The sequence below is a fragment of the Molothrus aeneus genome, chromosome Z (genome assembly GCF_037042795.1).
Source record: "Molothrus aeneus isolate 106 chromosome Z, BPBGC_Maene_1.0, whole genome shotgun sequence".
Lineage (NCBI taxonomy): Eukaryota > Metazoa > Chordata > Aves > Passeriformes > Icteridae > Molothrus > Molothrus aeneus.
The window spans coordinates 53,978,367-54,050,455 of NC_089680.1; the positions used below are offsets into that span (position 1 = coordinate 53,978,367).

Below are 72,089 nucleotides of genomic sequence, written 5' to 3' on the forward strand. Positions count from 1 at the left end.
GAAGAAGATTTCAGTTTATATCTGTCTGTTGCCCAAGCATGTCTTTTGACCCTATGAGTACTAACACAGTAGAATTTGCCAAGGCAGTGATAACTTCAAGTGAAAAGAACATCTGTAACGAAGAGATTTACAGTTTAAACAAGAACAATTTACCATGGGCAATTGTTTGTGCATCTTTAATACCTTCTCCATCGCTCTTTGCAAAATGTTGGGTTTGCCCTGGATACATCTTAATTTGCTCTAGACAATACTCCTAATAACACCAGCAGGTATCAACAGACAGAAGCACAGAGTGTTTAACATTTCACAAGGTACATCCCTTTATTATTGTAATCACAAAAACATGATTTTGTACAGGAATGTTTAAGTGAACATTAATCAATGCAATTAAATTTGTTTCATAAAGATCAGGTAAACATACTACAGAACACTGCGTTGTAGAGAACAAAAATATCAGCTTTCAGGCCTTGCAGTGCATGTTTTAGTGCAAGGATTAAGACACAATAGTGTTCAATTCAGCAATGTATTGCAGAACATCATACCACAGTCCACTTCAAAGAGGGTCAGGACATGCAGCTTGTTAATAAAATGCTGTGGTATATAAAAAAAGCCACATGTTAATTCATAAAATATATAGTGGTTTATTTGGATGATTTAAAGTGATTTCACTGTGGAATTTAGTTTTATCCAGGACAAACATCCAGAGTGTCTTGTCAATTGGAATATTCTTCTTTTAGGCAATGGCTTTGGCTTCAGGTAGGAATGCCTCCCAGTATTTTATTAGCTTGAAGAGAAGGGAAAAATCACTCATTAGGTACTAAATGTTGAAAACCACCCTGCATACCTACCTCCTCTTGCAGTAAACTTGCCTCCATGAGACAAAGTAAGAATGCAGGTACTTATTCATTAATATTTTTATATAGTGCAAGAAAAAACACAAGTATTAAATACACAAATCTCCTCATAACTATGGATATGTTGCCACATGTTGAACACAATGTTATAGAATAAAAGGATACAGATTTTTTTGAAAGATCAGTCACTTCTTACCACTTAAGACACAGTTTTTCAGGTTTTTTAAATTAAACAAAGCTGGAGGGTTCTATTCCTGCCATGAGCAGAAAAAAGAGCCTGGACTTTTTCTAGTAACAAGACCCACTTCTCAGACACTGAAAACTGTTTTAATACTTTCCAATATTCAATATTTAACACTTTCCAATATTCAATATTTAATACTTTCCAATATTCAATATCCAATAATATTCTATATTTTTAAAAAAGAGCAATAAACATTTAAGAATCCAAGTCTCTTCAGTAAGTGTAAGTACATATTGATTACAATTTACTCCAATCTCTAAGTAAAAGTACTAATTCAGTTTGAGGAGATAACAAGATAACCCTCTGCTTGCCCATATCCCTAAGGGAACTTCTCCGTTGCTTCACTGAATTACAGTTCTGCATGGGTTGGGAAACTGCAATCATCAAGTCATTCACCAATAGGGCACAGACTAGTAGCTCTTCATGTTTTAGAAACAGCTGTGCTTAAAGCCCATATTTTTCTAACTAACCTAATACAGCATGTATTATTTATTAACATGTACAAAGCTTAAAATTTATCTTACCTGCTGTTGTGTTTGCACTAACGACTCTAAGTACTCGGTAATAACAGTTTTAAAGTCTTTCACTCGTTCCTTCTGTTAATAAATAAATTATGGCGTATTAACTTCTTAACAAATTTTACTTATAATGTTAATATTATGTACAATAGAGCTCTCATTTACTTGGAAAAAATTATACATGCCTCAAATCTTCCCACTTCCTTGCGAATGGTTTTGGAGATCTGTTCAAAATCTTTTTCCCCTTGCTGAACTTTTGTCTCCCACTGGCAAAGGAAAGACATACAGAGGTAAGATTTTGTGTTGTCCACTCAGTCTACCTGTAATTTTTTTTAGCACACTGATAGTCACTTAAGAGCTAAAAGGACCTATTTGATTGTTTTGGCTTATTTAAAAGAAAATCTTACAGTAACAATTTCAGCTTTGTGTTATAGGATGTCATCAGATCAGTTACAACAACGGTATCTTTAAGCCAATGCTATCTGTAGATAAAATGTAAAAATATCTTAGTACAGGGAACTGTACTAAGCTATTAAAAACATTTAACAACATTTGAAAAATATTCTTTAGAAAACAAAATGGATCTCAAAGACTTTACTTACTATTCCGTTTACAAATTTCATACAAAGGAACCTAAACCTGTCCAATCAAGCTTGGAAAAGTCTCAAGTTAGTTCCCCATACTTTCCTAATTCCAGAAGAGATGAGTAAACCTTCATCTCTGCCTCTGGTAAAGTATTTGATTATTGCTATCATATTTCTGTTGCAAATGACAAGCCTCTGAGGATGTGCTTATCTGCTTTCCAAAGCACAAGCCTTCTTTTTCAGTGGCAACTGTTTTCACAGAAAGCTGGACTAGAACATTACTGCAGGTAAGAAGATCACTAGAGGAAAATTCAGAGGAAGAGATGTTTGTTATGGGTTTATGCCATATTGGGAACATTGCATTCCTGTAACAATATATGACACTAGATTGTTTCTCCTGGTTGCTGTGAAAAGAATCCAGCTAGACAAGAAGGATCATCAGCATCTACGTGGCCCCATAACTGCTTTTACACACCTATTACATTGTTGAGTTGGTTGTGTAGATAAACGGAGAGCCCCACAGCACGCAAGCAGTTCTTTGAAATGCAACCGTATCTGTTCATCTCAACATATTAACTGAGAACGAATACATTCAGTAACATTTATCTTCATCAGAAAAAAGCAGCGGGGAAGCAACATGCTTCAATGTAGCATCTGGCTGTTAGCAATCCAGTGGTGCTACTTATTTCACAAAAGTATTTTGTGATGCAGTGTCAAGTTTCTACTGTGGTATGAGATAAACATCATCTATGTTCCAATAAACATCTCCATATTTATATTTTTAGTATATATTTATTCACAGTTCCCTGACTGCCTTTTTAGATATACACTATGAAGCCTTTTAGTAAGTCATAATAGTATCTTCTTGGAAGATCAGCCTGAACAGTTAGCTAGTAACTAAATAGTATAAAAAACAGTTTAGGATTGCCCATACCTTCCTACCATGTCAAACAGAGGTGCCTGAGGTTTCTGTGAAAGCTTCTATAGGCCTAATGAATTCTACATTTCAGTTTCATCATGCCCAGGTCCTATGTGAATTTTTATTGGGTAACAGTTTGCCATTTTATAGTATCTGACAACGAGAAATTTCTCATTCAATAAGGTATCTCTAGGACCATCCATTGTCCTTTTACCCACAAAAACCAACTGAGTCATGGATGATGCTCAAGCTGCTTAGGCTTCCACTTTGCAATTCTTCTGCCAGCGGGTCCACTATTACAGAATTCAGCAATTCTGAACACATTTCAGTTCCAGTGAGATTTTCAACTGGCACACTCAAACTGTGGGTTTACTAAAAATGTTCTCTAGTTATCCAATAATGCAGGAAAAATAATTCCTTGAGAAAAAAGCAATTGCTTTAATATTGGGACTGGGAAACAACCACTATTTCCCACTGCTCCCAGTAATCAGGATATTTATTGTGCATCAGTAGAGGCAATCAACAAGAATGTGGTCACACAAGAGTAATTGTAGGTTTTCTCAGTAAACAAAGGACTTCTTTAAGGAAAAGAAAATCAAGTTAATGAGTAATTTAAATACTGTATGTGAAATATATCAAAGGGCAAAAAGAACAAAGGAGCATGTGGTTAGTGACCAATGATGAAGCCAAACAAAGCAACTGTGTAAAAGAGCTTGAAATCTGCAATAACATTCTTCCATTATTTAATGGGAGAGACTAGAGCATACTCAGAATGCATTAGTGTTAAATAATTAAGTTGTCCTACCTCTTCAATTTCCTTAGTGAAGCATGATAGAAAAAGTGTATAAATTATGACACTTCAACATGTTAGATTTATTTTTACTGAAATTACACCATATATACATGCACATATATATGGGTAGAAAAGCTGCATATTTAAGCAAAACATAGGAATAGCTCTCTATTAGCTGTCTTTGCTGGATGTACCCAGTCAGCTAGAAACCAAGAAAGGCTCCTCTGCCTATCCAAGTGAGCTGTTAGCAGTTAAAAGCATCAACTTGTCCATGTTCCCTCCCTCCCATCTCCCAGACTGTAGAGACAGTATTAACTGTCTTACAGATCTTATAATGAGTAAAAATTGCACACGTTTAGTGTTTTAAGTAAATTACTTTTAAAAATTTCAGTAAATATTGGAAACAGCAAGTAAGTGATTTGTAAACAAAAATGGTAAAAAGCAGCATTAATGCAGAATGAATGAGCTGATGCAGAAAGTCTGACCTCCAAAATAATGTTTGATAACATTACCTCTTTTATCTCATCTTTAGCTTGCTGTAATTTATCAGGTTTGTTGGCTAGTTGGAGCTTTGCTTCAGCTTCACGTTTTTTTTGTAAAGTGACCTGAGCATCTTGCCACTTCTGCCAGCATTTCATTCGATGGTCAAACACACCCTGTGAGAATAGACAAACTTCTTGAACAACTGGAATTGTTAGGCCTATCTAAATTCTCAGTAGAAAAAAAAAATAATTCTAGCATAAAGCTAAAACAAGTAGTATACTCAAAGAAACCTTAGTGTGTCTACCATGTATTGCATTTCACTTGACATCATGCTTGCACAGTTCAATACCTTCCACAAATGACAGGCTGTTCAAGAACCCTTTTCATAGCAGACACTTTAGTGCTCCAAATCATTTTATGTCCCTCATTTTATCAAAGCACTACCAAAACAACCACTATGAAGTGCTCTATCATGCAAACAATTCTCTAACTGCAGATACTAGCAAACTGTTCATGCATATGTATTACATGCATTTTCAGCAACACATTTATGTTAGCAACAGACTAAGGCAGCAGAAGTGAAGTACGCATATAAAAAAAAAAAAAGAGAAACAAAGTCAAAAGAAAAATATGTACTTCCAACAACCTGATAAGTTCAAAGGTATTTCTGGAAGAAATTCACAGATACCTGTTGTTATGTCTAAACATAATCATGCTGTGCAGCATAGCTTACACTTAAATGGAATATTTTTTTAAATGACATGTAGATCCACAAATTGGGTTTTTTTCTTATTTAAAGACATTACTGGCTATCTACTAAATATAGAATACCAAATTATGTTCTTCCATATTTATGTATGCTTACTGTAACAGTAAGTAATCTGAAATAAACAGGTGCTGTATGCTTAGACACAGTACAGTACAGTATCCCCAAATACTGTACAATATCAGTATTGCTCAAAGTAGATTTCCATTTTTTCTGGATCTAACCACTCCATTCACATCTTTGATCACAGCCATTTTTATCACTGGAATAACTCATGAGTGCTTTCACTTTACCCCGCTAGAACATCAGGCAAAAACTTAATTGTGTTACATGAGCAAACGCACACATTCATTTACCCTAAACCTATATGCTGAGGAATGTCATTTTAAATGCTAAATCAGTATTTTTCCTAGTAGTACTCACTTTTACTGCAGCAATCAGACGAATGTAATCACCAAGCAGTTCTGAGAACACATAGAAATCAGCAAAAGCTTGTTCTTGATGCAACTGATCTATCTTTTCCTCAACCTCTGCAAGCTGAGACAAAGCTCTAGACAGAGCAGTGTGGTCCTCAGAGTTACCTAACATGGCAGCACTTTTAGCAAAGGCAGCAGTGTTGGCTGAAAGCTCTGAAACACAGGAGTAATGTTAAGCATGATTTAGTTATTTTATTATATTACTCTGCAGTATAAATCAGTGGAGCAGAGGTTTACTTGACCAACTGAAATTAAGGTAAAGATCACAGTAAGATACACAAGGACATCACAATGAAACCACATTTAGGAGAAAGACTCCTGTGCAAAAAAACTCTCAATCAGTAAATGCTTTGCCAAGTCTGTTAATGTCATGCTTACTCTGTTCAGCAAAAAGATATGAAAAAAAAGTCACTTCAGTATTATCCAATTGTCTACTTCAGAGAAAATGCAAACTGACAAAACAAAAGCTAAGTTACCCACAGAGCAAATTTTCAGAACAATTTTAATAGGCTTACAGCACATATTTTCCATTTAGTTCTGCATAGAAACAAAACCAACCCTTTCACAAAATCACCACTCCCATGAGTGGAATTTATTTCTGTTGGGTTGTTTATTGACTTAAAGTAACTTTTAAATGTGCATACTGTAATGTATTGTCACATTCTGATATGCCTTGAAATAAAAAAAACAACCAAAGCTCACATACTATCAGCATCTGTGGAAGTGAAGTTTTGAGCTTATTTATTAACAAATACTGGTGCAATTGTCTCAAATCCCATGTAAGTAATCCTGTACAAAGTTTAGTTCCATGAAGGACCTTTGAACAAATGTTTGGTCTAAATTACTTCAGGTTAGTTTGCAATTTTGCTGCTTCTGCAGAACCATCAGAACACCAGAAGTGATTGCAGAAGGAAGCTGTCTTCAGATATTTAAAACCTTTACAATTTGAACCGAACTCTTAGAAAAAACACAATGATCCAAAACTTCTTCAAATCTATAAGGTGTCAAATCAACCGTAAATAAAGATTTCCATTTTCCATTACTTCTTAAATACTCCTTAGCCTTGAGGATAGGTGGCTAAAGATATTCTTACTGCAGAGAGCAATTCTTGATTAGAATTATGAGAAAGCAACTTATGACATTTTCACGTATTTTGGAAGCACTCAAAGGTAACATTGTATTTTAACATACTAAAATATTATCAGAAAGCACACTTAGCATCTTCTTGAGCTAAAAATTTATAATTGTGGTTTGTTTAGGGTTTTGTTTTTATTATGTTTGGGTTTTTTTAATAACCTGATAGAAATCCATCTCTGTCAAAGAGCAGCACAGGTTATTGCAACATAAGCTTACAGGTTTTGCTTCTATCTAAAATAAGCAAACAAAAAGCTGATATTCTGTGACTACTTATCTTCCCAGAAAAGTTTACCTTAACAGTAGCTTGAGGGTATATCATTATGCAGACTAAATTAAGAATAAGATATTCCTGTGTAAGCACTTAAACTCAGTTAACAGAGCAATACTGAACCAAAAGATGTTTAAATGGATTTATGCAGCCACTTTTTGTTCAGAAAGAAATTACTCTTGCCATGAGACCTAAAGATAAATTTATGGATGTCTACTGTAGTAGAATCACTTGCTAGGTCTGATAATGACACTGTGCAAGGGAAAAAAATATGCTAGATCATTAGAGTGACTCTAGGAATGACAGATACCCTGGTTAAATTTAAAATTAAAGGCAGGTATACAAAAATACTAAAGCAGTTTAAAATAGAAGATACAAGAAGAAAATTTTTGTACTGAAATACGTTGTGTAACTATTTTAGTTAAGAGTTCTGACATGCTGAGCTCTTGTTTCATCACCATTTCCTAAGGTTCATGTAAAAGTAAAGTTACCTTTTCTGTGGCAGACTAATGCTTCAACACTGGCATGAAGCTTCCTAAGTTGCTGATCCAGATTCTCAAATTGCTGCTGTTTTTCTTCAAACCACTGACAAAAGATGAAAGAGTCAAGCATTACAAATTAGATTACCAAAAATATTTCTGGTTCTAAAGAAGCAAATTATCCAGATACTTCCAGGGTGGTCAACTGATACAGCTAAGAATTCAAGCCAATAAGGAAATTAATAACCCATTTTCTACTTCTACAGCTTTAAAATGCAATTGTTGAGGCTCATTAATTCATCTCATTATTCAAGCCGAAAAATCAGCTCTTACTGCATCCGATTCATTCATCTTGATTGTCATTTTGTTGACAGCGTCGGCAGCCTTGTTCACCATTCTCAATATTCCTGCTCCACTCAGAGCCTGGGTGTTAACTGCTCTCGGCAGCTGGAATTGAATGACAAATAAGGGCAAAGAGACTGGTTAAAAGGATGGAGGTTTAACTGGGCACAAGGGGGAAAGAAAAGGATATAGTGTTTTCTTTAGTCCTATGTGTTTCAATATAGTGGAATCTAATTTCTCAAATTTACTACTTCTACATTCTCAAGAGGAAAACTTAAAAATATAGACTATTTGCTTTTCTTCTACATCTTTACATTTAAATGGAACAAACAAACCACTTGTCCAAAGCTGTTATGAACTAGCCAAATGTCCTAAATGGCCACCTATATGCTACAATAAACAAATTGCCACTACAGGAACAGAAAAGCTTAGATTTATAACAAATTACACATTTAATTGTAATGCAACACATACACTGCATGCTGATAATAAAAGGCTGATGACTTTTTGCTTTTCAATATAAGGCTATAAACGTACCTCAAGTATGTTATCTGCTTTGGTACTGAGACACACTCGGAGTTAAATTAACAAACTTTAAATTTAGTTGATATTATTATTCAGGCTAGATTGTATATGCTATACAAGGTGGCCCCTATGTCAGACCATTTACCCTTCATGTGATGTTTTGTCTGTCAGCAGCATTGACAAACCCACTGTAAGTTATCTATTGATGCTTTTGTCAGTAGGGAGGCCTCTGTGACGTATTAGTATAACTAAGATACTGACATTAGCCAAAACACAGTTCAGTATTAGAGTGAAACCACTATGCAGATTTATAAAGACATACATTGCATCTTTAACAATGTATTTAATATTGCGAAAGGTACCAGATTAATAGTACAGGCGACTGAAATCCTTATTTAGAAAAATACCTAGCCTAGTGAGCAGCACTGCCAGCATTTTCACATTATCCTACCAATATACCCCAAGCTGAATTCCTAGATGCAAAAGAGCTGCTTCCAAACCAGTTTAATTTTAGATCTTACTTAACAAGCATCAGAACTGAACAGACCGACTCACTTGAGAAGTCACTATACAGCAAATAGCTTTTTGTCACTAGCACTGTAAGTTTTACCAGAGCCTGAGGCACACCATTACCTAAGTAGCTTCTACCATTCTAGCCATGAAGGGTATGGTCCAATTTGATTTCATATTAATTTAGGGGATTAGGTCTCAATATAAATTGAATATATTGCTTGGTAGGATACCATATTTAGAAATAAATAAAAGAAGTTAAAGGCACATAAATACCTCAGAACTTTCCAAGAATTGTCTCAAATCCGGATCCTGTAGCAAGGTTGGGTGCTTTACTGTTCGTTGTAGATACCTATGATTTTAAAAATTAAAATATCAGGTAACAGAACAGATCTAATGTGCCTGACTGAATCTAATATAGTGCCATGCACTCCATACCACAATGTAACATACTAAAGGTTGGGTAGTGTTTCACAACACAGTTTGTTTACACCAGAAACTCCTTAAGGTGGGGCCTGCCATATCTATGTTGCACAGTGGGAAAATAATATGCTTCTTATTTTAAACAGCTGAGTGAAGACTCCTTTATTAACCTGCTTATTCCAGAAAAAAAAAATGAACTTGTTTAAACATTTTTGTGCACTGCAGTGGACAGTCTTTTTGTTACAGGCAATTCTGGCTGATTTATTTTAGAATTACAGGGAGTCTTGGACAAGTTAGTTGATTCTAGTCTAGGTATAAACTATTTATGTGCTGGATAGACAAGAGTCTTCAATCCATTTAGTTCTCATATATGCACAAATACAATTCAATGTAACTCATTCCTTTTTTTTTTCCTGCACTTCTGCTTAGACCTTTTTTATTCACCCTCCACTAGGTATGTTTACCAGATCCTTATCTGGTTTTTTTTCCTGAAGAAGGTAAGGATTGCAGTTAAACTATTTTACACATTAGATTGCTCAACTTTTTTCCCTTGTTCCATACTCTGTAGTACAAGTTGAAGTACATACTTGAAGTACAAGTTAAGGTTAAGGTGGCAGTATACCAGGGACAGGACCTCTTCCTGACAAAGATACTTTGACAGTATCCGCTATATATCAGTGCTGGGTGACAGAGATCCAGTATCTCTTATGCCAAAATTCAGCAAGTCACATCAATGTCATCAATGCACATCATCAGAAGCCCATTTTACTTTCAAGTAATTGAAGGCCTCTTCACCTGCCTTCCTGCCCAACAGCTGATTTGTTATGGAATAAATACATTAGTGTAATTGTCTTAATTCTTTCAACCCAAAATGTCTATGTAAGATTGCAATGGTAGTTTTATTTATGAACCTCTGCAATCTTAATTTTAAGACTGAAACAAGTCAGCTATAATCTTTTTTATGAATAGAGCTACCCTTCCTGTTATTAATGGGAATTAGTCAATTTCTACTCAAAAATTTGACAGTTCTATACAGTCCCCAGGATTCACTTAAGTACAGATCACCAGTGTTGCAATTACAGAACCCATATAGTACACTGCAAATAATTCAGAGCCTAAATAAATTTTAGTTAGATACACACATTACCTTTCTAGAGCTGCTCTTCTTTTCTCCACAAATTCAGTAGATGAAGAATCTTCTTTGCCTACTTTAACCTTGGTCATGCCTTGAAGGAAACAGCATCATATTGATTTTATCACAGATAAATCATTAACATAACTGATGTGATTAGAATATAAGGCTCACCTAGCTTTATACATTTAAAACGAATGTGAGTGAAAAACACTACATAGGAACATTAAAAAAAAATCAACTGCAAGGTGCATGGTTTTGTGAAAGTAGCTCTGTGAAATACTCAATTTCCTGTGACATATTAATTGTGACTAATAGTTAAGTAAAACTAGGTTAACTTGCATTTATGAAAACAATGTAAATGCTGATCAGAGTCTTAATAGCAACTCACATCCAGAAAAAGAAAACAGTTAGCCATATAAAGCAGAATACAAAAATGTTCTCAGTTTATAAGCCTATTCACTGGTAAGCTTAGTACCATTATTTTCCTTCTACTATTTTTTAAGTTCTAAAACTAATAGTTTTTTAATTAACTAATGCAAACTAACAAGTTCTGAAAATTCTGAACTGAATTTCATGGAGAACAGAATCAGCAGAATAAAATGTATGTAGCCTTACAGTGCTTTCTCTGATCAAGACAAGAGTGGCAACTAGTTATTGATGTGTCATGCCATAGGAAATAAATTCAACCTCAGCAACAGAAGAACTAAAACAGTCAGACTGAACTCACTACTTGTCATGCTAAAGATCTAAACTTGGAGTTTAGCAACCTGAGTCCAATCAAAAACACCACGAAACACAGGACATCAATAGTTATTCTTATTTCCTGAACCACAAGGTATTTTTTTAAACAAATAATAAAAGGTATTTTAAGGAAAGGTGTTTTATTATACAACCCAGATGTCTGATTTCTAGCTGCAGTATTTTTCTTATTTGTTACTTTTGTGTCTCTTTAGCTAAAGTTTTGAGATTCTGATGATGTACTCACTGTCAACAGTTCCCTAAGTTCCTCACCCAATCTCCCTTCTGGACACAGAAGTTTCACACAGTAACCCCTGAAGGAGACACGCAGCAAAGCCTTACAGGAACAAGACTAAACTCTTAACCTCTCAGCCTTAGTTTTTCCCTCCTCTGCAACATGATGAAAATAAATCTGATAAAGATTTTTTCCCAAAATTATTCTACACAGCATAATGTAATTAAATCCATAAATTTGTCAGTAAAATTGAGTATGTCTTCAAATAGAAGTGATTCAAGTATTCAAGGGAAGTTGAGGTAATTCACGTCTCATCTTTTTACATTACAGTATTACTATACAATAATATTTTATTGCAGAAGAAGGAAATCCTGCAGCTTAATAAAAAAGAGCCTCCATAGATGAACTTTGAACAGAAGTTCCTAGGGAGAAACTGAATACACAAACAAATGACACATATGAGGAATTCCTACCCTGTAAAAATGACAGTTATTTCTAAATATCTTGCCACATTTCTTTCTCTACTAATATAAGCCTATTTAAACACCAGTGCAAAGACTGTTTCTGTAGACCAAGTACTCTTCCTTCACAGGAAAAGATCCATGACATAACAGATTACTTTCTTTAAAAATGAAAATGTGATTTTCATACACACTTATGTAAATAGTGAAGTACCTTAATGAATGCCCAATTCCAGTTCACAATTGACTCATTTTTATCCTTTTGTTCCACAGTCAGTAATTGATGGACTTGAATTTGTAGCTAAGATCTAAAATTCCAGCCTCTACCACTCATCAGTACAGTAAAACCGGAGCTTTAAACTCCAGGTGTTACCAACAGTGTAGCAGAATTAACAGACAAGGGACTTCTTTACAACACACACTGCATAACACTGAATGTATGACATTATGTATTAAGACTTTAAACATAAACATGCATAATGTAAAGACTATAATCTTACTTTCAGCTGTTTTCTCAGCTCTCTGCTTTAAGATGCATTATTTCAAAACAGACCAGAATCAACTCCTCCTTTTCCCCAGAACTGGAAATGTACTGACTACATGCTCTTGAACAGAACTAAGTAACGCCTGTGAAGTTCAACTTTAAAGAGGGAGTTTCATGCTCTTGAAAATATTGTACAGTGTTTGAGTTTTCCCAACCTACCTGTAAGTTAAAGTCTCTACACAAGACTTTGAAGCACCAGCCAGTGCTTGCTTGCACTGCAGTATGTCCCGCCATTTTACTGTCTTCCAGGTGCATCAATTTTTATGCTGTTTTGTTCAAGTGGTAGCTGAAATCCAGTCTAAGCTGAATTTGACTGTGATGCAAGCACTACATGTTCATGTAAATGCACACTGTCATAAATGCCTTAAATTTTGTATCATCCAAAGGACACGATCAGGAACCTCATGAGCCCTGTTAGCATTTGGAATTAAACTTATTTTTGTTACAGGAAAAACTGATTATTACAGAATTATCCATAAACTTCAAGAATTACCAAAAATTCAGGTCAAATTCTCAGTCTCACAGGCTTAAAAACACAGTGCTTTCCCACAGAAGTAAAATAATGAATTTTCCAAGCCTCTTGCTGCCTACCTCTACTCAATCTGCCCACTCCTACTTACATGAAAAACTGCTGCTCTGATTATCTTTACAGACTAAATTACTGAAAAGGAGTTCTGCAATTACCTACATATCAAACAACATTCTAGATTCGAGTCACTTATTTATATGAGTAACACAAAATTCTTTAACAGGCTTTACTATTTTAAATATTTATCTATTTTGAAAGAACATCTTCTACTCAGAGATCACAAAACTGAAGACTCTTAATGCACCAGGCATGTTTCTTAGCTCATGGAGAAAGGATCTGATCCTTTAAGGTGTTCAACGCAAAAGTCATTTTTTGCATTAAAACCTTGCAAAATTTATGAGAGGTTTTGCATTCACCACGACCAAAAAAAGCAAAAAGAAGTATCAGAGATCTGAAGCATGTATGAACCTCTATATATTGCAAGCAATTGATAACAGCTTAACTTAAAAATAAACTCTCTTTCATTCTTGTTTTGCTAGACTAATCAGCTCTTGAAGGCATCAGCAAAGAGAGAATCATAGATAAGAATCACAAGGCCATGCATTAAGAGCTATCCTTCTCATTATCAACACTAGTCTGAATTTGGAAGAGGCCATTACATATCTTTCCATTTTACATGAACCTTTAAAAAATACAGAACACGAAGAATATTTGGACCACCTGAGAAGAAAGCAGTATTTATGCAGAAGAGTATTTTGCATTCAGTACTTAAGTGTCACCTTATTGAAATTGCACTTACCTACAATACTTTTTTCTGGAGCTGGAGGCACAATATAACCAATATGCATGTATTTTGTTGCTAATTTGCTGTGCAGGCCAAGAAAATCACTGAATCTTCTTTTAACAGAGAATTCGTTTTTGTGGAATATTGAAAGTGATGTCTTAAAAAAAATAAAATCATTGTGAACTACTGATCCATCTCAGCTACAATACAAAGTATTGACAAATGTTTGTTGCACTACCTACCTTTGTTGTTACTCTGTATGCCATATAAGCATTCATGCCATCCCCTGTAAGAAAATTAAAATACTTATCCCAGGGCAAGGTAGTGTAATCCTGCCATACACTTTTCAGTCAAAAAAAATACATTAAATAGATTTCTATTTAGATACTAAAAACTGCCAAAGGAAAACTAAAGAGGAAATCATGCTAAAATCTAGAATAGTCTTCAAGGAATAAGACAGTCTACAATCTGAATTTTTAGGCTCAAGGAACTTACCAACTTTCTCTGGGTCTGATACATTGATTTCTATATCAAACAAATCTCCATTTGCTTCCTCTTCAATCTAGGAAAAAGATATACCACATTTAACAAGGTAATGGACATCCATATTATCTATGGGTACAAGGATAAGAGTATAGAGGAAGGAGGAGAAAATCTATGTTTGTGTAATTATAAAACATTTCCAGTTAATATACTTTCTAATGTTAAAATACTTTCCGATGTTAATATACTTTCTAACACTGACTGTGACTGCAACCAAAGTTCTTGGGGTAAACTTGGTAGTGCTAAGTTTACAGTTGGACTCAAATGATCCTAAGGGTTTTTTCCAAACTAAATGGTCCTGTGATTTCAGTTTTAAGACCTACTGCAAAAGCTTTCAGTACAAGAGATTTAGGGGTCTGTTCATTGTATCACCTACAATGCTAGCAGACACTGTGGTTCACAATCACTCTCATTTGCAATGCTTCCATGTGCCTGTAATCGAAGAACAGACATTCCTTTTCATTAACAGTTATCTGCAGCAGAAGAGCTTGAGAAGGAAAAAGCAACAGATAAAAAATTCTCTGATACTTGTTTGAGTTCCAGAATTTCATAATCCTTCACGTACTATACCTAAGTTTGATAAAAAGAGATATCCTAAGAAATGCCATGGCAGAAGGGACAGTACCAGGGCTGAAGGGGGCAAAATTTGAATCAAATGCCATCATGTGGTATCTGGGGAAGCAGGCATCATTGAGTCATGGGTAGGGTCTTACAGGCAAAGTCACTGTCTGGTAAGAGAACTCTCTATAATGAATGGCACTCAGCAATGCCCATGCTTTGACTGGAATACCAAATGTAAATAGAAATGTTAAGAATGCAATTACCCTCAGCTGTTTGTTTGCATGCAGGATAACTCTAAAAACTGCTTGTTCAATTTCCCTGTTAGGAACAGCTTCAGAAATACAAGTTGAAACTGTAACAAGCTAGTTAGAATTATTTTAATTAACAACATTTCTTATGTATCAAGTTCACAGCTTACTCCTATAAACACTTTTAAAGTATCTATTCTGAAGGAATACTCCTAATACTACATATCTCAAATATAATCACCTCAGTAGTGAATTCTTACAGTATTTCCATGAGTCAAATTCACACTAAACTTTTTTTGCAAAATAAACAGCAAGGTATAATGCCATGCACCAATGTTTAGGAGCTGGCATTTTAAAACAAGGCAAAACTTAAAAATCCAAATGAAACATTCACATAGTTTAGAGTTTACAGCATACCTCTTCTCTGGATCTATCAAAAATCACTGGGGCTGTTACGCTTTTCGATTCCATTCTGGGAGCTATTAATGTGGTAGGTGTTACAGGAGTGACTGCAGGAGTAGGTTCTGGTGAAAGTATTGGATCCCTCTCCGGACTGTCCAATGAAACTTCTTCTGTTGCTTCTAGATAAACATATTGAGTTAGCAATAAATTTCCTCTGCAACACAGATGGATATGCATCACAAAGACAACAAACATGCATGATGACAAAATAGCACCCATTTGTGCATGATAATGTTTTTCAATATCTAGCTAAAACCAGATACGGCATTTGAACTTGTAGTACAGAATGGGTTAAATTAAGACCAGTATTGCCTTTTTTTTTTGAATACTGTTCAGTAAAGAGTATTTTAAAGCAGTCACAAGCTACAAATAATTTATTTCCGTATGACATATTGTTATTTTTTTTTTTACCACTGGAGCAGCGCTTTTTCATCACCTGTTTCGCACTTGAACAATAGCTGATTTAGTCATATAGGATGTAATTAAGCAGACTAAGCCATATAACAAATGTACTTACAAACTCCCACCCCTGCCAAATACCCCACAAACTGTAAAGTACCTGTACTAGCCAGTGAGACATTAAGATTATCTTTAGTTTACCTCCATGCTCTTTGGAGCTTAAAACAGCTCACTAGAAACTGAGTACCCCTTTAAACTATGGACAGTTCACCTACTTTTAAAGACAACACAGACCCCTGCTCTACAAATCTCACTAACCAGTTCTGGCCACTGACAAACTGCACATTTCCTGGGTATACAGAAGTTCCTGTTCTAGCTCAAATAAACAAACAATGTTGTGTTCTCACTAGACATGCATATTCAAGAATTTCAGTCACTTAACAGATAACATGGACCACAGAATAGTCATTTGATACCAAAACTGACTTTCCAATAGACCTCAAGTCCTTTCACAAACTAGACTTTTGTGGGTAGTACTTACCAAACAGGTAAAAAGGCATTAAACCAAAGCAGACACTCATTCTGTCTTGAGGCTAACAAAATTTACTGTCATCATTTTATTTTGGAGCATATCATTCAGAATTGCAGAGTTTGGAAAGGACTTTTGAAATCATCTAACCTCCCTGTTCAAGCAGGGCTCTAGCTAGAGCTGGCTCAACTGGATCACATGAGCATCTCCAAGGAGAAGAATCCACCCCTTCCTTGGATAACCTGTGCCAGTGTTTGACCACCCTAACCAACAAGGGAAAAAAACCCAAAGCCAGCATCATCCCCTCACCCCCCTCAAAGACAAACAAACAAAACCATAAGATTTGTCTTATATATTATCTGGTTTTCAGTGGATAGCCATTGCCTCCTGTTCTGTCAGCAGGCACTACTGAGAAGTCTGGCTCCCCTTTCTCCATTCCCTACCATACAGTATTCATACCCACTATATGATCCCCACCCCAAGCCCCTACTCCAGGATGAACAGCACTAGCTTTCTCAATCTCATCTCTTATGCCATACATTTTGTCCTCAATCATTTTCATGGCCCTGCACTGGACTCACTCCCATCTGTCCATGTCTCCCTCGTACTGGATAGCTCAGACCTGGACAGCTCAGACCTGGACTCAGCACCCCAGGTGTGGCTTCAGCAGGGCTGAGCCAAGTGGAACGATCAATTCCCCCAGCCTGCTGGCATTGCATTTCCTAATTTCACATTACATAGTATTTTCATAGTATTTTCAAACGGAAGTTAAACCAAGCAGCTCATTATATTTACCATTTTTAATATGAATGAAGAATCTACACCCATTCTTTGAAAATAATTCTTTTCATAGCATTGCTTTATTCTTACTGCTAAATCTTAAAAAACATAAGTATCTGCTAATGCTTCCTTTCCTCAAATGCCACAGGAAGGACACTGAGTCTTAAATCAATAAGGAATTTTAATTCAGAACCTAAGATCAGGTGGGAAGTCATGCTGAGGCAGTTGCAAAAGAGCTTTTAGATTGGCAGAATAGGAACATTTTAACAAGAGGCATTTCTCTCCTTTGGTGGCTAACAGCATTCAACATACATGTTATATAAATGAATATTTCACAGAAACATTTCTTGGAAAAATATGCACATACATATGTAACAATGTATACTATATACATGATGAAATGTAAAATACAAAATATTTCTAAAACAAAGCAATTGCACTTCAGTTCTTCCTTTTTTCTATTACTAGCTGTATTCCAGCACATTCAGGAAAGAAATCATCAACCACCACTATCTACTTCTCTATATCTTCAAATTTTAGACAGTTAATAAAACAAGTCATTAAACAATTCAATCATTAGCTGAGAACACAATCCTCTTACTGTAAAGTATAACTTCCTGAAAAAACTGAATTTAATGTAAGAAAGCAGCACTACTATCAGATGAAACAGAAGCACACTTCTTCTCCAGGCTTTTTCACATTTGTATCCACATACCCTTAGTATCACAAAGTGATTTAGGTTGTGCATCAAATGAATTCCAAGCAGGATTAGCAAATTTTTAAAACTGCTGCCTGGTTTCTTTTTTATTTTCCAGAAGGAATTTACCCACAGAAAATAGTATGTGTTTGTTTGATAGCAGTAAGTCAGTTATTTTAGGAAGAATTGGGAATTTATGTCTTTCTCCCTCTTGTTACCTCTCACCCCAGGTTTGGCACGCCACCAGATAGTATGCAAATCTAGAAGCGTGACATGGAAAAGATATGGGAAGGGGCATGATGGGACTCAGTTGGACAGGGAGAAAGTTTTTTTAAAACAAAAATATTTAAGGATTCTGAAAGGAAAAAGAAGCATTAGCTTTATATAAAACAGCAGGCTCTTACTTCAAGCTATTCTTCCCCCCTCAGAAAAGCAGTCTTAGAGTAGTACATGAGCTGAAGATCTATTGCTCATGAAATAGAGATGAACTCTGGCATTTATGCTTCTTACATGTCCCTTTACTTTGAGTAATCAGATGACAAAGTCTGATTTTACTGATAATTCTTCTGCTTGTTTTACAGGTGTGCTTTTTTTCCCCATGGAAACATTAATATAGTAGGCTTCACAGTAAAACTATGGCAGTTCCAGAAACATTTGTTTAATCTATTAATTTTAGATCTTCACCTGAAAACTTAGTATGAAGTTGTGGTTTTGTGGTGTAGTTTATTGTTGATTTTCGGTTTGAGAGGTTTTGTGCGCTTGTGTGGGGTTTGTTTGGTTTTTAAAATATTCAGTATCTTTATTAGCATGAAAAATGAAATCTAGATGTCTTCTTTTCCAGCACAGTTCTCAAGAGCTTAAGTTCCCACTTAAAGAGGCAAGCAACTGCTCTGTCCTACTTTGGGGAGGAAAATAATGAGATCCAACACTTAATATCAGTTATGGGAGTTACCAGAACATATTAAGAACTCCCACCAACCTAATAGTGTAGACTGCTAGACATACATACATACTTTACAATCTATAAACAGTCTTTGTTAGGGGTCACTGTCAAGTTGCTTAGCTCCAAAAGAACATGAAGACATTCCACTGTAGGAGACAACTACATATGCTTAATTAACATTCTAGAGCCAACCACAAGTTTCTAACAAAACTCAAGCACAGGCCTTAATCTCAGCATTACACAGAGCTAATTTCTTTATTTTTCACCAGCAGGTTTTGTGAAATACCATCTTAGAAAATGCAAGTTTGCAATTCTTCACTAGCAGCTCACTTTGGCCACAAGTTATTTTCACTAGTCACACTTTCAAATGTCAGATCTTTAACATTCTGACATAGCTTGAATGATTAAACTGGCTTATTATCTTTGAAAGTTTGTCCATGTTAACATACAAACCTGGAAGTAAACTTAAGCAGAAGCTGTTATGTAGAACAGAGGACAAGCTAATAAAAATGGCTTCTCTGGGCACTGCAATATTTCAGAGACTTTACTGAACTGAACTGACTGTAAGAACTACTACACCTAAGTCATAGCCCATTGTCCTTATTATTATATCAGAGGTATCAAACATAGCCTTAATGAGAACAGGAATAGTTTTAATGCAACAGTGACACACTAATATGACCACCTTCTGACTTCAAAACTGTGGGTTCACATGCTTTTGTGCATTTATTTCTTGCAAAATAACTGAACAAGCAGATTCTAAAAAGCAGCAAGGCCTTTGCACAAACTCTTCATATCAGACACATTATATGACAATGGTCTGACAGACACCATCAGCTAGAAGCTGTTCTGTTCAGATGTGCCTGAAGAACATATCTTGTCTGGATCAGAGAATTATCACCTTTCTCCTGTCTCATTTCCCAAGAAAAAACCCTAAAGGGGGAAAAAAAACCCCACAAAACCAAACAACACAAAACCCCACTAAACAAAAAAACAACCCAATGAAAACAAACATCACCCCAGCCCCTAGAACAGTGGCTTTTCCTCAGGACACAATAGCTAGACACTTCCATAACACAACCCATTCCCAAACATTTCTGAGCTGAAAAAACAAAATAACAGTAATCTTTTACCCAACAGAGGAGAGGAAATATTATAGTTTCCCACTTTTTTGAAGAAGGTGACAAAAAACTGATAAAACTTTACAGATGAGTTCACCATCTACTGCTTTTCTATGAGCCCCAGAGGTAGAAAGCACAGATAACTGTGTCCTTCATGGGCAGTCCATGGCACATTTGTGCAGCTATACATTGACTTTTGGGTCAACATTTTGGAATACTAGTTCAATATGCAGCTCTTCACTGTACAATAGCAGGTTATTGACAACCAAGCTTTAAGATGCATCTCCAAATTCCTTAAGACACACCTAATACTGCCTCATTTGAAGCGCTGACCATTAAGGTCTCTGCATGCAAGAGCTCTACAAGGTAAGCTAAAGTAATTCTTCTGGCCAAATAATCAACATAGTGACTTTTATTCTGAGGGTGAACGTTTTTAAGTGGGTTTAGCAAGACAGTTTGCTTTGTTACAGAACAAGAACCACAAGAAAGCAGAAAAATTTACTCATCTCCAATGACAGCAGAAAAACTAATTTCTTCAATTTTTGAGACCCTGTTTTAATAGTTCAGTTATAAGTTGCCAGAGTAAAGGTAATGAATATCTATATTGCACATATTTTGTAGCTGCCACAGAAACACAAGAGCAAAGACATTTCAAGCATAATAAAAAAAGCCTAAACCATTTCCCAGGTTTCTGTCCTGCATTAAAGCCATAGAGAAAATTTGTACTGCTTCACCTTCTTTTCCATTATGCTGCAACATGAGGTGGAACAATGGAAAAGTTTTACTAAGTCTACAATAGCTATAGAGGCATACCATCACAATTTTTAGAAGTCTGAAAAACTATAATTATTTCTGACCCTGAAGAATGGCAATCACTCCTCTCAGGAGCCACAAACATGATTTCGTTTACCTGGATTTTAAAGCATCTACTAATTCAATATGAAGGAAAAACAGAAACTACAAAGCTGTGGAGCTTCATATTTTTCTCCTCTTCACTTAAGTGTTCCTATAGGATGTGCCAAGTTAAGATTCTTTGGAAAAGAATCTTAATTAATTGTCAAAGTAAAATTCTGTCACAATAATTTTTAAATTAAATTCTGCTTTCCTAGAAAGCCAGACTTTTGCAATCATGCTGGGAGCAAGAAATTAGCTATCTCATCTTGCCCTTCTCATGCTGTTTCTATACTGTCTAGCAAAACAGTCCTAAGAAAGAAAAGAATAGTTACACTTGTGAGTGCACAGCACTGAAACACAAATTCAACACAGTTTTTTCACAATGGCATTTCAGAATGGCAGTGACACAAACACTGAAGTTCATGACTTAAGTTCAGCAGCTTTAAACAAACTTTTTCCTTAGAACAAGAAATTGTGAAAAACATTGTATTTTATCTCATGCTCCATAAATCATATTTGTTTTTTCCTCTGTTTGAGAGTACTAGACTCTGTACTATAAATTGAACTTCAAAAGACCAGTCTCAGCTGAGGTAGAAGTGAAGTGCTAGATGCCTTCAGTTCAGTGCTGCAAGTGCTCAGAGAATGTCCTACATGGCAAAACCCAAACTCATTAAATCAATTCCTTGTGTTATTCTCACAGCATTCATTTCAGTTGAAACAATCTGGCTACAAACATTTGTCCCTTCTGTCTGACTCCTCTCAATATTTACTCCAGTCTCCCTTTTTCTTTTCTTAATATTATCCAAAGGAGAATCGGCTTTCTTAAAATATCCACTCCAGATGGCCCTGTGGTTATAAAAAGCTGGCTTTATATACTGAAGCTAAATAACCAAATTATGTACTAGTACTAGAAAGCTACATTGCTAAAGCACTTACGGTCTTTGTAAGCTATAAGGCAAAACAATTGCAGAAAAAGAGTAAGATCACCCCTCTATCCTTTATTCCTTTTTTCTTTTAAAACACTTTCAGAGAGGTACCAAACTTGTTAATACATTCTAACAGTGTCATGAACAAACAACTTCAAATACATGGAAATACAAATTATGGAAGTTGAGAACAAATGTAATGGGTATGTGAATATATGCATCTCTACAAAATAACACAGAACTAAAGGCTATAAAGTTTCTTTTGGAATGACACATCAGGTAACCAATGAGGATGAGATTACTGTATTCAAAGCAGACTGTCAGCTGACTAATGCAATATGAAGTAATAGGGAAAATGATAGTATTGAGATGTAACATTCAGAACCATCTTATGCACATAATATATTTCAAATATTCCAGCTCCTTTCTTGAATAGTTAATGTTCCCACAACTGTAACTGACAGCAACAATAACCCATGTTATGATAGTTCAAAACTGACACCGAAGTAGCAACTGATTTACGAACCTTTAGAAATGTTCTGTCTATTAACAGATCACTTATCAGAACTTCCACATCTCTTTCTAAAGCATGCAATACTGTCAACTGTCAGAGACACAATCATGCACTAGTAAAACTATAGGACTTGTCCCTTGTGCCAGTTTGTTACCTTTCCATTAAAACAAGAGTATTAAGAAGGAAATAGTTGCAATACAATCTGAATTACCTCTCTCTTTATAACTGGAAAAAAGGCTGGGACAGCTTATGCATGACTATTAAGTAGAAAACAAGAAAGTAACTTAAGTCGTGCATTTCCACACCAACAATTTGAACATTTTGAATCACAAAATTATAAAGACTATTCTTACTGTCAGCAGAACATGTTAGTGTCCAGCTTAACACCCACACTACACACTGGCAGTACACACCACAGAGAAACTTATAAACAAACTCAACTAACAACATTTTTCACAAGAAGAGACCTCTACAACACTGTCAGACTACTTTTAAGGTTTCAATCCTCCCTCTCAGAAAAGTACATTTCATTCAGTTCAAGGGTGAAATGGTTTGTGCAGGCAGGCTAGAAGAAAATAGTCATTACCAGCAAAGAGATCTTCTCTGTCACCATCCAGCATGATTTCTGCTGGCTTTGGACCATTGGAGTTTGTGCTGAGGTCTTCGGCAGGAAGACTTGCTGGCTCTGGAGATGAAGGACTAGACTGTGTTTAAAAAAAAAAAAGTGAAATGATTATAAGAGAACAAGTTGCCATGTGTCAGTATATAAGAATTATTGCAACATTGTTTCATTGCAAAGAAACAAAAGATTTACAGAAAGGGAACTCTGTCAGCTATTTCCATTTCCCATTCCTAGCACAGCAACAATGAATAAAAGACATGAGCTAGTCAACAGCTATTAATTTCTTTGTTGGAGAGAAAAAAAACAGTCAACAGTTTCTTCAGGCTTATTAATATGAAACAAAAGCTACTACAGAATGACCTAGAATAAGTTTTTAGAAATGCCAAATGTAACTTGATTATTAGGTTCCTCCTGGAAAGGCTTGGATTTAAATCTGGATTTGTACATAGCCAAAAATCAATATGGAAATCTCCAAGTGCTCTGTGATTGAAAAGAATGTATTAATGCCATCCAAATAATTAAAGGCTGCTTGGAGCTGTAAGAAATTTTGTTAGCTTTGGAACAGGATTACTGCCACAGAGGATCACAGGATTACACTGTATTGTACATGGAAGCTGGGTTTACCAGAGATACAATTTTTTAATTCACTGAAGACTAGAACTTGCCCGGTTGAAGACACTAAGGAAAACTAAAGCAATACTGAAACCAGGCCACAAATGAGTATGTGTTACACATAATAGCTGAAGGTTTTAAGCAATTTCACAACTCAGAAGCAGCATACTTCAGAAGAAATGGTCTGCCTCTCCAGCCAGTGCTGTGTAGAAGTGCAAGTTCAAAACCTTGCATTCCAACTAGAACAGAAAAGCATGGAAATGCTTGATTTCTCAAAGCTTGAGGTTCAAAAAGGTTAAAGTTTTATCAGCAAAAGCAGTTCTTCACTGAAACATTGTAGGTACTCATTCCAAACCAGTTTTGCTGCTTTTTAGCTTTGAACAGCAATCCACTTACATTTTGATAGACTGGAGTTTTAGGACACAGTTGGGAATCCCCCGCTGCCACAGATGCAGAATGCATGGAGGTTTGTGCTTGTCAAGTCACTGCCATGAAAAACAGCCATAGGGAAGAAAAGCCTTCCTGAACCTTTATAGCACATCAGCAGAGAGCTTTCTGCTTTATCACTTAACTATGCTCTTGCTTAATGAATGGTGGAAGAGAGCCCCTGGAGAATGCTTATACCTTCAAGCTATTCCCTCAGTCTATCTTCTGAGTTTTATTGGAAGTAGCTATTTCAGTTACTAATGGTTATTTTTGACTACACCTGGCTTCTAATCACAAATCTATTCTATCAGACACAAAATTCACTTTGAACACTTAAATCTGATCAACCCAAGGAAAATATCTGCGTGCCTAAAGTTACAAGTTAACCAAAGGTCAATACAGAGGTATTCCCACTTTAAAGGGAGATACAGATTCCTCTAAGAATAGCTACAAATACATGCCACCAAGTCCGTTTCTGTTACTGAGCTGGGAAAGAGCCTGTCCAACGGCACAGAAAAAGCCAATATTTCTGCACTGGATACCAGGCTTCATAGCTGTAGTTAGTAGAACAATTACAGGCAGCTCTCTCCAAACCTCATATGAGAATATTTGCAAATGGCAAGGACTCAAACAGCCCTTATGGGCACCTTGAAAACCTGAAGAGGAAAGCTGACCAGATGGATATCCCATACCTTGTAAAACCATGCTCAGCAAAGCTATGGTGAAGAAGGACAGAGAGGATATCTGGAGTTAGAATACTTGTTACACTTCTCTCTTCCTGGAGATGGCTAAGCACAGGCCTGCCCATGGAAGAGGTGAAAAACTGCAACTTTTATTCTACCCATCAAATTCTCTTCATCTCTGTCTACTGGTCTTCTCATTTTTACCCTTCCAATTTTTCTCTCCCATGTCAGGGGGAGTCATGAATGCCAGACAGAAATAAACTTCAACAAGCTGACAGGTGACATGGTCCCTACTGGTCTATTAATCTTTCTGTGGCTCTTTGGTCCTTTTAAACAGCTGTGTTCTCAGACAAGATGAATTAAGAATGGGAACTAAATATATTCCCTAAGAGTTGTGACTTTATAAGAAAAAATGTGTAGAAGCATCTTAAAAATTATTCATGGTCTGAACACTGCATTAGCTTGTTTAAGAGTTTTGCAATGAAGTGTAGTTTCTTCTCTTCAAAATGGGCATAGTTCTCAGGGAACTACAAAAACCCAGCAAGGCACTGCCCTTATGTAGGAAAAACTGAGTCAATTTCTAATAACCGGATTATTTTGCACAGCCAGTGGGTCAGAAAGTGCCTCTCAGAAACCAAAGAAGCACCCATGCCTGTGAACAATACATTAAGCTGTTTCAGTTACCATCTTCTATGGATGAGAGCTAGAAGACAGGATCCCAGCTTTGCTTTTCTATCTCTACAAAATACAGCTAAAATGGCCAATGAAAAATGCCTGTCAAAGGAATCAGTAGTCAGTGCAGTGAAAATCTCTTTTATCAGACAACACATGGAGATGAGACTAACAAAAACCTCATGGCACAGACAAATAGCATAGCTGTTTAGAAACTTTAAATTTACTCGATGCCAAGGATTCACAAACTGTCATAAACACATCCATTTCCTGAAATGTGCACAGCTGTGAAATTTCTGAACAACTCCTGAGCTGAAGGTTTGGTGAAGCTTCCAATAACCAAGATACTCAATGAGGACATCCAGGTATCCAGGACAGTCAGGATCCTGCCATGTTTTTCTTGAAAACAAGTTTCTGATAAGATGCCCATGGGCCCATTCCAATTTGCAACATCAGTAACAAGCTCTATTTTCTGTTCTTTTATTGTTCCTTACATCTGGAGGCAATAACCAAGTATTTTACAGCTCTGACTTATGAAGAAACAAGAATAAGTTCTTGCATTTTCGGCTGGTTGAAATTATAGCTCTAGACATTTGGACATCCTCCTTTCTCTTAATAGTAGGGTACCCCCAAACTAGCTCTGCTTGCATGAGCCCCTCCTAGCTTCCCTCAGTCAAAACACAGAGGGCTGACAGAAGGTGGCCATCATCATATTCTAGTTGTTCAGGTTAACCCAGCTCACTGTCTGAAACAGGGTTACAGGAGCTCACAAATCACAGCATTGGCAGAGACAACACACTCAACATCAGGACAGTCTCATTTGCAGCAGAAAGGAAGATGACACAAGCAGCCACATTGGAATGAATTTCCACATACTTCCGTTACAGCCTAGATTTAACATCAAGCAACAAGACACACATTTTCAGTAAAATTACATCAATTAATCTTGGATACAGACTTAGCTTTCTGCAAAGGTATAGTACAGTATTGAAGGACTTAGTGCTTTTCTCTCTGATATTCCAATGGGAGCTTTACTGCTTCCACAGTAACGGCCACTGTTAAACTGAATGGATATTATTAAAGCCATCTAGACTTCTGTGGCTATCTAGTGTTTTGCCTCATGTACAAAAAACAAATAGATACTGCAGATCTTTGACATAAACAGATCAACTGGCAATGAGATTATTACACATCCTGCCCTAAATTACAGTCCTTGATAAATTACCACATCTACTACTTACTGATTATTTTAAAGTTTCTCCATGTATTTTTCCATTAAAAAAACTTAAAACACCAATAAACAGGAGTATGGGAATGAAAACGTATGTTTGAATGAGTAGACGGCAGCCTAGGTTCCTCTGTTTACATGGCAACTTCATGAAAGACAGACTGGCAGTACAGAGATAAGTGAGAAGTTTAGGAAAAGTGAAATAAGAAATGGTGTGATATATAAACAAGAAAGATGACAAAGACTGGTGCATGAAGGAGGAAGAAGGTAGAAATGGTGAAAAGAGAGTAACAGTGACCATTTTTTCAGAAAATCTAATGTATATCTTACACGTATGTCACCAAATTTGACTTTCATGCAGTTGTTTGTGGACCCTTCTAATGGGAGCAGAGTACACAAAAAGCAAATTAGCTTGTTGATTAAACTTGTAATACAGAGTGATTCTTCTCATAATGCACAATTAACTTCCAGAACTTCTTGCTGTGCAAATCTTGGATGCTGTTTTAAAAAAACCAAAACCCAACAATGACCAAAAAACAAAACAAAAACAAACCTCAAAAAAACCCACATCATTAAAAATACAAAAAAAAACCCAACCAAAAAACAAAACACCCAAGCAAAACCCCACCAAAATCCATGCACTTGAAATTTTAGCATGTAGGTAAAAGTCTACCTAGACCTCAGGAAGATATTGAGCTACAAAAACCTGACATCTAGGAGAGCACTGCAGATGCCAACCAGCACACATATAATAATATCACATGGAACTCACCACTGATTATCACTGTAAATGCAATTTTGGCTTAAACCATGTACATAATTCATCCCAGCTGTTCTCACTAATGAAAGCTACTCTGGCAGCTGAAGGGAAATCTCTCAGTAACCCTGTATGTAAGAGAGGCAGTGGTCCAGACTCACAATACAGTTGGCACAATGAAAACAAAATAATCATTCTCATTCTACTACTCATAGGCACTGTGGATACCTGACAGTAAAATGAGCATCCCATCAGCTCGGACAAGCTGCTGCCCAACCTAGTTCCCAGTTCACTCGTGTCCAAAGACCATAGGAAGGAAGACTTCTCATTCTCTGCCATACAGCAAATTTTCAAGTCCTAAAAGGTGTTTCCACTGCACTCCAGAAATCCCAGGAGTTACAGCTCAGCGAGACCTTTCTCGCTGACTTTCTACAATTGAGAGAGTTCAATTCAACACATTAACTTTTTTGCAACATGCACAGAGAAAATAATTTCTATTTGAAGCCAATGAAGTAACTAAGCCTCTCTGTACTTAAATGCTACATATTTGCCATTCACACTGTACAATGAATGTATATTTTGTCAAAAGCAACTTAGCTTGTGTTTTCCAAATGGAGACTTTGTTAATATGGAAGCTATTTGAAAGATGCATTAGAAAATACACAGTTTTTCCACTACACAATCAAATTATAGACAGGAAAAGCTCAGCACACATTTTGTGAACTGCAAAGAGAATGAAAGCAAGATAAAATAGGAAGGAACTGAAATTAATCATGCTAAAAGCAAATAGCTCCAAGATAAAGCATTTGGGAACCTTTTCAAAGTACCAAATCCCTCATGTAAGTTGGGTTTGGACCTCAGTGTCCCTTGCCGCTCTCTCACTTCTGGTATCAGCAACCGAATCCATGATTAGCTACAAAAGCATGACACCATTCTGTTGTTACTATACAACTCCCACTGCCACTTATAATCAGTTTGTCCATGAATATTTACCAGATTAAAGTAACACTCAAGACAAAAGTTTAACTAGGCCTACATCATCAGACAATCATTCTTCTCTGGACTATGGTACTCTATACACTGAATCCTCCAATTTATATTTAAGCTAGTAAGAAGTCCAAAGTCAATTTTCATCACCTCTCTCTTCCAAATCTGCAGGAAAATCACAAGATTAAGGCAGTTCCCTAAATGCTGATGCCAGAAAAAGCTTACTGACACAGCTTTTAAAAGCTTCTCTTTAAGCAACAAGGCTTCCCCTTTCCCCTTAGAGACTCTATCCCAAACAGACTGTGTACACAAACAAAGCAGCAGAGCAGAATTGTCAGCAATTGATACAAAGCCCATTTCTTTGCCAACGTTTGCAGTTAGAGGAGTTTCAGTAACTTTTTTATCTCATGGTAACTGTGACTTGGACAGTAAATCTATCTTATCTCCTGCAGCTTTAGTTCCTGACCACATCAATAAAAACATTGTTTGTGTTACACTGCAGTCTTTCTCCGTGCACTGAAAAAGACTCCAGTAATGCACACTGTGTCACACGGAGATGCACAGAAGTCTACTCATACAATTCTTGTCAACTGCTGATTCACATCATTTCTTATTCCTTCATTGCATTTTTCCCACAGATCTTTTTCTACCAATGCACAGATTATGCATCTATAAAAAGAAAGAAAAAAAGTAGCTTGAGAAAAGGTAAGTGACTTTAACATACATTTAAAACCCACTTTGTACACTGCAGGGTTTTTTCTTAAGGACAGACAACAGCCAGAGCAAAACCAGAGAAACATGCACCAATCCTATTTCTGTAAATGTCAAGGACAGAAAACTCTTCAGGAAAAGAGGAACAGAACAATTTTCTTTTTAGATGGCCATCAATGCACAGGAAGAATAAAGTTCTTCCAGAAGATACTGGCAAGACACGTAGGTGGAACGTGACCACAACAACGTGCCAAAAAGGCTCCCGCTATAACGAAGCGGGACACAAGCGTTTCTCATCTCTCCTCCAGCTTCTTTCCCGGCAGGTCCCAGCAGCTGCCGCAGCCCAGCACTGCGTCGGCTCCCTTGGAAAAAACCTCAGAGACAAATAAGTTTCTACAAGATCTGCAAACTGAAATGGAGTGAAGCCTCGGAAAGAGGCCAAACAAAGAAAATGGGTCGTTATTAATCCACTCAAAGGCGGAGACACACACACCCACACTCACACCCACACCCACATACCCCAGCGAAACTGGAAAGAGGTAAGGTGAGAATATTGCCCTGGCAGCAGAAGAAAAGGGTAAATGAAAGGAAACCGGAGGTACTTGGAGGAAAGAGGTTTGAGCTTCTCTTGGCAGCAGAACCCCCTTCTCTCCGTGACGGAAGCTCCGAGGAGCCGAAGCAGAGGTGTGCGGAGGGGCCGCGACCTGGGGGAGGCCAGGTCGGCAGGGGCAGCGGCGGGGCGGGGGCCCGGGCAGGAGCGAGGGGGGCCTGGGCAGGGAGAAGGGGGCCTGGGCAGGGAGGGGAGGGCCCGGCGGACGCCGGGTCGGCCACGGCGCGCAGGACCTGCAGCTGAGGGCGACCTCTCCTCACCTCCAGGGTGGACACGGTGCTGGTGAAGAGGTCCTCGCCGTCCTCCAGCTCCTCGAGGTCGGCGGGCCGCGTCTCCCCCAGCGGCGGCGGCTCCCGCTCCGCCGCCATCTTCCCCTCCGGCCCGGCCCCCGCGCTCACGTGACCGCCCCGCCGCCCCGCCGCACGTGACCGCGGCGGCCCGGCCGGGGAGGGGCCGGACAGTGCCGTAGGGCCTGCGGCATCCTCACAGCCGTCACGGCCCCTGCCACATCCACAGCCCCTCCCCAAAGCCCTGCCACATCCCCACAGCCATCACAGCCCTGCCACATCCACAGCCCCTGCCACATCCACAGCCCCTGCCACATCCACATCCACAGGCCCTTCTCAAACCAGTGCCACAGCACCTGTCACATCCACAGCCCCGTCACATTCTCAGCCCCTTACCCTTCCCAAGAAGAGGTAAAGATGCAGAATTCCCTAACTTAGCTTGGTTGGTTTTGGGCACTCATTAAGAAAGGTGTGTGAGAAGTTTATCTTCTTTGATTCAAAGTAGTATCGTAATTATAGTTGGGCTAAAGAGATCTGTGGACACAGAAACCTATTATAGGGTTTTTTTTATGTCAGAGGGGACAAGAAATAACCCAAAGATAACTATAGAACCTGGATTTTTAACTAATTGATGTTCAGGTTGAAAAACTGAATTAGTAAATATGTGTGGGAAAAGAACCAAAATTAGAGAAAAGTATTCAAGGAAATAAATTGGAAAACAATTAATGCTGCAGGAAAATTTAGAGGGACTGCAAAAAGCCAATCACATATGAGATTGTGATATGTTCTTCCTTCCAAAATCTTGCACTTCAGCTCTCCCTTAGGTTTTTCATATGCATTTGGGTACAGTTCACATCGAATAACTTCAGGATAAAAGGTAGCAATCTAATGAAAGCTATTCCACTTAATTTGGGCTGTGGCAGGAGATAATAAAAATAAATAGATGATTTTTCGGGCATTCTATCCATCTTTAACTCTTACACTAGGAGAAATTTAATGATGAGTGCCTATTTTCATTGCCAAGAGAGGAAGTTTATACTTACATAGATGCTTGACTTTAGACCAACTGTGATTAGGTGAGAAAATCCCATTCTGCAAAACATATGCACATAATCTAAATTATAAACTCACCAAGTTGATGAGCCTTAATCTTAAATGTAGCTTTCTGGCTGATTATAGTATTTATCATAATAAAAATTATAAATTAACTTGCAGAATTAACTTGAGAAAAAATAGTATTAATAATACTCCAAATAGTCCAAAATTAGCCTGAGAAAAAATTTCTTCGCTCCCTCCAGACACACTGGTACATGTCTGCTGCTGCTTTAAAAGAACCAGAGCCCTAAAGTAAAAGAAAACAAAAAACATACTCCAACCTACAAATATCTCTCAAAATGTTTGCATGTGCATGGATTATGAGAGCTAGGCACAAGAAAGATTTGTTTCAAATATTTCCAGTCATTTTTTAACATTATAGCCTCCAATCCACAGAGACTTTTTTTCCCCACTTTGTGGACATACAAGATAAAGGCATGTGAAAGCAATTTTTCATTGAAAATTGCACAGTGGATATGCATGAACCAGAATTTGCTTTATTTCAAGTTTCACAGCCCAAATGCAGCTGTAATTTGCATCATTTACAATTTTGCTGTAAACTGACTTGGGGCATCTGTCTACATTATAGCCAAACCAGGCAAAAGATAAGTAGGAAAAATGGAAAACTTCTAGCAAAATTGATTTCCACCAAAAAGCACTGTCTCTGGCTGTTACAACAATTAGTTTATCAATTTAATGTTGATTATGGCTTTCCCATTGAGGAATAGAAAATCTTGCAAAACAGCAATGCAGAAGAGTCTGGCACTGTTGCCACTAGAGCTGATACAGTATCTAATACATATATTTACTTTTCTTTAAGATATTTTCAGACATGTTAGGCAAAAATCTGGTTTTGCAAGATAATTCTCCTTTGACAAATTTTATTTCGCTCTGCTCTGACTAATTTTATCCCCTGGAGGCATAAATCTGGGCTTTGAAAAATCTATTTCCTTCAAGCTTTTAATTCAAGTGATAACAGATGCTAAAGACAGACTAAGAAAAAAAATATTAATCTCTCAAGAGTGTTGAGAAAGTGATCAACATAGTTTCTAAATAAGTTAATAAACACATTTTCAAACTTCTTCATAAGAAAACAGCTTCAACAGCTCAGTGAAGTAATAAGTTAGGAGGAATCCATTGATGAATAGATGGGAACTTAAGTAACAAACCATTGAAATTAAATTGATATCTTAGAAGGGATTTTTTAAATGCTTGGCCTGCATAAACTACAAATTTAGCTACAGAGAGGGTGTGTGGCTTTCTAATAATCTATTTATCTATTTTACATTGCATACTACAGTATATTTTATTTGCCTTAATTTTGTGTTGCATATATCAAAAAACAGGGCACCAAGCATCTCATTTCAATAACAGAGGTTACAAATATGATTTGGCAATAAGATAATTAATGAAATCACTGAATCTGCTTAGAAATAATTTTTGTGTAAACTGAAAGTGATACTAATAAAATTCAGCATGACTATTCTAGAGTAGCCCATAGTGGGATTGTTTTAACTTCAACCCATAAAAAACCCAGCACCACCATAAGGAAGTTCATTCTATCTTAGGTGTATTTTCACTTTCAGATAAAGACAGATAGTTAAGAGCTTTTGCTTACCTATTTTTAAGCATAATATTGAATTTCCTTTAATGTAAGTATCCTCAGTTTTATGTTTCCCTTTTACTTAGGAGATACACACCTTCAAAGAGGAATCCCAATTTACTCTAGATCATCCTCCCTATCTCTTGTACCTCTTTTAAATGATCGTACACGAAACTTATAGAAACTGTCACCTTACCTTTGGTCCTTTTCTTGGGTAACTGAGGTAGATGTCTACTTTGGCACAAGCTACATTTTAGCCTTTTTAGCTTTGATCTTAATTTTTTTACAAAAATATGCATTTTTTACAAAAATGGAAAAATCCACTATAAATCAATACAAGAGAGTGAAAGGATGTGGAGGTAAATATATATCACTGCATATAGATGAAGTACTTATATATAGTGTATAGTCTATATTTGTGAAGTATAGAGACTATATATAGCCTCTCTATATATTCTCTCATTTGAGTACTATATATGTACACACTCTCAAAATATCTATATATATACTCTTCTGGTATACAAAATATAATTCTATCCATGTATATCTATCACTATGTATTTTATATATATATATATATATATATATATATATATATATATATATATATATATATATATATATAATTCAAAAGAGAATTAAATTAAATAAATATTAATTGAAACAAAAAAAGCTTTTTGTGGAGATCACCAAGTTGTCTTCCTGATGTTGCTAGTGTACTGGCACAATCATATAAAGATAGTGGACTAATATCTCAGTTCCTCCTTTTTTTGCAGTTCTAAGGTTAAAATGGAAGAAGGAAGAGCAGCCTCCCACTTCCTGCCTGATTCTAGGAATATAGATCTGAAATAGCTGACATGCTGATTTCTCCAGAACAACAAACACAACCAGTCCATGGAACTAATTATTTTAATGCATTTGAAATCCTTGAAGATTTGGAATACTTTCTTCCAAGAAACATGCAGCTTTCTCTTCACAGGCCAACTGAGTTTCTGCAAAATATGTGCTGTTTTGAAGCCTTTTTTCTTCAAGAGATGCTGAGATCTGTGGTGTCATGAAGCTGTTTCCCCAGCTGCTTACCAGGGAGCTGCCTCTGGCCACTCGCCTCAGTGGACCTGCCTGCTGTGCCAGTGGGAGTGATCACTTTTGGAAGCCATCAGGTGAATGATCAAACAAATAAGATCCACACACAGAGAATCACTTTGTGGCAACCAGCAGTTCAAGGCATGGTTTGGAAGCAGTACCTGCTCTGGGCAAATATGTCACCTGGCTCAGCTTAAGTTTGGCCCAGTTTCTTCTGTGTTAGCAGAAGATGTGCTTGTGCTCTGGGTTTTTTTGCCCTCTCTTATGGGAGATTATTGCTGGCTGAACCAGACAGCTGAGAGGCACAGTTAGAAATTATTTTGGCAGGCCAGGCAGGATCCAGCTGGGTTTGCACTCCAAAAAGCCTGGCTGATTTTGTCTCAGGTGGTCACTTGCACCGGATATCAGAGACAGGACTAAAAGTATCATTTGGTTCTTGTAGAGCACATAAGTAATGAATAGCACATGTGCATAGACATGAAGAAAACATGATAGTTTTGGAACAATTGTTAAGAATCAAGATTCACGTTTAGAGAATATTTATTATGTCATACCTAATGATTGAACTATTTTTCAGTTGCAGCATCTTTAGATCTTTAAAAATTAAATATATATGGCTCACTCCTAAAATCTGGATCTAGACATAGTTGTTGAAATTTTCAGAAAGGCTTGGACATTCATGTGGTGTAGTGTCACTTCCCACAAAACCAACTTAAATATTTATAAGATTAATTAGTCTTCAAATTTTAAAATAGAAATGATCCAGTTGTTGAAATTTGGAAGATTTACCCTGTATTAATTTTGGAGTACAATTTTTTAGTGTTTGGGATAAGACTATAACTTTGTTTGTTGTGGCTGTTGTTCTGATCCTAGTTTGGCTAAACATCAGTAGCCTACTTAGAAAGGCAATGTATACAACTCTGATTTGCATAGACATGCAGTGACCTCATGCTATTTTTATCTAAAAACTTACTTAGCATACCCAGGGTCTTCCAGGTACCTGTTTTCTAGTGACATCAAAAGGATTGTTTGTGCACACCTGTGTGGATTCAACATTAGTTTCTTTGATTTTACCTACACACTCCAGAGAGTTCATGAAAGTGCATACTGCCATGCTGGCAGCAGCACCTGCTGGGAAGGGGCCTGCCTCCATAAAGTTCCACGTGGGGCTCCCAGTGCAGCAGGAGACACAAGCAGAGCAAGTAGTGCCTTCTCTGTGTTGTCTGGAGAAGAGAGGTCCTGTCTCCTGCCCAGAAAACAGGGCTGGTTACATGGAGCAGAAGAGGATGAAGCACAGTCCATGCAGGCACAGGATATGGTCTGCCCCCTCAGGAGACAGTGCTGGTTCCTGGGGGTTGGTCTTCCAGGAAGAGACTTCAGGACAGTCTGTGTGATCCTCACCATCACTGCTGTCCCTGACAATACATTAACAGGGGTATATATCTGATAGGTACTATTACTTCATTTTCTGATAGTGGTATGTGCCCCAGCATTTACTGTCATCCATCCAGTCCATGTGCCAGGATGACTTCTATGTGCCTATTCATCAAGGAAGGGTTGAAAAAGCAATTCTGGCACATACTTCTCTTGCAGCAGGCTGCTGCTGTATCAGGGCTTGTCCAGAGGCCACAATGTCTGTAGAAATGATGTTAGCTGGAGGGACTGGAAGAAATGCAAGTGCACTTCTGGCACCAGTGGTTTTGCACAGGTGTTCAGACAGCAGGACCCTATGAAGACAGATGTTCGCTGTGCTCTGCAACCTGGTACAGGTTGTCAGGTCCAGGCACTGACTGCTCATGGAGAAAAGATGAGGAAGGCTGAGCATCTCACAAAGAACTGGATCCTACCCCTGCTCAGCACTTGCTCCTGTCCAAGCTCCAAGAAAAGATGTAGCAGGACCCCTTCCATCCTCTCACTGGGCACAGATAGGTGGATGAGGGTTGAAGAAGAATGATGCATCTTGAGGTGCTGTGAATTCTTGAGCCTGTATTTATGGCATACTGAGGATACAGCTGGAGCATTCAGGAGGTGCCTTGAAAGCTGCCAATAAGAACATAGGAAGGTGTATAAAAATATGATTATTTGCTTACTTTTTTGCATATACAATGTGGGATTCAGGGTAGAATTTAAAAGTATATAATACATCTTTCTATATGATCTAAAAAACCTATGTATGCTGAGCTAAGACCATTATCAGTGTAACCTACTTGAATATTACATGGATGACTTCAATTTTTTAGAGGCTAGGGTCATAAATTTGTACTTAAGTCTTTTAAAATATAGGAAACTACAGTCATCTGTGATGTTCTGATGGACAGAATACTTAAATGCTGACATTGTGTTACTTATTAGATCCAAGTATCAGAATATTCAAAAAAAGTTAAATGAAAAATGTTAGTGAATTTGTAATTATGACTTCAGAATGATGAGAATGCATTATGGGTTTTCTGGTTTAGAGAGTAAATGTTGTTTCAAAGTCACTTCTCTTAAGAGATCCTGAACATAAACCATCAGCATTAGGAAATTCCCATACTATGTTTTAACCAGAGTATAAAAAAAAATGAAGAAAATGCTATCTTAGACTAGTGACCTTTTTGTTCTCTTATAACAGCTCTGAGCTATTGCCCATAATATATTTCTTTTTGCCAAGTCTGTATGTTGACATGGAACCTATTACTTTAGATGAGAATGTTACTTCTGGAAAAATTCATTGGTCTCAGTCAAAGATTTTATATTATTCTCTCTCAAGGAAAAACAATGTGTTGGCTTTCATTTTTATCAGACAATTATGTCAAGGCTGGCATAAGCAGCAGGTTACTTCATTAATTCAGTAATTTAAGATACATCAACTTGCTTTTCTAACAGAGGTGTTTACATTACACTTGGTAACACAGTTTATATTCAGAACATACTTCAAGGTTGCCACTCATGTTATTACATTTTGTATTCTCAGACTTCTCTGTAAAATCTATGGTCTGAAATTGTGAAACAGAGCATATTTTGTCCTACTTGTGGCACTAGGTAGACTCCCTCTGCTGATAAATTCCAACCTGAACAGTACAGGGTTTACCATCTCTCTATATTGATCAAGTACCTGCCCTGGCAGATTTTGTGGATTAAAACTTGCTGTAAAAATAATGTGACTGGAGCCTGTCTTTGTCCTTCTTTACAAAGTGGGTAAGAAAAGTCACAAAGATGAACTACAGAAAAACATAGTAAAATCTGTGCACCCCTTAGGTAAAAAATACTTCTCACATTGTCTGTCCCAGATGATGAGGAATATACAAATGAAAAAGGAGTAAAAATAACTTGCAATATTGAAAAAATACAAATCAAAGCCATTGCGTGTTACTGAACCAAAACCCTAAGTAGTTTTTTTCTTTAGAAAAACCATTTCCCTTGATAGCTATGAGTAATTACCATAATATGCATTCTCAAAGACACAATTGCTTCCCAGAAAATCTATCTGAAACTGTTGGGAAGTGGTCATCCCATCCATCTACCACAATAGAGAGTCAACAAGCCATGTCAAAAAGGAATGGTCAACACTTCACTGCCAAAGTACCAAGATGATATAAAGTTGATAGCACAGGTCATGGCTGGTCCTTCAAATGTGATTTAGTTGATGAAACAGGTTCAGGTTTAATAATTTTATATTTACTCTATAGACAAGTGAAAAACTGAAAAATGATTAAACTCTTAAATGTAAGAACTTGAAAATTGTCTGCTAGAATTTTTAAAAAAGTATCAGTCAGAAAGAAAATATTAAATATGTTTTGTGTATAAATGCAAAACAAGAACTAACCCATAATAAAACAAAATGTCATCTGCAGTTTCATTAGGGGTTTATTAACAGCAGCATTTTACATAAGGCATGAGAAACAGATTTTTTTCCTTTTTTAAAAATCTAATATTCAAGCCCCAGGCCAAGAATACTTTGTGTCTGCAGAGGACAGCAAAAAAGACCTACATCAACTAAAAGTACTTCAAAGATAAAAATTAAATTACATAATCTCTGAGGAAAAACTGCAGAAGCAATGAAAGATGTGATACTAAGGTAATACATGAGAAGTTTTAAAGAATGGTGTAAAGAAAAGTGATGGTGAAAAACTTTACATTTCCCTCACAATGTTGCAAGAAGTAAAGTCTTATTTGCAGTCTTATTTATATCTTTCTATGGGAAAGGTTTGGGTAGATAATAAGAAAATTTCCTAATATGTGCAGTGTTGATGAAATGTGAACCAACTCTTTCAAGAGACACTGAACAGTATTTTGGACACGTTTTTCATGAATGATCTATATATATGTGGCCTTAGAATAGGGAGTGGATTGAGTCACTTTCTTCATTCTGGGTGGCAAGGTGCCATGTTCTAATGCTAGACCTACACAACTAGGGTACCTTACTGCCGGTATGCTCAATTTTAGACTGTAGGTCTAAAGGCAAGAGCAACTGATTTCTCTCATTACATTGGAGATAACCACATTTTATGGATTGTTGAAAAGTGCTTATCAAGAGACACAGAATTAAACTGTCTTTTTATCTTGCCTCAGAGTTTTCATGCGAAAGGTGACTATTCGGTAATGCTTGTTGTAAAACTTACTTGTTATGTTTGGCATCTTCTGCCACTGAATGGTACCAGGGAGTCTGGATCTGTTGTTTTTCCTCCTTCATCCACACTCCACATTTTTTTTCAACTTTATTTATATCTGAGAAAGAAGCCACAGGGGATTTGTTTAAAAGGGAAGCATCCAACAGAAATAAGTGTTCCAGTTCACATGAAGCAAATAGTAATCCTGAAACATAAACCAAAATCACTTAGATCATTCTGTCACAATATAAATCCTGTGCAGTATTTTCTTAAGAATTCTTTAAAGAATGATCTTGTCTCTTAGATTTGTTCAGCATGATCAGTTACTTTCCTCAGTTTGGTATCTGTCTCTGATAACACTCTGCCTTATCATGGGATTGTAGGAGATGGAGTTGGAATGGACCTCAAGAAACTTCTGGTTCATCACACTGCCTTATGTTCATCTGTCTCCTATCTGACAATATGAACAGATCAATTTTTAAAACTTACAATTTATTTTAAAATTCTGATTATTGAAAAAGACCAATATGAAAATTTAAGGTAGAGAGAGACATACTTAACAGCACCTGGGACACTATGGTGATCCTCCCTGCCTGCCTTCCAGCATTCTGCTCTGTTAAATGTATATTTTGTTTTCCTTTTGCTCCTTATGCTATTTTACAGATTGTTTTTCTAGAATTGTAATTTTCTAGCTTCTGTCTTTCCTTTACCCTTATTTGCTGTTATTTTCACAGATGATGGTACAAAGAGAACTCAGTGAAATTAGTGTCTATAGAAGAGCTGTCAGAAGTACAGTATCTTTTCACTGAAAAAAATAGAAATGCAATAAGCACAGAAATGGTGCTGGAAATTGTTGGTATTCATCTTGAGACATTCCCAGTCCATCTTGCCCTGCTCTGATTGAATTTATGTTGTGGTCTGGACACAATGATTATCCAGTGTTGTGTATAAGCAGCTCATTCCCTCCCTCACTTCTTTGGCAGCTGCTTGTGGTTTCCTCTGGACATCAGGTTCCCTTCTCTACTGTTTTGGGATGAATCTGACGCCAGTAGCATGACTGAAAGCCAGGCCAAAAGTGATGGCTGACCTCCCATCCTTGTACTTATAGGAATCTAATGTGTTGGGAAAAAGCTCTAGGGAAAAATCCAGCCTGTTTCTTGGAACGTTCTTATATGCAATGTAAACCTGAAGGTAGGAAATAACTTTGCAAAAGAGAATAGTTAGTAAAATTATTGAAAAATGCCTAGAGAATATCATACCATTCTACTCTCCATGATGATGCAGTACGGACCACCCATGATTTTCAGAACTGTTTAGTTATGCTAAATTTGGATTTCAATAATATAAATTTTTGCAGAGTTTTTTGCAATCTATTTTCAACCTCCTTTGTGATTCTTTTTCCCTCCTTTCTTCCTTTCTTCCAGTAACTGTTGCTATATCTGCATTGTTCTGCAGCCAGTGCCAGGTTTGTGGCCAGCTGGAAAAACCAGTAACATCCTCTGCTACAGCTGGACTGCTATTCATTCAAGTGCTGCTCTGGAATGGATAGCCAATGTTAGCAGCTGGATTGTGAACCTCTGGTTTATAAATTCTGATTTAAATGAAGAAGAACAAAAAAAAATGTGCACAGAGGGAATGTTAAGTGTGTGTTTTTTAGAAAATAGCTCAATAGGCTTGAACCTTTTTGTTTAATCTTATGCTCTCTTTGCAAGAAAAAAGAATTTAAAAAGTTGAAAAGTCTGTTGAATTTCTGAAAGTTTTTTACCTGATAGCAAAGACCCCTTTTCCCTGAAAATAGGGAAGAAAAGAGATCTTAATGCACATGCAGTGCTATAATGCCTATGTCTTCTAATATGACATTTTCTTGTATAAATGGAAGATTTGTTGATTTGCAGCTGTTGCTGTTGATTGACTGAGCAGTTTTTTGGGTGGGGACTATCCATTTCAGTGTGGAATCTGGGAAACACCAACAAAATATTGGGAATTATGCAAATTACTTTTTTTTTTCTGAGGCAAGAAAAATGAGCTGCAGCAACAGGAAACTCCAATAGTGCCACCAAGAAAGCACATAGATCCTTGAAGATGACAAATTTAAAAAAACAAAAATAAAAATTTGTATTTCTGTGATTACAAAATTCATAGGAATTCTATTTTTTTGGGAGCTGTTAGCCAGCTTTGATGCAGGAAAAGGATTCTTTCTTACCAGCTTTATATGTCTTCACAGCATGCATTCCAGAAGGTCTAATATATATGACCTGAAACAGAGTTGAAGAGAAGTGCTGGAGCCTAAGGCATCACCAATGAAACTGATAAGCTGATCCACCAGAAGACAGCTAGGAATTGAATTTTTAGTGAGTTTTCCTCTAAGAAGCACTCTAAGAGTTGACATGGACTATACTTCAGGACATTTACACCAGCAGTAAATTCAGTAGTGAATTTAGTTTGTTGATAATAAAGTTCAGTTTGGAGATCAGCTCCATCATTTTCTCATTTGCCACTATAGGAAAGTAGATAAACTTGATACACTTTATGTTGTGCAAATAGTAAAAATCTTAAAGACTTCCTTAATTGATGGCCTAAATGCCTGGAAGAAAACTCTTACATTATAATTCCCCTCTTACATTATAATAACAGGAAGTCAAAAAAATAATGTCAGATTTGGGTTTCATGAGCTGATTTTCCCCAGCTGTATTACATCAATTTGAATTTGTTTTTCCAGCTCCTTGAGCATGATATCTCTTTGCATAACTTTAAGTGTTATGAAATACAGAAGGGACTCAAGAGAAATCTATAGGCTGAGTTCTGCTGTGAGATATGGTGATGTGAGAACCATTTCTTAAAGTGGCTGGATCCCAGCTCAGTGGGGATTCAGAAGGGCTTGGATGGCTTTACTACTACTGAAGATTGTCTCCTTTTGCTCCTGTAAAACCATCATAAGGTGTTATTGTTTAACAGCATCCCAAGTGCCTGGGAGTAAATGTTGCAAATACTGGGAGCATACACAACATTTTTCTTACCTTGTGTGCCTTTGCCTTCTGCAGCTGTATCCAGGACTTTAAGTACTCTCTATAGTCTTTTTCCTTTTTTCATGTGAGAGAATCCTAAATCCTTCTCCTACCCTTTGATTTATAAAAGTACTACAGAGGTGAATATTTTGCTTTCATTTCATCTAAGAGGAAAAATTCTTTATCTGCATTTTGCACTATGAAATTTTTTGACTTCAAAGCAAGAAATCAGGCAAGCACATGTAAAACATATTGATGGTCTATAAAACACAGAAAGAAAAGAGTGACAAATGGAGATCTGATTAGCCAAAATGAAATAATGTGTGGTTTTCTTGGGGAAATAATAGTGAGCACTGTCTGTATAATAATTAGGAGAATTAAAGAAAAAAAAATACTTTTTATATATATACTTTCTTCCAGAATAGCTGGAACAAAGGGATATTTGCCACAGGAGTACTTAGAACATACTGTTTGAATACACATTCTGATCCTCAGCAACTATGTCCATTAAGAGTTAGTGACTTTCTGCAAATAAACCCATTAACAAAATAAATCCATGTTTACTACCTACAGTGTACCTATTTTATATGAACAGATCTCTTAACTGTCCTATTTATGCAATGTGTGCTATGAATTAAAAAAAAAGACAGTGCATACATGCTGGTTTATGGCACATGGCTTGAGAGCAGTACATTTATCATGTCACTAGATGGTCACCTGCCAAAATTTGCCCACATCCTCTTATCTGCTTATGTGTCAACAATATGCTTATCCTGGTTGTCTAGAGTTCAATGAAATCAGTCAAGTTTCCAGGGAGTATGGCACAGTTTGTCTGCTATGAGAAGACTGAAAGGAAATTTGGGTGCAGTGAAAGGAGGTGAACGTATACTTTTAAACTTTCTAAGACATTCAAGCCTTCAAGCCTTTTAATGTCAACAAAATACCCTAATTACTTAAACAAAAGGACCTGGAGATAAGAAAAGAACTCAGACACTGGGTAGCATCTAAAACATGGAGCTGCCTAACAAGGTTAATATTTTTTATGTGTGCTCCATCTTACTCAGTATAAATGTTTATCTATGATAATGTTGTTTGTCACAAAACTAATTAACCTCTTAAAACTCAGGAAAATCATGTGATACATGGAACTGCATAGACATATTTAATAAAGTCTGTACATTCCAATAATGAGAAACTCAGACTGATGCACTATGTTCCAAAAATGCTATCTGAAAAAAACCTCGATGCTATTTTTCTGCCAGACCAGGCTGATAAATGCTATGATCCATCATGCCAGGACAAGCAGTATTTGGAGCAGCTCTGGGAGATGTCCTGGTGGCCTTCTACTCTGGGCAAGCACAGACAAGGTGAGCAAGGTTCCTGTGGTGTCTGGAGACCACCGACATGCTGGATAGTGCTCTGGACAGATTCAGCAGGGAGCAGTTGAGTTCGGTCAGTGTAAACACCTGCACTCCATCTGACCTGCTAACTTCTGAAGAGGAATTTCTCCTAATTGGTCTCTATAAAGAAAACTAATGTTAGGCAGGGGGGGAAAAAAGCTCATATTGGTCAGATAGTGGGTAAGAACCTCAGTCTGACCCAGCTATGTCTTGTCTGTGACAAAGAAAAGTGAAATGAATTGCAAGGTCATTGCACCCTGCCTGTATCAGACTGTCTTTCATACTCAATAAATGATGTGTGATTACAGTAAGCAGTTACCTTTGAGGGAGTATATTTTGGCAAAGCCTCTCCCCTCTCTCTTCAGCACGGGTACTATGGCTTTGTGCCATGGTATCCTCCTACCTGTCAAAAGCCTTCAGTTTGAATGCACTGACGGATTCCAAGTGAGGAGTAAGCCTGGTGTAAGGCAGCCACTGCTAGAATGCTCACAGTGGTGAAGTCTCTGGGCAGAGAGGTCACTACACCCATACTTACAGGGGTCATTCTGATATCTTTAGGACAGCCTTCTCAAACACAGGCAGGTGGTTTAGGAACTAACAGGTTATTTTGTCTAGATGTCTGGTTCATAGAGAATACAGCAAAGCAATTGTCTCCTTTATTTATTTTTCCATTTTTTCCCACTGCAAAATGACTCAGTCAAGGTATGGAGGGTTTTTAAAAAATTATTTTGGTTCTTTTCTTCTTGGTTTTTTTTTTTTTTTTTTTTAATAGGGGTGATTTTTTGTTATGTTTTCGTTTAGGTTTTTTGTATCTAAGGGTTGATTTTTCTCATTGCTTTCCCTCAAAAGTTCAACACTTGAATTTCTTTTACAGGTAGCATAAACTGAAGACAGATTTTGTTTGCTTCCCTTTGCTAAACTTCTCTTGTTAAAAATGACTGATGACTGTTTATCCTTTCTTTTGTGCTTTGTACAGATATCAAATCCCACGCTTTGAGAAAAGAATATAGAAGGGATCATGGATTCATCATCATTTATCATGCACTTCATTGTGCATGTGTGTGCCTGCACTGCAAACCGAGACTCCAGATAAATTCATTTGTCTCTTTGCAGTGAGCTGTAATTAGAATTCTGACTGGCTGGAAAGTGACTATTCATTACACTGCAAAACTACAGAGCTAGACGAACTTTTTCTGGAGGCTTTTCAAAAACACCATTTACACTTTCTGGCATGCACTGAATAATAATGACATAGCGCAATGGCTTCTTAATATTTTGCAATGGAATAGCAAATATGAGCCCATGTCATCCACTGGGAGCCCACTGGGTTAGGTCATGTATAAACACCATTACTTTTGGCTCCATCTAAAAGAAGTTACGATCAAGTGAGAAAGACTAAGCCTGGGAGAACATGTGTCCTATTCAGTCTTTATTTCTTCACCCCAGAGCAGACGGCTTCCTAAAGGCACAGGTGGAGTGCCTCAGCATAAGCAGCATCTGGCAGCAGAGAGACAGTGCAGTAACTCTGGTGCTGGCCTCTCTTTGGCTGATGGCACACAAGGATGGACACGGTTTGGGCACACAGTCTTTGGCTATCATCTCCATCTCTTAGATATGCTAAAGGCTCAGTCAGCCTCAAAAGATAACAGAAGAGAAAATAGTTAAGTGCCTGATCCAAAACTCCAAACTGTATGGGTGATTTAAATGAGAGTTTCAGTTCCTTTGAAACACAAAGGTGTTCTTCAGACACAGCCAAGGATTTAGAACTTTCTATCTAGTTCTTAAAATAATATGGATAACCTTCCAAGACTGTTCTGTATATAGCAGATTTCTGTTCGCTTGTCTGCGAACATCTTGAAGCAGGAATTCTTCTAGGTCAAACGAATTACTTAGCAGCCTTTAATCTGAGGTGTGTTTTTCCCTGTAACAATGTCAGATTTTTATCTTTTAGGCTGGAATATGCTGTTCTTTTATGAGTCGTCAGTTTTCCTTTAAAATTTGAACAAAATTGAGGCATGCTTTTAAAGGAGAATAAAAGAAAATTGCATGTCTGCTGCTAAAGAAAAAAGAAAAACACAGGAGTTTTTTTTCTTACCATCTTTAATACTGAAGCCTAAAAATGTAGAAAATGTGCATCTGGATTAGGAATATCTTTGAAATTCCAGTAATAACTTTTAATGCTCAGATAAAATTCTGATAAGATTCTGTTTTGATCAATAGGGTTATCACATTAAATAATTCTGTGTATATGTGAAACACAGCTGCTAGGGAGTATTATTTAATTCTGTTTTCCTTGTGGTGCTTGTTTATATAGATACATTGAATGAGTTTTGAATCATACTAAAAATCAACAGAGGGAAGTTTTGGTTCTCAATGGGTAAGAACTTGTGTCTATGTGTAAATGACTGAAGGGATGTAAAGTATAAATCAGGACAGTTAGCATAATGGAAGATGGAGAGTTGTGCTGCAATACCTCGAACAAAGACTCAGGTTTAATAAAGTCTGATCTTTCTCCCTTTACCCTTCTCCCTTTACCCTTTTTTTGGCCATTAATTCTGTATACTGCAGCACTGGCGCCTTTACACCATCCAGAGGTGTTCTTTGATGTCACCAAGTCCTTTGGAAAAATATTTTTTTAGTGTTTCTGTTACTGTTTTAATGTTTCACGTGTACCGGGCCTACTGTACCATTTTGTTAGCCTCTTCCATTTGTTTATCTTGCCTATTGTTTCTTTTCCTGAATTCTTTCCTTTAGATGTCTAAAGGCAGTGGATGTCCTTCTGTGCTGCATTCGTCATTGGCCAAAAGAGCTGTGAGTTGTTCCCTGTGACTGGGCACCCAAAGTAGTAAGGGATACCTATATGGAAGTTTTGCTGTGACCCATGTGGAAGATACCTGGTTGTTGCAGAAGCTGCTATCAGAACGACTGCTGTGCTACACTGTGGGAATTACTCATTCCATCTTGAAAATTCTTAAAAGGATTATCAAAACTAATCTGCCACCAACTTTAAAACTTGAAAAAAGGAGCTTGAAACCCTGCAAGGAAACTCACACAGTGAGTGCTGTGATTTCTACTGGAGGAAAGGAACTTACCATGCTATATTTGCACTCCAATTGAGTGTTAAGATTAAAACAGTTTACCAATTAAAATGAAATACAATATAATACCAATACTAATGATAGTAGTAGTAGTAGTAGTAAAGAAAAGTCAAGAGAAAGAGGAATAAAAGTCAAGAGAAGGTGATGCACAATACAATGTTTACCACTTGCTGACTGATGTCCAGACTGTTCCTGAGCTGTAGAATCACAGAATTAGCTAGGTTGGAAAATACCTTTGAGATCATCAAGTCCAACCTAAGACATAAAACTCCCTTATCAACTAGACCATTGCACTGGGTGCCACATCCATTCTTTTTTTTAAACACCTCCAGGTACGGTGACTCTACCACCTCCCTGGGCAGACCATTCCAGTGCTTAACCATGCTTTCTGCTGAGAATTGTTTTCTAATGTCTAGCCTAAATTTCTCCTGGCACAGCTTAAGACTGCTGAGCTTAAGATCAGCGGCTCCTGGCTGATTCCCCACAGTTTAAATACTGGACAAGACGTTCTATGGTATGGAATATCCTTCTGGCCATCTCAGATCAGGTGTCCTGGTTATGCTTCCTCCCAGCTTCTTATGCTCAGTGCCAAAGCAGGGGACACTAAAAAGTCCTTAATTTAGGGTAACTACTACTTACCAATGACTGAAACATTATTGACACATTTCTCATACTAAATCCAAAACACAGCACTGTACCAGCCCCTAGGAAGAAAATTAACTCAATCCCAGCCGAAACAAGGACACACTCCTTGGTGGTGCAATGTATATGCATAAAAATCTGTTTATGATTAAAAAATTACAAAACTCACTCATTCAGTGTTAAAGGTGCCACAAATAGAGCAAGTGATTCCTCAAATACTACTGATGTAAGGAATCTCTATGTCACTGACTGATTCTTGTCGCAGAAGAGTAGCAATTAGGCTTAAATTTTATTTGCAGATGACAGAGACAGGAGGAATTAAAACATCTTTATTTCCTTTGTTATGGTAGGAAAACCAGCAAAATCTAGGCATTCAAAGTTCAGTAGCTTTACTGGTTTTCCACTGAGCCTAATCAGAATGAGTTCCTCGTTCTTAATTTTGCTGGTTTTAGTGACTTGCTCTGTAGCTGGACTTCACATGTGGCATCACCTAATGTTACTTTGTGCTGACTCTGCAGTAGAGGCAGCATTCATTTCTATCCCTCAGGTACAACACCAGCTGTGCAGCTGCAACACAGGCTCAAGCACAGTCCCATGAGGAATGCTTAGCTGATAAATCACAGTATTTGGCAGTGGTTTAAACTAACACCCTTGCACTGAAGCAGTGTGCTAACACTAAGATGGTAAGACACTGTTCAGGGAGAGCTCCAGGAGCTGTTTTTGCCACTGCTGAACTTCCAGGTGTCCGTGCAAAGGATTGCAACCTGCTGGAGTTGTAGCCCCAACCTGTTTGCACTCTCACAGTCAGAACTGTAGGCTTGGTTTCACAAACAGCTCTAATCTTAGCCTGTTTTTGGACAGCTTTATTGCAACTTAACTACAGCTTGCACACATGCGGTGTATGTTAAATACCAGACCACGCTGACTGATCAGCTGCAGCCTTAGCAGATCAAGGAGCCAACATTACTTTAAATAAACTTCCTATGTCGTGGAGTTGGTACTGCTGTTCATATTTTTCAGTGAATATGCCCTTCTTATTATTATTGCAATTCAGCAGTCGCAGAGAAATCTTTCAACTTTCAGGGAGAAGTATTAAATAGACTTTACCAAATAGAAAATTGAATCAATTCACTCATAGTTGATTAAATATTTTTTATTTTGTCAGTGTGTTTTATTGTGTGTCAAATTATACTTGTTTTATCAACATAAATACAAATTCTGGAGAAGGTACATATAACATGAAGTATTTTGGGGTAGCACAAAATATGATATGAATGTGAGTAACAGGTTTGTCATCTTTACATTTTTCCAAAAATGATTTCATTTTTTTTACTCTTACGAGACTTTGAAAAGCGTTGTAGGAAGTTCCTTAGATATTGAATATCCTTTCCATTAATAGCCACAAATAAGCATGAAAAAGCAGTTCTGAGCCAAAAGAACTGGCTTTGGATTCAAAATATGTCTTGAACACACTGAGAGCTTAAATTTTTATGTGGCTTCTAGACAGGCTTGTGCTAAAAGATAAGATTAACTTGCTTGAGATCTAAACGTGACACTTTGCTGGGCATTCTACCAACTGATCCAAAAGAAAAAGATAAGATTTTAAGGCCAGATGTTAAAATTTTGACTTATTAAGCATGAATATATTCATATTCTACACTGAATTTAGGCATTTAAATTATTCAATTTGCAAGTTAATTCAAGAATTCTCATCCCACCTTTCATAACTCAAACTTTAAAAATCCTAAAGTTATTCCTACCCCTGACTTTCACAGCCCAAAATATTTTTTTTTTCAACTTAATTTAAATAGTAATCTATTTCTCAAAGACCCTGTTCTGTTCAGGTACAACTGCACAATCAAATGAAGATATGGCTGTAATTTGTGGTAGTTTTTCCACACCAACCTCATAGAAGAAGCACTAATAACAATAATAGTCATGGCATCAGGGTAGTCTTCAGATTTATCAGAAAAGAAGCTCTCCAGGGACCCTTAGTTAAATTAAAAGCAGTATACTGGGATATGGTACAGCTGCACTTTAAGAGGCAGGCATATCTTTCCTTTCTCATCAAAACCACCAAGAAGGTTAGGAGCACAAATCTTTATTGACCAGTGGTAAAATTTGTTATACTAACTCATTGAGGCACTTCGTATGTCTTCCTCTAACTTATCTTCACAGGCTATCCATACCAAAAATACTGTTCTTCTGTTCATCAATCAATCCATCAATCAATCAATCAGCAAATGAGGTTGTTTGAGCTAATGGTGAATTAACAATATACTAATACTTCTTTCTGGAAGAATATGCTGCAGCTTTGTAATAATAGTTGCTCTTTTGCTCTGAATTTGATATGTAGGTAAAATATACTACACGATATCATGCTCTAAGAAAATACCATTAACTACTTCTGTATTGATAGGGGTGGTTGTTAACAAGAATTTTCTGCAATCATCTTTCTTTCTGCATTTTGTTCTGCTGCTATAAGAGCCAGTAAATAAGTGTGTGGCATTTACAGCAGTCCAGCAGTTAGTGTCTCTGCTGTTACAAATTATAGTACATAGCTATTATTTTTAATCTAAGGGGAGCTTGGATCTGTATGTATGCATGTATACTATATTAATCTCAAAATAACTTCTCCAAAGCAGCCCAGCTTGCCTTCTTTTACTTACATGTTCTTTATGGCCCTGAGTTCTGTTTTGTGCTGGTTCAAGATATAATAATAGTATGTTAAATTCACTTCCTTCTGAAGACTTGCCACAGCTTTCAAAGTCTGACATAAAAGCATTTATTTCAAAAACACTCAGATATTGCAGATCTAATGTCCAGAGAGGTTGAGTGGCATAGCTGTAGGAATCCCCTGTTGTAAAGGAATAGTAATGTAGAAAATCATGGCAAAACCAGTATTTTGAGCCTTAAAAAATATTTCCAGGTATAAGACATAGGCTGCAGACATGCAGAATATTCTTAGAGGAACTAGCAAGTAGCATTTTACACTATACACCTAAATGAAACAGGATTTCACATTTCATTTAAGACCTGATGTTTTTGTCTAGAAGATGCAGAAAAATCAATCTGAATTAACTTTTAAAATAGATTGGCTAAACCACTTTAAGTTTCTGCATAGCCAACTCTCATTTAGAATGTATTAATTTACTTTGGAAGTAAATTTAGTTAGATTGAATTAGGGCCACTTTAATTTTGAATGAGAATGTGCACATAATACAATTAAAGTAATCACAACTTTAAATTCACACCTTTAGTTAATTTGTATTTGTTTTCTTGAGTGTTCCCAGACATATAAACTCTAAATCTCGCTGAAGTCAATAAACATTTCTTCAGATGTGCATTGTTACGTATCCAGATAGAACAGAGCAAGCAAGACAGCCTAAAGAAACATGTCCTGACAGCCAATAATGCTGCAGACACGAGGTGAAGGTAGAGTTTCCTATCTAGTAACAATTATGGTGAAAGCAACTGTGTCTTGTGAGTGGTATGATCCAGTACCTGAATGCTGAAAACATTTAAAATCACCTACTGTCAACATTTCATTACAGCTGTGATAGCCAAATTTTTGATAGGGAAATAATGTTATCAAAATTGACTGCAGTGGGTTGCTCCCCCTTGTCAGGCAACATCACCCATAACAACTGAGTGGCATTTAATGAACCGTGGGTGTTGATTGCACATGCCAAATTTCCTTCTTTCCCTGCAAACTGCAGGTCTTAATGACCTGGTTTGCTGTAGACCTGATGGCCACCCGCTGGCAGCTGTGTCTGCGCTACGTACAGCTTGCTTCTTTCAGGAGCTGCAAATGGAAAAGTCTGAAAGAGCATTTATTTGAGCTACTGAAAAAGCAGTGGGAGATGTGAAGGAAGAAGACAGGGGCAATACAGTCTCTAATAGGTCCCATTTTTACTCTTACAGTGCAGATTAAAACTTATATGACAACAATCCACGTGCCAAATGAACTACAGGATTTCTGCCCAGAGTTTCTGTTCAGAGGTAACAAAACGCAATGGCTGCACGACTGAGAAATGCCAAGGTATGAACATTAAGCAAATCACTTGGCAGTAGCTGGGAATAGGGATAACAGACTGTTCTGAGAAGTGAGAGAAAGCAGATATCTGGCCATGAGGGCTTGTTTGATTGAAATTTGCTTTCACACATGCAAATTGAAAATATGGTAGCACTGTGAATCTCAAAATTTAAACATTAAAACAGGATGGCTTGCAGTGAATTTAACTATGGTTGCTATTTCACTAAGAGGAAAAATTATCAAAATACTGTTAAAAAATTACTAAGCTGCAAACACTGCTGTCACTGATTTTTTTGGAAGAAGAAGTTGAAGGTATAAGCAATTCTCATTTAAGTATTTTTAGCCCAGCTAATCTGCTTCAGTTGGGCTTCATTTTACTTTTAAAGGTTGTAATTTAAAAAAGTTGCATGGAAATAGTCAAAATTCCTCTTTCCAACACATGCATCAGATTTATAATGAGGAGAGATTTTTTAAACTGTATTAGCTTCTGTCCTAATCTTGCATGATATGAAACACAAATCCTAACATTTATATTTTTAACGAATACAAACCACCTGACAATTTCATCTTAACATGAAACTGTGCACCAACAGTTAATGAAAATTCATAGCAGGTTACCATATTAATAAAAAATAACATTCTAAATCCACACCTAGACATTTAAATATAAAACAATCTTCTTCTAGAAGAGCAGCATTACTATATTTGTAAATTAAAAAATCACAATGTTTGGTATCCATAGGCCTATGGATAATTTGTTTAAGTACACCAAGCTTGATCATACACATAAGTTATTAGTGAGAGACAGGAAAAGAAAGAAAATATAACTGATAGAAAGAAGAGTGAATATACAGAATGCAATGCATGACAGATTTATTTTTTTTCACTGTTGTAAAATTTTTCAATTTCTACTAAGGTGTCATTTTAATTATGCTTGGAAACTAACAAATGTCAAACCAATAACAAATTTCTCTCAGTAGCAAGAAACAGACTGGGGACATGGACTGCAGGCAGCTTGCTCTTGAGTTTTTCAAATCTGTGATCCTATTTTACAGCTCTAGCCTCATTAAAAGTGTCTTATAAGTCATCAGAAGTTTTGTGTTTATGGGAGTATGAGCTCCAGGCAGCGCTGAGCCCATGGCATCCTTTCACAGGTGTGCTTCCCACTCTCTTCCATGGAAGCTGGCCGATAGAATTGATCCTCCTGGGTTTCAGTTCAGCAGTGGTAATGAAATAGATTATTATAAAGATTTCCCCTGATTTGACTAAATGTTCTTTATACCACCCTCTTCTTGTAAGCGGTTTATCAAAAGAAAATGTTCAGCAATCTTTTAATTCAAAAGCTGCATCTCAAGGTTGAGGAAACTTCATGTACTCCAGGGCAAATCATAATGAAAATTTGAGGTTTAGAACCATCATTTTAATGGCAAAGTACTTATTTTATCCTTCCCTATTTCATTTAAGCCATGGGCTTTCTATTATGCTTATTTATGGTTATCATTTTGGCTGCTCTGAGCAGCAGTGTCTTGGCTTACTTGTCTCCTCTGCTCAGGATGAAAAATGAAGTTTGAAAGAATGTTCATTACCTTCACGGCATGTGTTGACTGCACTGATTCTTCATCTGCCAAACTGCATATGCTGGCTTCTGGCTCATCTGGAGACCTCTGGAACTAAAAGTAATTGATCAAATTAATTCTAATATAATCCCACACAGACCCTGCTACCACTGCAGCTTGTTAACCTTATATGCAAACTGTTTATTTAAACTATCTGGATGACATCATGAAAACTACCTTCAATACATCAAAAAAGTATGAAATTAAAGCCCATTTTAACATTTTTTTCAAAGATATGACTTGTGTTATGCTACATTTTCTATAAAAACAGAATTTGCAACCTTAGCACTTACAGAATTAATTTCAATTCAGTTGGCCCTACTTCCCAAATAATTGGATTTTCACCAGCTCTTTAAAAAACTGAACACAACTTTCAAATGATCAAGTTTATCACAGTAGCTTTGTACACAGTGTGAAGTAGCAGCTGAAGGATCCAGGCAGCAATTTTCTGAACTGTGCACTCCCTTTTATGTCATGTAATCACAGAATGGCCTGGGCTCAAAGGCACCTGAAAGTTCATCTAGTTCCAACCCTGGTGCCATGAGAAGGATGGTGATTCTCATTCTTGGATTTTGTGGATTTTTAAATCTAAGTCAACTCCCTGGTAGGTCTATATCACACCTTACAGACTCCAGTCCACTCACTACTTCCCTACAGCAGCTACAACTTCTGGTTATGCAAAACATTCCAGCAGTTCTAATAGACACCTTTGCAATTGTTTTCACCACCCTATGTATTTCCTACTTTCATGCTGGCTGCTGGAGGCAGGGTGCTGTTGACACCAGTAATAAATGGTGCCCTTTGCAATGACCTGCCATAATGTGTCTGATGACTCTGTCACAGCACAACATATAATTCAGTACAAAAGTAACTATTCATAAACCATCAGAAGTGCCAAGGGTACCTAAGACAACAGAAAATGATTCTCATAACAAAACAAGAGTGAGGACGTAAGTGTGCACATGATTGGGAGTGATTTATAGGTACAGAATGCTCCCCACTGATTTGGGATCCCAGCTTCAACTAGACACAACATGGTGAATTAAAGATGGCACAGCAGTCTCAGCTTGAAGATTTCCTATCATTTACACTTTGGCCCAAGCACTTAGCCATGACGAAGTCATGTACATATATATATATATATATGTATATATAATATTACTTTGTATAATATTGAAAAAACCCCAAAAGCAAGTTTTAAATGCCATAAATGTATTAAAATGATCATCAAAGTATAAAGTAGTATCTTTCAATCATTTGCTTTCATCACTAGTGCTTAGTGGGGTAGCAGCTAAGAACCTGTTAGATCTTACAGTACTACCTCAGGGTAAATATTTAATGCTTACTAAACATGGTTTCTGAACAGGCACAATGAAGATTATCATGAGAGAACTCCTAGGAGGATAATACATTATAACCCTGCCCTGTCATTATTCTTCTGCTTAAAAAGCAAAATTGTCCTCTGCAGGTAAGCCAGGCTCATTCTCATAGGCTTTCATGACAGCTTTTTAAATTCTCTTGCCTCTAGCCTAGTAGGTAGTTTTCCCAAAACACCACAGATGTAGCAGAAAGGATGTAACACCCATTAAAGTTCATTTCTTGTAGAATTGCTCAATGCTATATACCACAATCTGTATCTACTTAGGGCTAAAGGACAACTTTTCATTTTAAGTTTTTTTCTGAAAGCAAATACTGAGATGCAGCCTTTTAACTAAAACGGGATTTCTTTTTCAGATTTAGGATAAATCTTACAGCCAAAATGAGTGCTAAAATTCTGAAACTATACTTCTTGTCTGAGACATAGGAGTCTTCAGTTCAAGTCCATACTCTACATTATTTCTCTTGCAGTAACTGAGGAGTACAGTTCCACCCTTTTAACAACAAAGGAAGGTAACATAATGATTGAAAAAAATATTATTTAAAAAATTAAAACCACACTCATTTCTTGTTAGTCATGCCAATAGCTGCAAAGAGAATAAGATACCAGGCAATAACAGTATGCACAATGCTCTAGCCAATTATTGAGGATTTCAGGATAAGAAATGTGAGGTATGGCAGTTATTTTTTAGTTTAAGTTAAGCAGATACTAACTGTGGAGATATATGGCTCCATTTCAAATACCAAAATTCCCAAATCTGGTTTTTATGTGCTGAAGTTCTACCCTGTTTGTTTGGGTTTTTTCCCTTATTGGTTCAGTTTTTGCAATAAAAATGAATGTGTTTTTCCCAGACCTTTCTCCAAGTACAGACATTCACAGTAGCCCAGTGATCCTTTAGACTGCTGCTCAGGGACAAATTCTCTAATACCTTAAAAACAAAACTTATTTATTGACAAGCATAATAGGTTGACTTCTCCAAGCCCTTGGTAATCTCTAAAAATCATCATTCAATACCTGAAGAGTGAAATGTAATGGTCTCTCCTTGTGCACAGAGCCAGTTAGAAGAATTTGAAAAATATATCCCTCAAGGGCAAAACTGTGTGTAGGAACCATGGCTTCCACCTTGACAATCCATACAAGGGTCCCCACAAGAGTGGGGATAAACCAGGCTGATGTGGAAAGCATGGAGCCCACCATAACTTACTAGCCTGTAAGAGAAGCAAATCCAAGTGTTCTCAGTCTTACAAAGTCAACAGGTCACTCTATCTATTTTTCAGCTGAGCACATGCACAGGCTGGCAGAGTTCCCTACTTGCCCAATCTTTCTTAATTTCTTTCCACGCAGCCCGTAATTCTATATTAGTCTTCTATAAACAGTTCATGGTAGATACAGGCACTTTCTGTTTATAGCTAGTGATTCTTCAATGCTTTGTACATATATGAATTCCTCTTGCTTTTTAAATTTTGAAAGGGTAACTAATCCTGACAGAAATATGACTGCAATAAAAAACTCAGAAGATTGTATTTATGTGCACATCAGTTTCAAGTTCTTGATGGATTAATCAAGAAAATTTTTGCAAGAACTGTAAGGAACAAGGAAATAGGATTATATTTTAATTTTTCTTTAGAAAACAGAAGCAGCATAAGCTACTTTTTTGGAAAGTGCCAGTGGTTTATGCATCATTGCAGTCAATAACTTATTCTAGGTATTAAATCTGTCACATTCCTTTGACTTAGAATAGAATTGAAGAATTTACAGCCAGAGACCCAAATCTGACCTAGCAATTTGAAAGCATAACAGAGATATGAATCCAATTTTTCTCTGTCCAAACACTGACACACATACCTCGTATCAGAGAAACATCTGAACAAGTAATATTTAATATCAGACTGAAATTATTACAAAAATGACGGCATGGGGATTATTAAACATTCATTTGCTGAAGAGACTTCACTCCCAAAAAGACATCACCAACAGGCTTTAGTTGATAATGTTAAAAATTTCTTCAAAAGACAATAAATTTGATCTTCTCTTATTTCCCACATTCCATGTCCTCATATTTAAAAAAAATGCTTTATTTTTTGACTTTTTGTAAAAAAAACCCTAATACACTCATCTTTGCAGATATCTTTGTGACAGCAGCATTGTCAACCCTACCCTAGTAAGATCCGAAGGATTACTCACCAGTTTGGTTTGGGATGTTTTAATATAACAGGATTGTGTGAGGAGAAAGGGTGAAAATACAACTTCGAAAATCTCATTTTGCAGTGTTTTTTAAAAAAAGTACAGAGCATATTGTCTTCTGCTGGGTTATACTGAATTTTACAGTTGCAGCAATGACTATAAAACCCTGAGAGCCTATGTCTTCTCTTGAAGAAGAATACCAGCCCAGGGATGGAAGATTTTCATATTACCAAGTAAAGGTAAAATTAAATGTGTGTGAAGTGGCACTGAAGCAGGGAAATAACTTACCAAACACTTATGGTCACTGGGGACCTTATGCTTGTGCAAGCAGGAAGACAAGGAATCAGAGGAGTGTGACAAAGGTGTACATGTGTGGCTCAGGAAAGCCTTTGAAGGCGTGGAGTCGCTTTCCAACTTTTTCCCAGGTAACTTTTTCACTTAAAGAGGGTGGAAATATTCTTGTAAAAAACTGAAGAAACACAGGGTCAGGCCCTCACCCCTTCCCAAACAGCAGCGAGAGATAGAGCTGTGGCAGTAGCAGGGAACATCTCCTCCCACTGCATACTTGCTGGGTAGGTCCCAGCATTATCTCATCCCCCAGGCCATCCCTGCCATCCATCAGCCCTTATCTCCCCGCGGGCCCAGCACGGCCTCGCGCCCCAGCCGATGCCGGCAGTGCCATTTGGGGCAGGGGGAAGGAGAACTGCTCCCTCTGCTCCCATCCCTGGCCCTCAGCTGGCTGAAATGTCAGTGCACACATACAGGACAAGGTCCCCTGAAAAGGGACAGAAGCTGAGGACTTTGACATGTTTCAGTCACTTTTAGTTTCCATTTCTCTGAGGCTCAGATGGGCATATCTAATCTCTCAGGACGTCTGCACAGTTTCCCTCAGCAGCCAAAAGCTTGCAGGCTAGTGCATCACCTCGTGTCAGAGCAGGGATGTTAAAAGCACTGAGGACGCCAGCCTTCTCATTGTCTTCATGGGCTGATATTATGGTATCTCTTTATAAGAGCTTCACTGTGGCACTGAGGATGGGGTAATTTGCTCTTCAGGCATTCACACTGCTCAACAGAGAGAAAAAATGAAAACTTCTTGATATTGCTCAAACAGCAAGAAAAACCTGGGAGGGAACGGCATTTCAAATTTCACATTCAACTCTGTCTGCTTAAGTCAGGAACTACGAGTATGGTTTAAATCCTTAGAGGGGCAGCTCTTAGATTACATGAAAGCAAGAAGGTGGGTTGGTAACTAAGTACCATTTTTGATCTCCATCCAAGGAAAAGGGAAAGGGAAGGACAGCCAAAACAAAAGTCAGTGGTAATTACAAAACTGTGTAAAGTGGCAAAGGAGTGCTTTTACTCCCTGTGGCTGGCAGCAAGATGTTTCAGCTGCCAGATATGACTGCAAGGGAAGTTGAGTGTCAGATCTCAATTGAGTGTACACAGCATAAAAAACACGTGGTTTCCAATAGATTAGTCTTTGTGTATGTACAGTGAAAAAAGATCAGGTAGCATTTTACATTTTGAGAGTTCTGGTGAAATTTCATAGGTAAAATATGTACAGAGCAATGAGGGATTAGGTCCTTAAGAGTGTACACGATTTTTCATGACTGCCAAATTGTAATATGTAATAGAAGAGAATAGAACAGAACAGAATAGAATAGAATAGAATAACAATATAAGTAATAGCATTATAATAATTTATAATTGACTTTCATTTTCAGTATAAAAGCCCATTGTTTTCACAGACTTCTCAATGGGATTCCTGGTTTGGTCAGTAAGGGAAACTGAAACCACTGAAGTTAGAGCTTCCTGGAACGAAGGGCCTGAAAGAAACATTCTTGAGGTCAAAAGATGACACTAGCAGTGGACACACCCAGGGAATTAAATCACCATGATGAGACTTTCCCAGAGGACAAACATTTAGTATTTTCCAGTGGTAGTAATCATGTTCATTACCAGGTTGTTGCACTAGGAAATGCCAATGCTGTAAGAGGGGATCTGAGAGGTTCCTGACTCCACGAGCAAGAACAGTACATCTTCTGCATTTTACAAACCAGTAGCACTGCTGTAGAGGCTGCTGGCTTGCTCTCCAATCTGTTTATCTGCCATTCACAGGACACTCAGGCTTGCCTCTACCTGCCTTAATCTTCTGAGTGGGTTGTGGTGCCTGTATCTGGGCTACACCATCTGCTTGTCACTCTGTGCCAAAATGGTGCAGCCCACACACTTCTCTCTGTAGCACAGCTATTCACTGTCTGATGTTGGAGAGCATGTGGAAATTGGCCAGTGCAAATACAGGGACCAGAGGCAAGGTATTTTGGGTCCCCATCCCAAGTCTGAATTTTCTTATTTACAAGGATTAGGTGTTTATCCAGAGTGATGCACTCTCTGCTGTGGGTAAAGCAAAGATCCTCTGATGTAAACCATCGTCTAAGTATTAAACACTAAAAAGGAGTAAAATAATAATAATTTATCTTGTCATCTAATTGAGTCCAATTATTGCTAAAAGTATCTCATATGCCATTAAAAAACTACTTTCAAAATCCCTGTTTTCCAAATAGGATTCATAGCCCTCAGCTGATTTTTTAAAGTACTGATTTAGAATATTTCTTTGAAGATATTAAGTTCTCTTTCTCATTTTTGTGTTTAATGACCCACTTGTCCAATAAAATAATAAAACTTTAATTTGCAAATGACGGCTTTTTGTTATAACTTTCTTCCATTTAAGAAACTGATTAATTTATGAGTGCTCCATATGTATTTAATTTTTAAAAAAATAAACAGGAAAAACTCAGTAAAGGAAAAGTGCAGCTTTGAATTATCAGTTTACTTTATAAGTGAGAGAAAAAATTAAGATTCGGTCAGAGGACAATATTATGGAGTAATACTGGGAAGTTTACATGACACAATGCCAGAAAACACAGATGTTGAGAATAATAAAATCCACTCTAGAGTAAAATTTTTAAAAAGTTATTTTTCTAAGGAGAAGACAGGAAGTGGTTGAAAGCAACATAATATTAGCAATTTGAAGGTAATAGTTTTTAGTTTTTAACACATTGTTTTATTCTGTACAAGCAAAGGAATATTTTATGCAGAGCATATGAAGCAGTTTTATGCAGCAGTTCAGTGCTTCAGCGCTGAAATTGCACACGAGAAGGCAAATGCAGAGAGAACCTGTAGAGTTTTGACACTTGGAAGACTGGCTGGGATTTGTGTGATGTGGGATTAGACTGGGCCAAGATAGAAGCACAGAATATCTAGACACAGAGTACCTGTTGTACTGTTGTAAGAGGACAATGCTTGGCTGATGCAACAGCTGCATTATTGCATGCATTTTTTTGAAAACAGCACACTGAGGAAATCTCTTGGCTAAGGAAAGAGGGATGTTAATATTCTTCTCCTTTCACTGAAAATCCTTATGAAAAGCTGTTACACCAGTCCCCAAAAAGAACATGTGTACAGCCTGCACCTTATTAGAAGCAATGTGTTTCCCCAAATTGGCAGGGCTAATGAGAACTTATAACAGTAAATTCATTCATGAAAACATTTAAGAGCAAGAGACAGGAAGAGCAGGGAATGTCACTGCTGGTCTGCTGTGATAAAGCCTGAGTTGGGAGAATTCTGTTTAATCTTTTTGAATCACTTCCAGAGGTAAGCTTGAGTGAGAAACAGATTTAGATTATGAATATTTTCAGAGTGAGTTAAGAAAAGGCTGATGACAATCTGGTATACTTTTATTTGTGGATTTATTGATAGCATACTACTAATGGAAAAAAAAGTAGAAATAACTCCATTGTATGCAGTTTAGATTGATCTGTATCTAATCACTAGGATATTTTTTGACTTTACTGTTTGATCTCATGCTTGAATTATTCTCTTGCACCTGTTTTTCAGAAATTGTGTGCAGCAGGTATCCTAGATTGAAGAGATTTCTCTGTATTTCACTTTTCTTTACAAGTATGTATTAAATGTATTGCTAGGATTACTTCTGTTGCAATTATGCAGAGTCTTTGATCAGAGGCTGCTACTTCCAGAGATAAAAGAAAGGTTTGTGGACTGATGAGCCAGCTCCATACATGCCCTTCAGTCTGTAAATAAAATGGAGATAGGTTTTGCAGGAGAAAACACTAAAAGACAGCCAAATAGCAAAGAGGTCTCAGTTCACACTTTTCCAGCATTCAGGGTAATGGACTCAGAATAAGGATATAAGGTTTTAGAGGGCAACTCACCTGCTCTGCCATCTCCTGTTGATGCTGTATGCTGAGAACTGCACTGCTTAACAAAATGTATTGTCTACACAGGTGTCTATTACTAAATAATGTTTTTTATGTAGCACTATATACAAGATCTACCGCAAAAGAAAGAGGCATTAATAGATGCAACTAAAAGCTCCAGCAGCAATTTGCCTTTTGACATTGCAGCCTGGCCAGATCTTCAAAATAAGCCTGTGCAAAAGTTAACCTCACCCTGGTTATTAATAATTTGTTATAACAGAGTTATAACAGTTATAACACAAGTAAGAATGAAATTATGTCAGAAACAGTCAGGAAGTAGGAAATAGTAAAATGGAGGCATTATGAAATTCCTGCCTGTGAATTTTTGTTTGTTGTTGATGTTGTTGTTGTTCGTTTGTAAGGATTTTTTCCTTTTTGTTTAGTTCGTTGGTTAGTTGGGGATTTGTATTTTCAGGATTAAAAGTATGTTACTTTTTGTTTGGGTTTTGGGAATATTGCCTAAGAATGTTTTCTCTCTACTTATTGAATACATTTCATCTCAAAAGAATACTGAAACAATAAACATGCAAATAATATAAATAAACGTTCTATGGGAGATATTAAAAAATAAAAAATTTCTAAGGCTGGTCATTGAGTCTGACTGAACTAACAATTGGACTTGTCTGAGTGAACTAACTAGACAGAATTATAAAAAGTTTGATGTTTCTACTCATGTATTCACCAGAATCATTGCTGTCAGAAGTGCAAATAGTGTTTTAAGCAGAGACTTGTGAGGAATTCTTAAAAATGAAACCCATGTCAGCCCAGTTGCTATACTGCAAACCTGAGGTTTGTTCTGGAGGTGAAACACGCAATCTTACCGTATAGGTTTTGCTGTGCTCATTTTACCTTTGCAGGAAATGTCTGGCAAGTGCCCGGCTCAGGGCCAGGGGCAGCCAGCACTGCTCTGCGGCTCCAGCCTCTTGGGAAAAGAGGGGACAGGACAGGGAGTGACCCTTTGTTGTACCGGCAAATGCAGGACAGCCACGGTGGCCAAAGGGTTTAACACTGTGACAGCAGAGAGCTTTGGTCCCTGGGCTGTGACAAGCTTTGCATGGATGGACTAGAAAGGTTAACCCGGCACTAGCAAGTTTCTTGTGTCTCCTTGAGCAGAAGAAAGGGTTGGGCTGGCACCTAAGAAGTGCCAGGAAAGAGTCACTGACCTCCAGGAGCCCAGACGGGATTTAGGAGCACAGATAAAATAAGGAGATAATCCTGATTTAATGCTAGCTTTCCCACTAATCACAGTACAAAATCTCCTGGGAAAAGATTCTTTCTAGATATCTTCTAGAGGAAAGGATGACAAGATGAGGAAGGAAGTTAACTGCACAGTTTCTTTCTAGGGAAGTGCCCCTATTGGGCAGACAGACTGTCCTTGGGGTGCAAGGCATTGTCTTTTCAGAATGGATGCTACCACAACCGATAGGAACTTTAAAATAAATCAAAACAGTACTGTATTTTCCAAACCTATTTTTTTTATGAAAAAAACCCTCAGGCATAAAAGCACAGAACAGGAAATGAAAAAGAAGAAGAGAAAGAGGCATGATAAGGAAAATGAAGAATACCATGGATAGTAGCAGAAGTCTTGCAGATAAAAGCACTACCTAAAGTGATGGATACAGTTCATTGAAGAATTCGAGTGTGGCTGAAGAGAAGTTACTGAAATGTTTTTATACTGGTACAAGAAGCTTGCATAACATACTGCAAGAACAACCATTACCAGTTCAAGAGGTGAAATAAGAGAAATAAGAGAAATAAAAGAATAATAGTAAATCTCGAAGTAAAAATACTTTGTGATGGACTAGTGGTCAATGTCAAAGCATTTAAAGGGGTGCTCACCTTGGGGAAGAAATAAATAAATAATTATAAAGGCTGGATAAGACAGTGGCCTGTAAAGTTTTAGATATTATACTCTCAGCTCTATGCCCTCCATGGCATCATTTCTTGTATCTTTAGGATTTTTTACCAAAATTACAGCCAAAGTTACGAAAGACTCTTCTGTAAATACAGCTAGGTATAAATACCTTCTGAGTGACACCAGCTATCTAAGGAGAGTGTTGATGCAAGGAAAAATAAATATGACCTGGCAAAAAATAAACTGAGACTGGAATTCAGAGTTAGACTGGAATTTCTGTCAGAGCTAAGAGGTCTGGAAAAAAGTTTCAGATGTGTAATGGGGGTAAGAAAAATGCTTCTTTGACCAATAACATGAAATCCTGTGTAGCCTTTAGCAGCATTCAATACACAACTTGTCACATGCTCATGCAAAGTTTGGGTGTGGGTTTTTTGGTTTTTGTTTTTTTTTTTAAATAAATTATTTAGTTTTTAAAATATATTTCAAGTACTAAGAATGAATGTGTTGCAATGTGGGAAGCAGCAGAAGCATCAAACACCTTGTACAGCCAAATCACCTTCAGAGAAATTCACAGAAAGAGACAGACAAACTATAATAAGATATTTCCCTACCAGAAAAAAAATCACCTACTAAAGAGTGGTTTGGGAAAGGGACCAAGCTAATACCACAGGCAGGTAGCAATAGAGGAAAAACCTGCTGTGAAGTATTTCATTTTTGTGATTCTTTAACAATTTACAGAAGAAATGTCACATAATAGAAGTTTGGCTCTCTTTTGGGAGTCATAAATAAAATACAACGGTAATCAAAGGACAGAAGAAAAAAGGCTTAGCAGATATTTAATTCTTATTTATGCTTACTTCCAGAAATTATGTCTTGAATGTAAACGTGGAAGGTTGCAGCAATGCAATAATTCAAACTCTTATATATTCTCCTGCTGCACCCTGCCTGCTAAGCATTTCCACAGCCTGAGCTGGCTGATTTAATTTACAGCTTTCCACCCAGTGATTAGAGAAAGGTTTGAAAAGGTCTTCAGAAAAAAAAAAAATGGTGAGCTATCCCTAGGATTTGTTACTGTAGACTGTTCATCTGTGATCAATACTCTGTAGCTGTCTGGGTCTCCTCCACAGAGAACCTGCACTTCAGCCAGGGAAGCTGCCAGAGAGAGGGTTTCATGTAGGCACACAGATGGTTCATTTTATTTATGCTGGGTGCAGAGATTTTTGAAGTGTAAGGAAAAATTAGGAAAAAGTAGTGTTTCTAGATGAACTGTTAGTACAAAATAAAATATTAACCACCAAATTCTATCAAACATGATTTAAACTTAAATAATAAATCTAACCACTTTATTGATATCCATTGTCAGAAATAGACCCAGGAGCAATAAATATACTGAAGAAATGACAAGCTTTGCAGGGATAAACTGTGAAAAACCAACTGGATTACCCTTGATTTATCTCTAAATTTAGTTTGAATCCTGTAGGTTGCATAGATGACTGGACTGCAAATTGCCTCTAGGTTATTTCCTTATGCTTTTAACAAAGAGCAGAGAGAGGCAGGGCTGGGGAAAGAACTGAAGCCTGCTTTGCCTTCCTGATCTCAAGACCCAGTACACTCAGCATTGTCCCAGACTGAAAATAAAGCAATCTCTGGATCAGTTGCAACCTGAAAACTTCCTGAACAGATTTCCATTTCTATCCACAACCAACCCAACTCACTCTTTACAGCAGGAGAGCTGTCAGATGCATTGCATCTGCTGGAGTGAGCCTGCTAAAAATTACCTTTTTTCTCTGCAATTCCTCATGGCAGCACAGTGGCAGGTCCTGCCCCTTTGTACAAGCACTAGGAGGGCATGGAACCTGTGTGGGACAGGGAGCTAGGAATGTACATTTTATTTTTCTTCTGATGCCACAGATCAGCGCTCTTTGTTTAAAAGGGGTAAGCCCACCGTGTGTCCTTACCCATTACCGCTCATCCCTTGGTGGCTGTAGCAAGACACAAGCAAAATTTCCTTTCCAAAGCCATAACAAATGGGCAAATTTGCTTAAGCTCCTTCTCACCTAAGAAATATATTGCCATGCTTATGTATTTCATAACTTAAAGAGGTCCACTCCTAGACAAAGATCACACCTCTGAGAGACCTGGCAACTTACTTCAGACAGGTTGCGCTGAAAAAATCCTTTTGCAGTTTTACTTTTAGGCTCCTCCTAGTGTTACTAGGTATATTCAGGTCAGTGACTTTACAATTCCCTCAAGGCAGGTGAACAAATGTGAAAAGAAGAGAACCTGGCTTTGGGGTGATATTTGCTGGACACCTGGCAGTCAGCCAGGACCAAAGTGGCATTGTGGCACCTGTAGTAAGAAAGAAGGTAGAGCAGCCCAAAATAAGCCTTGTTTGAAAATGCAGAATAAGCCAGCATCTTCTGTGTTCAGCAGCAAAGGTGCAACATATAGGTGAATGTCAGCTTTATCCCCATTCACTGTGATTAAGTGTGTCTTGCCCACTCTTGAAAATTCAGAATATGTTGTGCAGTCACTAGCTCTTCCCTCTTTTCTCAGTTCTTAGTATACTGTCCTTATTCCAGTTCATGCATCCATGTCATACCATGGTCAGCTTTAGAAAACAGTTTATATTGGTTTAATTTAGATTGTGCTATGACACTGTTACTGTACCTCAAAAGTTGAAATTTTTGCAGAATGAGACATGGTAAGAATAAGATTTGCAGCATGTAGAGAACTTTGCTATACAGTACATCTTTACTTCACATGGAAGTGTCCATGTTCTTTTGGAATAGAGCAATAGTTATGCTTCTGCACAGACCTGTTGCACTCCCAGAGAGTACAAAATGCTCTTTTTCAATGGCTACTGAACTGCTCCCCTGCCACTGATTCAGAACTCAAGAACACTGCAGTGATGACAACCATTACAACTTTGAGGAGATTTCCTTCAGGTCACACTTAGGAAAGACCTAAATTCCTTCAGATGGTTCAGATTCAGATAAACAGTGTAAGCAGCCAAAGCAATGCTATGCAGGAATTTATTCTGGTTAGCATAAAATCTTGGTAATGAGTACTTAAGAGATTAACCTGCACATATGAATTTACTGAAAGATTATATGGACATCTGAGTAAATAACCTATCTGCATCCATTCCAGCCTCTCACTGGTAAAGTTCCTGCTTTTCTGCACACACACAACTGCAATGAACTTTAATGAGTGGTACCAGAATACATGTGTGAGTGAAGGAAGATCCCTGCAATGCACAGCATTTAAGCAAATGCAAATGGGAGAGGCAACTTTCCCTGGAAAGGCAGCTGGCTCATTTTGTCTTTAATAACATTTTGTTTTGCCTTTTCTTTGTTCACACAGAAGCTAAGGATGTTCTGAGAGGGCAGGTTTCATTCCTTGTTGGATGTGTGGCCTGAATATGAAATAGCTGGTAAGATCTGATTGGTTTATGTCCTTAGGGTATCTTCAGTATACTAAAACAGTCCCTTTTAAAAACAAACAAAAACTCAATGAACCAACCAAAGATACATCATCATTGAAGCACTGCAGAACAGACAGCATGCTTCAAAATTTCTTGCCCTTTTCCTTCCTCTTATAAAGTCTCTTCAAATAAACCCTTTCCTATCCTACTGCCCAAGTAGAAAAGGCAGAAAGGCATAGCTAAAATATTAATAAGAGAAAATCTTCACTGCTTAGTCAGAATGATAGGGATTCAGCATTGTAGGATAGCACATACAGAACATGTATGATAATGTTTGTTACTGTGGACATGAGTGAAGGAAAAATAACTCCTAATATTTTTAACTTTACTGGTGGTGTCACAGGGAGAAGTTCTGGGACTCATGCATCAACATTCACTGCAGTTTTACTGAGAGGACAGAACAAATAAGCAAAGAAGAACATAGATTTCAGCTCATTTGTTGACTTTGACCACTGACTGTTGGTTAGTTTAATTTCCATATGCATCTCTACAGTAGATATTAGTATTGATAATTGCTTGAAGAAAAATAGTACTAAATTCTTAGATATACAATAAATATGTACAAATCAAGCCTGATATGTAAATCTCTAAGACTTACTTTTGTACTTGAACATTTCCCTGTTTTGGTGTTAGTTTTCAAAACAGACCACAATTTAATTATACCTGTATGTTATTCTCTAGAATCATCAGATAATTTAGTTTTGAAACTTCTGTATAGTTTGTGTCTCACATACACATAAAATAGTACATTCCTAGGTTCACACCAAAGCAGAGAAGGTAACTTCTCTAGAATGGTTTTAATTTTTAATACACTAAAACCAAAGAAACCCTACAAAAACCAAAAAAGTCCAACCAGCCAACCATTCAAAAAAAATACTGGCAGAACATAACAGGAAGATTTTTCTAAATCGCTGTGTGTGAATCCAAGCATCTTTAATGCTATTCTCAGTCCTTCTCAAAATTGGAGACCCAATCTCTAATGATTTTCTTCCTATATACAAATTGACATCTCTTCTCCTTGAAGGAGCCCAGGATATCTGTTGGGTTCAAATGACCTTCATGCACCACAAAATCACAGAAGAAGTGAGGTTAGAAGAGACCTCCAGAGGTCTTCTTGTCCAGCTTGCTTGCTCAAGCAGGGCCACTCAGAGCCACTTAGAGGGTTGTCCACTATTACCTACGTTTGGAATATCCCCAAGAATGGAGACTCAGCCACCTCCTCAGGAAACCTGTACCAGCACTTGGTCATACCCAGCAGGAAGCTTTCTTACTGCCAGAGAGAATCTCCTCTGTTTCAGTTTGTGCCCATAGCCACTTGTTCTGTCACTGGGCACCCCCAGAAAGAGCCTGGTTCCATCATCTTTGCACTCTCCCTTCAAGTGTTTATATACATTAATAAAAGTCCCCTGAGTTGCCTTCCTTTCTCCAGGCTGAACAGTCCCAAGTGCTTCAGCCCTTCCTCATAGGAGAGATGCTCCACTCTTTGGTGCATTCTTCAGTCAAGGCTTTCAACATGAAACTCAAGTCTTCCAGACTGATCATGGAAGAAGCAGATGTTTCTGTTGGGACAAATATGGAAGATGAAAAGAGGCTCATATTGGAAAGGTGCTTGCTGTGTTGGGAACCAAACTAGACTACATCTAGAACTCTGCAAGCTTTGTGCATGCTGGCATTATATCTGATGTATATCTGATTCCAAAGAATGAAATTTACTATGGTTAACCATTATGGAACAATCAGCTAATTTGCAAAGAGCTGTGGTATTAATGATTGGTTTTCAATGAAGGGATCATTTCTTCCTAAAATTAGGGGCAAAAATGATGGGATATTAAAAAACTAGGATTTCTAAATGACTGTCTTATTTTGGGGAGATAAACATCAATTAGTGAACAAGAGAGCAGAAAGAAGGGTGGGCCATGGTGCAAGGATGATGTTACCCTGGTGAGCAGCATTGTTGGCTCTGGTAACTGCATAGGGATGAAGAATGAATTCCTGTTTATTTACATTTGTTTTCTGCTTGAGAGACAGCCCAAGAAGTAAAATAAAATGAGAGTCTACTCAAATACCTGCTATGTTTCCCCTTAAATTGAATTTCTCATTTTATCAGGAAGCAATACTTGCACTGATGTTAGACAGGCAGCTAAAAGGTCAGCAAGTTCCCTTGGTTGCCTTTTGTCAAGGGTTTTTGACTTGTCTGTGAATAAAGATCTCCCAGGAGGAAGGCAGACCTGGATTTCCTGTCATCTTGAAGACAGCAATGAATTTGAAAATGTTACAAAAAGCATAAGGGACTTGAAGCACACCTTCAAATGCACTGCTGATGCCAATAGCTTCCCATGTAAACATGCACACAGAGTTGTTTTGGATTTGTTCTGTCAACTTTTTGTTGTGAAACAAATTGTTATACAGCTGCTTACCTTGAATACTGAATGAATCTGATGGTTTTCCATTACTGCACTAAGACTAATCGGGGCTGCAATCTCTTTGGGTTAGCTGTGGTGCTGGCACACTCCTAGCAGAGGTGGCTGAACCACTTTTCTTTTTCTGTCATGTGCTCCTGTGACTTGCACAGGTGTCTCAGCCATCCTGCTGGCTTACAGCTCTTGATACCCTTAAAGTGCTAAGGGTTGAGAAAGCCTTAACAGGTATCTGGGCAGAAAGAAAAAGCTTTCTCACTCATGAGGAGCATTAATCATTACAGGGAACACATAGGTTTCTCTCCAATGGTCAGAGCTAGAGCTGCTGGTTTTTTACTGTCTTTGGGGACGGAATTCCTGTTCTTTCAGTGTTAATAGGGTACAGTTTCTCAGAATATACTTCAGTTGTTAAAGCCTCTATTACTACATTTTGTTCACTTAGACTAGTTAGTGAAACACAGTAATGTCTGTGAACAATGCGTTTCAACTGCACACATATTGCATATGGGAAAAAAAAGACTCAATATGGTGAATTTTTACGTCCAGAGACCAAGCTTATTTTCCAGTGTTATATCATGCAGCTAATACCGTAGAAAACTACTTAGTTCAGAAGTTCTGTGTCATACTAAATTTACAGGAAAATGAAAGCGCTCTGTAATCAGAAAGACACTACAGTATTCCCAGGATGCTCAGGAAGTTGCTGCATAATGGCTGCTGGTAAAGCTTTCACTCTGTACTTATCTAACTACTCACAGATACATTCTTACTGAAAACAAATTAGTGTCTTGAGATAATTTCTGTCTTCCTGAGTTACTGATATATCCATTATAAGTTGCTGTAGAAACAAGCAGAAATTGCAGAGAGGGTTGTCCACTATTACAAATTATTCACTTGTATATTTGAGAATCCTTTTTAATATTTTTTCCCTTTGGAAAACTCTGTTTCAGGATAGATTCACAGGAGAAACAGGCCCCTCTTTTTGCATAGTTTGGAAGATTTATAGAAGAAAGAAAGCTCTAATTTAGGCAGAAATAGTGAAATTTTATCTTAGCCAAGAATCTAATTATTAACATTATAAAAACTGTTCAATATAGTGGAGAACTTATTTTCTTTAACATTAGTGTTCATTTTGAGTGACTTCTAAAGTTGCTTGTGACAATTCTAGGCAAGTTTAATGCACAGAAATGCTGAGATCATGGCAGAATGTGAATAATCAAGTAATAGGATGGTTTGCCACTTACTTTCATCTATTTTATAAACACATAGATGCATATAGAAATGCATATTAAAGCAAAAGCTTTTCAAAAAATCTTTAATGGATTTTCAAAAACTCTAGATCAAGGATTCACAAGGTACTTCCATTATTTTATGAATTAATATTACTTTTACAAAGGGCAAGCCTGGGAATTTGGAATTCATGCTCCAGAAAACCTTCTTCTATCCCACAGATTGCATATAATGTGAGATCATTCTACTACTGATAACTATATTGTGTAGATATTTACCTACAGATATTTACCTGGTCCTTGTCTACAGTTAAGACCTTTTTATATCTGGAACTTACTTTGCGGTCAGATACAGTTCTAAATGTGCAAAGAGGTTGGTTCAAAAAGAAATAGTGCAGGAGATATTCAAACCAAGTAATTTTAGCTCCTCCAGCTTTTTGATTATTTTCTAAAGTTAAATGTTACTTCAAAGGATGTTCACTTAGTGCTTTTTGATTTGTAATGTCTCATAAGTTACATAGGACTCTAATTCACCAAAGTTATGTTGTGCACTTATTTTTTGGTTATAAACAAAATGCAAAGCTCAACATATGTTAATGGGGCTCCCATAAGAGAAAAAAAAAAAACCAAGCAAAACTATGTAAAAGCCACAGAAGTAATTTGGTTTAATTAAATGAGGCCTAACATTTTTATTTCCCTGATGGATGCATTAACTGAATCAATAGGAATGTAAACACACTAAGGACAGAAGAGTACAAATCCAATCACAAAGTCTTTTATTTTCTTTTAAGTATTGTAATGAGCAACTACAAAACAGATCACCTGGTAGCACTTTCAATTAAAAATCCCAAAGACGTATTTCATGTAGATCTACAATGAAAGCAAATGGTAAATAAATATCTATTAACAAGTACAAGGACCCTTCCTGGTCCTGCTGGCCATGCTGTTGCTGATAGAGGCCAGGATGCCATTGGCCTTCTTGGCCACCTGGCCACTGCTGGCTCATGTTCAGCTGCTGTGAACCCCCAGGTGCTTTTCTTCTGGGCAGCTTTACAGACACTCTGCCCCAGCCCGTGGAGCTGCCTGGGGTTGCTGTAACTCAAGGGTAGGACCTGGGCTTCTCTCCCCGAGAGGCAATGCAACAAGAAGCCCTCACTCACCCATCCACTGTCAGCCACTGTGAAAGCAAGCACAGCCTGGGATGAGAGATGTTCTCCCTCTCTGGCTCACATGACAGTTCTGGCTGCCCGCAGGTAAATCCGACACCCACCTGCCTTCCACCCGCCTCAGTGGGCTGGGTACCTGCACCTGGAAAAGAAGGAACACAACATTTAAATTGTTTTATAGCTGCTGCTAGTGCCCTAAAAGAGTGTCCAGTCATCAATCTGGAGACATCAACAGAAAAGCTAAGGCACAGCAACTTCCTCTAACAAAGGAAGAATACTACATGTTTTCTTGGAGGCAGAACAAAACCCTAATCTTATCCAGTGCTTATATCAGCTATGTCTACATGGACAACATGAAATAAGATCCTAAGAAACATCCTGGCAGTTTTGTAAACAAATAAACTATAAGATTTTATCCATTGTATAATTTTATCTGCTCAGGTGATAGATTTATTGTGTTAATACGAAACATGACTTTAAAAAATTGTGATTGCTTGTAATCTAGCCAGTCTTGATTGTATCAACATTTTGCTGTAAGGCAAAAATGTGACTCTGAAAAATATCCTGATCTTCTGCAATCTGGAACTTACATAGAAGAGATGTTATCAGAATGTATCCAAACATTAGTTACCATTCAAAAAAAAACAAAAAAAAAAGAAAAGAAAAGAAAAAGAGAGGGAGAGGAAGGGAGGGGGAAGGGAGAGAATGAGAGATCTGTATGACAGCACTAAACTGTGTTTGTCTTCTTCAAGGCATGGACTCTAGACCATTGCCTGGCTTATAGGCTTAAACAATATTACCCAACATGATATTGTGCTCTCTGCTGTGACTGAAAAATACGGTGCATAAGCAGGTTTCTACCAGCCTGCTCTCCCCCTTCTTCAGGTCTTTTTCTGTGAAAACAATCTAATTAATATATTAACTAAAAAAATATTTACAGCCACCTACAGACAGATTCCTTTGTACTAAACATCTCTGTAACTCCACTCACTTCAGTACAGAGACTCAGTTTAATTAAGTATAAGGTAACTCTGAAACTTGCTTCTTAGATTAGAACAAAGGTCAAAAGGGGAGCCTAATGGAGCATCTATTGTTAGAAATGTTCAACAGTCCCATAGGAAAATACCAAATTTAAAAATGTATGAAATCCTGGTACATAAGTGAAGAAATAATGTTAAAAATATTCTACACAATATGAAAGAAAAAGGACGATTAGTGTATTTGTAAAACATTTTTAAAAATAATCTCTTTATCTGGAAATTATCCTATGGCTTAATATATCCGGTAAGTGTCATATTTTAGTCAGTTTCCTTTGGAATGTTATTACCCCTGGTGCTACTTAGACATCAAAAATGGATAAATCAGCTTTTAACCCATGCTAACATTTTTATTTCATTTTAAAAATTGAGATTATGCAAATGCAAGGAACTTAGAAAAAGCAAAAGATGAACTTGGACAAATTGTTGGAGAGAACCATGTTTACCAACAGGTCTTTGAATTATTTATGTACAAATTCCAAACACAACAATTTTGTTCACTGTAGCTGTCAAGCTAAGTCTGAGCACAAACCCATTGTACTGGTTTGCAAAAAGTCATCAAGTTGCTCCAGTGACAGTATCTTGTGCAAATGCATATACTGTAGAGCACTCAGACAAGGCTGGCAAGTCTTCACTATTACTTCTTAGTTCATTAGAAGGAATTTACTCCCTCTAAATTATTTTTTGTGGTACCTACTTTAAAAACATAATTAACGTTACCAAAATATTTATTACAGATAGTTTAAAGGTGGATTTCAAAAGGGTGGGGCCAGACTCTTCTCTCCAGTGCCCAGTGATATCACAAGGGTCAACAGGCACAAACTGGAATAAAGGAAGTTTCATCTGAATATCAGATTAAACTTCTTTACTGTGAAAGTGGGAGAGCCCTGGAACAGGCTGTGAGGAGAGGTGGTGGAGTCTCCTTCTCTGGAGATT

The 72,089-nt window shown here is 37.3% G+C and overlaps 1 protein-coding gene across 1 annotated transcript; it reads right to left on the reverse strand.

Moving 5' to 3' along the window:
• Positions 1–295: 295 nt before the first annotated feature.
• On the reverse strand, positions 296–30,052 carry SNX2 (sorting nexin 2). Its single transcript, XM_066569010.1, has 15 exons — positions 29,933–30,052; positions 22,951–23,068; positions 15,517–15,680; positions 14,243–14,309; positions 13,990–14,033; positions 13,763–13,904; positions 10,469–10,547; positions 9,175–9,250; positions 7,855–7,968; positions 7,534–7,627; positions 5,585–5,790; positions 4,425–4,568; positions 1,802–1,882; positions 1,623–1,694; positions 296–784 (listed from the first exon to the last, which is right to left on the reverse strand). The coding sequence occupies exons 1-15, from the start codon at positions 30,038–30,040 to the stop codon at positions 734–736; spliced, it is 1,560 nt and encodes a 519-aa protein (XP_066425107.1). The 5' UTR covers positions 30,041–30,052; the 3' UTR covers positions 296–733.
• Between the last annotated feature and the right edge of the window lie 42,037 nt (positions 30,053–72,089).

Coding starts and splice junctions, on each gene's coding strand:
- SNX2 (XM_066569010.1), bottom strand. CDS start 30,040: ATGGCGGCGGAGCGGGAGCCGCCGCCGCTGGGGGAGACGCGGCCCGCC. Junction 14,310..15,516: donor TTGATAGATCCAGAGAAGAG/GTATGCTGTAAA, acceptor TCTTTTTCCTAG/ATTGAAGAGGAAGCAAATGG. Junction 785..1,622: donor TAGTGCAAACACAACAGCAG/GTAAGATAAATT, acceptor CTTCTCTTCAAG/CTAATAAAATACTGGGAGGC.